Source organism: Macrosteles quadrilineatus, unplaced genomic scaffold (genome assembly GCF_028750875.1).
Source record: "Macrosteles quadrilineatus isolate MER2022 unplaced genomic scaffold, UCM_ALF_1.0 Scaffold_5__1_contigs__length_97177068, whole genome shotgun sequence".
NCBI classification, from domain to species: domain Eukaryota; kingdom Metazoa; phylum Arthropoda; class Insecta; order Hemiptera; family Cicadellidae; genus Macrosteles; species Macrosteles quadrilineatus.
In genome coordinates, this window is record NW_026542598.1 from 19,996,070 (window position 1) to 20,068,158 (window position 72,089).

Sequence of the window (72,089 nt, forward strand, 5' to 3'; positions counted from 1 at the left end):
GTTACCCGAGATTGATTGGTTAGTAAAATGCTTTTACACTGAGCAATTAATATACTAATTCCACTTGTTGGGTGCTGCTAGCTTAGTGGTTAGCGTCCCAGTAGACTTCGGAGCAGACGGGTACAATTCCAGGCACATCCACAAAACATTTATTCTCCCGTGACATCTCTTATGAAATGTCACTGGAGAATAAACACACGTACACTCAACACAACAATTCATCATTATCTTTACGCAGCTTGGCTTGCTTGTTCAATCCATCACAAGTTCATAAAAAAGAAACAGGTGAGTACCACGTCAGATTATCATATTTTCCTTCTAAAAGGCTATCACCCTTCACTGTTCTTCGCCGATTCAATAGCAGGGGTCCTTCGTGATATATGTTGCTTTGTTGCTTATAAAATAAATGTCAAGATCAAGTGAAATCAATTATCTATAATAATTATTGCCTCTTGCCTGCCTGCTCTCCACTCCCTACGCTCCCTACCGGCCTACCGCTTACCGCTTCACTTTGTTTCTTTTCTTCTTGTTTCTTGTTTCCATTCATCTCTCGTTTCGTCGTTTCGGCTCCTTCGTTTTTCGTTATGCCAGTTGCCATTGCCATTGCCAGTAATCAGTAACAAACCTTACTTTTCTTAAATAGGCCTACTAGTGCAAGAAGATCGAATTGGTGTTATGTTTACTTGAGGTGTTTTATAGTAGGCTCTGAATTCAATTTATAAATTAATCAGTCATGTCGTCCTTAGAAAACCTAACCGATGGCGAAATTCGCACTAAACTGGCACAGTTGGGATACCCTGTTGGTCCTATTACGGCCACTACACGGAAGGTATTACTCAAGAAACTTAAACATCTTATGGAAGAAGGTAAATCTCCTGGGAGTTTAAAGAAAGATCGTTCAAGTTTAACTAAGTATAGTTCAGATGAGAGTGAAGACGACAGCGTTTCGAACACTCGCAACCGGCGTTCTATGCCGCCGCCTCCTCCCAAGAATGCTCAGAAGCCTACTACAGTGAAACGTAGATCACTAAGCCGCAGATCACAAGATTTAGAAGATGATACCATAAATCTAGGGCTAGATGACGAAAGTGTCAATTCAGACTTTCCCACTCCCTCGGCTAGTAGCACATTTAATTCTTCAGAACTAATATCTGGTTCTAGGTCTTCAGCGAATAAATACTCTCCCAAAAATGTAATTGCGCCTATCAATCACAAAACATCTCCTGACAATCATAGGCGCAATAATAATTCTGCTTTTAGTTCTTTTTCAACAAATTTTCAATCTAGATTTAGTACTCAGAAACAAGATGCATTTGATACTGGATCTGACACGGATGGTATTGATGAAGTTGAAAGCACCCATCCGTCTCCCAGCAAAACTAAGAATTCTTACTCATCTTACATACCAAGCATTGGTGGTTCTACTGTTGCATCCAAAACGAGATCAAGGTTTCAACCGCAGTCTTTTACTTCTGGTAATGATTACCCAAGATTTTCACCCAAGAGCGTTGTCAACACTGATAATAATAGCCAAAGTTCACCATTCAGCTCAGATTTTGTACGACGTCTAGCTGCAGCTTCAGCCAACAAATCAGGTAAAGTCACCGTCAATAACTTAACAAGGCTACCTAGGCATAACTTACAAACAATTGGGTTAAGTTAACGTGTTATTTTATTTTGTAGATTGCCCATGCCGTAGGCCTATGCTATATATTTTTCATTTTGTATGTTCAAACGCCAAGTTATGGTAGCCTAGGCTATAAGTTAATGTAAGTTACTGGCCTACCCTAGGCCTATTAGGTAAGTAAGTTAGGCTAGCCTATCCTCCCTAGTTTAAACCTACCCTTGGTCCAATTAAATTACTATAATCATGGAGCAGACACGTCCGGTCCGGACGTGGATTAGGGGTCTGGCAGTGACGTCACCGGGTTGTGAGGGCCCGGAACTCCATTACCACAACGAAACGATGCACAGCCACCGGGGTTCGTGGAGTAGAGGATAGAGTGCTCGGCTGATATAAAAGAGGTCCCTGGTTCAAATATTGGTAACTTTAACTTTTTGTCAAAGATTTTGCTTTGAATGCCATTTCTTCTTAACTGTAGGCCTACATCTTTTGTTAGAATTTTTAGCATTTATAACTTTATTTTATGAACAAAATTTAACCTTCATTTGATTGTTTTATTATCAGCAATTTGGTTGGCTAGGTTAGGTTATGACAGTAGGCTAGGTTAGTTATGTAAGTTTACTGCCGGACGCCTAATCCATGTCAGGTTACCGGACGCGTAGGCCTATCCTCTGCGTATTTAATATCAAGCTTCAACAGTCTAATAAGTTACCCTCTTGAAAGCTGAATTAAATTATGTGCCTGAGTTCTCAAATCAAATCAGGCTAGGTAAGTTATTTAAACTTAGGTACCGGTAGGCCTATTTAATTTTTAAATTTTCCCCTAAGAGAGTAGGCCTACCGTAAACAATATCAAGTTAAGCCCTACTTTTTTCTTTTAACCCTCCAAGTGTCAATATTTTAGGCCTTAATGTCCACCTATTTTTGGCGCATTTGCAAGGTTTTATTAAAACGGATCTGAGAAGCTTAAAACAATGTTAATTCTAATGTTCTATATACCATTTTGTTTGGAAAATCATGGGCTTCAATATCATACATGAAACATAAGGAATATTTGTTTCAAAAATATTTTTAGGTAAAAAAAATTATTTTGGAAAAATTGAAAAAAAAAAATAAGTTCGCGCTCAATGAAATTGTATAAATTATAGGCCTATAAATATTTGAAAATAGCCACTTTGTTCTAAATTTTATGAGGATTACAAATATATAATCATATAGTGAGGTAAGTTATCAAATAAATAAGTTATGAGTGAAAAACAGATTTCAGTACATTGCGTTTAGCTAAGAATGCATAGCCTAACCATAGCTAGGAATCTGGCTGATAATTTACATCAATATCACTACCTACTTCTTCAGGATCATCAACCAGCCCTTCAAAATCACTTAAAATCTTCTTATAATGCACCACGTATATCACTACTTTTGATTTTTAACACTAAAACAATGATAAACGTAATAAAACACATCAGTCATCGGTCCGAGGATAACCAAGCTGCTTACAAATACGAACGTCAGCTGTCTGCTACAATTACGATCGGCTCGGAGAACATACAGCGCTGAGACAGACCTCTGGAGAAAGCTTAGAATATAACGGAAAGAACGATACCCAACTCGATCCAGTTCAATCCGAATCAGTCAGTCATAGAGCCTTCGCCGTAAACGATGTCTGCGTGTCGAAAAATCGACAAGTAACACTACACAAAGTGTGCTGCTTGTCGAATTTTCGTCAAGTAACACTGGGAGGGTTAATTGGATGTTATGTAAACTTAGGGGTACAGTTTTCTTACTGGTAAGGCATTGGGTTAAGTTAGGTTAGGTTCTTGATACAATTTGAGTTGACATTTAACCAAATCCCCAACGCATTGTTACATAAGGTTAACTAACTTAGTTTTTCCAATTAGCCTAACTTAGGCCTATCAGGCTTTTAGACCCACTGCACATTGGAGCGAGGCGAGGCACAGATGATTCTGTAATATACATGTTTAAATGGAGCACCGCACATTGATCGTCTGTCAGACCTCCGCGGCGATGTAAGTTAGGCGTTGTTTGCGCCTGCGTTGGTTTTCTAGTGTTTTGTGAGTGAAAGATATATAGTAATGGAGTATTTAATTCAGATGGCTAACTTATATGTTGTTGAGCATTGCATTCCTTTTCGTTACCTGATGCCACTTTTCAATAAAATGATGGATATCATCAAACTGTTGTTTGTTCACACGAAAATATTCTCTAATAGACTGGTCTGTCAGTTCAGTAGTTAAAACATACTCTCCATGGCCTAATATGTTTTTATGTAGGTAGGCCTAATCACTTTTTCCTAAAACATTTTTATTTTTTCGGATAGCGAATAGAGTAAAATTAAACTACTATTCAACTCACAATCAGAATCAGTTGAGGTCAAAAAAATCTTCCTCTACTAGCGAAAGTAGGGCCAAAGCTAGGAAACCTCTGTTCGCCTCGCTTAAATGTGCGGTGACACAAAAAAGTCCTTGCTCCCGCCTGCATCTAGCCTGAACCTCGTCTCGCTCCAATGTGCAGCGGGCCTTGCGAGGTTATTAGCTATTAGATCATTCATCCAATTGGCTTGAGCTTACCCTAATTTCGATTGAAATGATCGATTATAAAGTTGGGCTAATTGATATTTTTAACTAGGGTATTTAAGAAAATGGACTAAGACTTGCTGATGAGTAAATTGAATAAATAAAGGTTTACTAATGTATATATTTTCAATAGATAGGCCTATTCGGGTATATCCCAGTTAAGAAACTTTAACTTTACACCCAAACTTAGTTTTAGGCCTACTTGATTATTTTTATCTTAAACAAAGAAGGATCATTATTTTATCTTTTTAATCTTAGGCTTAATTTAAAAAAGGCTTTAAACACAGTGTCATTTGTTATTAGTGTTTTATTAGGCCTAAGCATAAGTTATGTCCCGATTCTATATTGTGTTTAAAAAAATGAAAACATCTGGAAATGTAGGCTGAGTTATACGGTAGGCCTAACTACAAAAATATGAGATTTAAAAAAACACCCAACCTACCAAACTCACATGTCTAAATAAAAACTGGAGCAGTTCATAATCAACGGTCAGTTGAATTTACAAATGCCTCTAAGTTACCTCTTTGTATAAACTTACTCTTTGTCATCTTTGGTTTCTTCTTCCCTAGACAATCCTTTTAATTTCAAACGTTCATGTTTGTGTTAGTCTAGTCACTAGTCAGTCAATTCACTTCACAGTAATGGCTACAGAGACCAGCCGACAAGAGGCATTACAGTTAACAACTTCAAAAAATCTTAGTAAATTCAGTTTTTGTGGCAGCAAAAAAATTTTTGCACCATTATTTTCAGTTAAAAATCTAGTTTCTAATGATATATAAATTACTATTGAACTCTTGGTCACCCTCATAGATATAATTTCCAAAACAAGAACAAAAACATTAATCCTAGGACTAGCAACATGACGATTTTTGTCATAACTTATGCCTGTGCTTCCAAAATACCTCATATGACAAAAATCGTCATATAGTGTCACTTTCTTTTAAACAGCTTATAACTCATTTAGAATGATTCTATAACCAAATAATTTTGATACCATTCGAACGATGAGATTCTAAACTTTCATTTTCATATTAGGCCTGTGAACGATTCTTAAGATCAATTTTATTGTCATTACAATTTGAATGAAAATTTATGCGCGAGACGATTGTGAGTTTGCCTTGTCATTCATTACTCATGTTCAATAAATCCTAGCACCGATATTGTAACAATAAAACAAAAAGATTTACCGTAGGATACTCGTAAATTATGGGTAGGCTAAATGATTATTATTTGTGGTAAAATGTGTGATTATGAAATGTCACTTGCTTTTCAGTGTTAACGAAACGCTTGAGACCAAGCGACTTGTCAATTGACCTTGACCGGCTACTTGCCGTCTTTTGTCTAAAATGCTTATGGAACCTTTAAGTACCAGGCCTATTTATTATTTCTATATACAAAGGCCTATATACAGTGTGTAAATTAAGTATGGAAACAAATCTGTATTTTTAAAACCGAAATAGATAGAAATATTCTATTTGTGGCAATAATAGTTAACAAAGATTCCGCAATTTTTCACATGAAAAATATTTTTTTACCCCCCTAACAGGGTAGGTGGTAGGGGGTGACTTATTTTTTTCAAATAGCAACCCCTATTGAGTGACCCCTCATTTTGAAGAGTTTGTCAAAAGAAACACAATGACGCAAATCCGAGGTGAATATCTCACTCCTAGCCCAAATGGCGGATATTCCAAAATTTGATTTATTGTACGTGAAAAGCACCAATTTCACAAATAATGGAAAGAAATCTGTATTTTTAAAACCGAAATAGATAGAAATATTCTGTTTGTGGAATTGATTGTTGACATAGGTTCCGCAATTTTTTTAATCAACAATATTTTTTCAACCCCTTTAACAGGGTAGGGGGTGGGAGTGACTTATTTTTTTCAACAACAACCCCTATTGAGTGACCCCTCATTTTGAAGGGTTTGTTAAAAGAAAAAGAATGACGCAAACCCGAGGTAGATATTTCACCCCTAGCCTAAATGGTGGGTAATGAAAAATTTAATTTTTGTAAAAAAAAGCCCATTTTGGAATATCCGCCATGTTAGCTAGGAGTGAGATATTCACCTCGGATTTGCGTCATTGTGTTTCTTTTGACAAACCCTTCAAAATGAGGGGTCACTCCATAGGGGTTGCTATTTGAAAAAAATAAGTCACCCCCTACCACCTACCCTGTTAGGGGGGTAAAAAAATATTTTTCATGTGAAAAATTGCGGAATCTTTGTTAACTATTATTGCCACAAATAGAATATTTCTATCTATTTCGGTTTTAAAAATACAGATTTGTTTCCATACTTAATTTACACACTGTATAGGCCTAGGCCTACTTGTTTAGAAATATGTATACTATGAATATTTGTAGGCTACCATTTATTGTTATATCATAAAGTAAAAAATAATACTTAAGCTACAGCTTTGAATAGGTAACTTATTTTCTTTTACGACAAAAATAATGTTTTCTTTATAAACTAATATTAATTAGGCCCTACTGTGCACTTAAGTGTATTCTTATAATAATATAAACAGGCTTAGCTTATTACAGTGATTTTTTCTGCCTTTCAAATAATTTGTGTTGGTACATATATATATCGATATTTCCAACTTGATATATTGACGAGTTTTCCATATAGGGAATAAGCTATTACCGTAAGTTACTCATGGTAAGACCTTGACCCGGCAACGATTTACTTTTTTGTTTTGAGGTCCCTAGAGGCCAAAACACCATCCGTTCAAATTCATATATATAGGCCATATACAGTGTGTAAATTAAGTCTTGAAACAAATCTGTATTTTTAAAACCGCAATAGATAAAACGTAGAATTGTATAATACACTAGTATTACTAGTCCATAGATTAGTCCATAGACTAGTAAATACTAGACTAGTATTTTTATGAAACGGTGGCCCCAGGTGTATATTTTGAGTTGCTAAGCCAAAATATGGCAACTTAGAAAAATTTGCATCTTTGTACATAAATACTCTGCATCATTTCAGGCTCAGGACTTCCCCCTCGCTTGCTGGACGTTAAGGAAAGTGATGACGAAGACTCAAGTTCAACACGCATATTTGCACATCAGAGCCAATGGTAGGAAATTGTTTTCTAGGCTACTTAAAATAGTGGATCAGTGGAAGTAGGCCTATACAGGCACGGTCTTTTTAACCGTTGGTTGTATCAGTCGGTATTATTAAATCTTACTAATATTATAAATTTGAAAGTTTGTGTGTTTGTTTATTTGTTTGTTTGTTTGTTTGTTTGAAGTTCAATCACGCATTAACTACTGGACAGATTGGGCTGAAATTTTTCATGATGATACCTCACATTCCCGATTAACATATAGGAATATTCTTATCTCAAAAATCCTTTTGGGCTCCACCCCAGTGGCTCTGTTGTTCCCCATATTAACCTTAAGAGTAATCACATTTAAAAGGAATTAAAGAATTTAGTCAGCTGTTTCAACTAAAACAGTTGGTTCTATGATACGAAAAAGCATTAAAAAGTTACGAGGTGTTAGCCCGTCCTACGTACGGGAATTCAGTAGTCAGTTAAAACAGTGTACAATTCAGATCAGCTAGTTTACACATACAAAGACAAAGTTTCTTGCAGTTTTCATGTGAAAAACCATCTTGTAAACAAATGTTGTGTAACCAAATATGTTTTTATTCCATCATAGGCCTATACGATATGCATTTTAAATACGATAATTTTACAATAAAACAGCAATTCTGCAATTTTTACGATGTTAAAAGCGTTGAAGTGAGATTTGCAGCCGATTCGCACAGACGCACACTGATTATAAGTAGCCTACAGTAGAGAGAGTAACAGTCAATTGAGGAGTGTATAGACTTAGTCAACGATACCACCTTCCATAGCATACCTGCCTCTTCCATAATTATTATCACCACAATACAACTACTATACACAATTTCCAGTAGGTCTGAATAGAAACGACCTAAAATAAAACGATAATATCCAATAAAATTCACAGTACACATAAATCGTCACACCTATCCTTTATATCAATTTCACTGCATTAATAGCTAAATAAATGAGTGTAAACAAAGAAAAGTAAAAACAATAACAGTTTGTTTTGAAACAGCTGTTTGGTTCAAATAACATTCATTTGAAAAAAAGAACTCACGATTACTAAAAGAACTGGTCACATGTAGCAGGAATATAAAAAGTAAACACGCTAGTAAAGCTAATGACGTAATTGTCAATGTTTTTATCCATACCACTATCAGTTCTATCCTTAATAATTACCCACCCTCATTGAATAAGTGTACATCGTAATTTCCCATATTAGTTAATTTAAACTACAATATATTCATAGTTGAAATAAAAGTGATATTTTCACGTTTGGGGGTGCCTATCAGCACCCCCAAACGTAACCACACTGAACACGATTTCATAAAAGGATGGTTTGTCTAATTGCAGTATCCTAGGTCAATGTTGACGTTATGTTCAATCTTTGTATAAAACTCGGCTGAGGTTGTGGTGGTAATTTAAAATCGTGATTCCTGAATATTCTTGATCTTCTTTTTATGACATCAATATTTCCGGGCCTAATCCAAACAAAGTTAAAGCAGACAAACATAAATTGTAAACAAAAAGCTACCATGAAGAATTAAAACATGTAAACATTGTTATTTTTCTATTCTTTCCTCGAAAAGTGGATTAGTAAAATAATTTGCATTTATCCTTTTTTATTAAGACTCGTGTACAGAGCCTCGATTTGTACTGTGGTTTAATTAATTTTGGTCTGAACTATTTTAAACTGTGGTCTAATAAACTCTACTAATCTTACTTATTTCCTATAATCAATGACAAAATAAGAGTAAATAAAATAACCTCATAGTTCCATAGTTTATATTTAACCAGCTGTTAGTTAAAACAAATTATATTGCTCTAAAACAAATTGAAGATTACAAAAAAAATAATTTGAACATCCTAGTATTTTACTATGTATAATTTAATTAATCTGTCATCCTCTTACAGAAGAATTGAACGTATCAATGATTTGCATTACACATAGTATAAATAAGTCAACCCTAAGTATGTCTTTACATTTTTATCCAAATGCTGAATTTGTGACACAAAAGCTGAATGTTTACAGCTGTTATGTTAAACAAATTATTTTATGCCAAAAGCTAGTTTAGAATCTTAGCGTCGGCTGCTAGACTTTTTAAAAATTGAAACTTAATTTCTAAAAAACTGGGACCCTAAACTAAATTTATGGCTTCGACATTCCCTAGTTCTCAAAATTATCTTTCTTTCAACACAAAAATCATGAAAATCCGTCGAGTGGTTGATTCAGAATCGTGAAATAAAAAAACACTGTTTCGTTTTAATTTATAGATAAGATTTACCACCAGGGTGAAGCACTATTTTTTTTTTTTTTTTTGCATTTATGAAAACAGCTACTTTGAACTAAGCAGCAACAAAAAGCTGTTACACGCAATGAGAACTGTCAAAGTAGGATTGTTTACATTTATGTTTTCCTTTTTAATTTCATGAGTTATTTGTGATATTTTGCGAATTAATTTTTTATCTCTATTGTTTAGGTGAAGTGGTAGAACATTATGGCTAAACTGTGGCCTCCCCCATTGCAAACGCAAAGCTCGAGTATAACTGCAATAAGCATTTTATACTTATACTAGCTGTAACCCGCGGGCTTTGCCCCGTTTAACTTTTTAATTTTCAAGATGATCTCGTTCGCATGGCTCAATCACGTCCTGGTTGAAGTTCGTTCGCTACGCTCACTCACCTTTGGGTTGGAGCTCGTTCGCTGCGCTCACTTGCCTTCAGGTTAGCTTGTTCGCTACGCTCACTTGCCTTCAGGTTAGCTCGTTCGCTACGCTAACTCGCCTCCAGGTTGAAGTTCGTTCGCTACGCTCACTCACCTTTTGGTTGCAAATTAGCTGTTGTCATAAATGTAAAAGAAATAATAGTGCTGCACCCTGTTGGTAATCCTTGTAACTTTAATGCTATTGAACATCATAGAACAGAACCAACTTGTTTAATTGAAACAGCTGTTAAGATTCATTAATTCCATTTCTCATAAGGTTAACATGGGAAACTCCAGAGCCACTGGGGCGGAGCCGATTGGACGGATCACGAAATTGATGGTGTTTAAACCTATTCCATGAAATTCTACACGTACGTACCAAGTTTCGTGGCAATCGGTTCAGCGGTGCCTGAGTTTATCACTGCCAAACGAATAGATATATATACAAACATCCTCTTTTATACTTATAGATGCCAACCCCGTACGAAGTGCGGGTACTCTGCTAGTAATCAAATTTATATGTCTTTGAAGACGATAATTTGAGTAATTTCAGTCCGATTTTGATTAAATTTGGCTTGAAGTTATAAGGCGGGGTAAATTTGAATGAGTTTGCGAACCAGCATGATCAGACCATTGGAATGGGTCTTTTAAAGGTAAAAATAGGGTTTAGACCCTGAAAACGTGAATTTTCCCAATTTCTCTTTTATAATTTTGAAGAGTTTTTTTAAACAAGTAATTAACAGCATAAGTGTTATTGTACGGTATTAATTACAGATATAATTCAGAAAATTTAAAATTCCCATGTTATTCTTAGGGAATATTAGTAAACTGCTGTAGTTTGCTTGTACATGGATATATTTTGATAAAACTAAGAAATTGTTTTGATTTTATACTAAGCTATTAATATTTTACCAAATAGCAGCAAACCTGAAGGTACTTCCAGGTACTCATGGAAATCCAATCTGGCAAATTTAAATTCGCTTAGTTTGCAGTTTAGCTGCGACAGGGGTATTTTATTCTTCTAACTTTGAGTAATTAATTTATAACTCAACCTACAATTTTAGTTGCAATTGTATTATTTTCTGTTTATTTTTTATGTATGCTTAGTTCTGGGACTTATAAGTTTAATATAAAATATAATCCAACATGAAAATATTGATAACTTAGACAGGGAGTCCGCAATATAATCATTTTATGTGTTAGTTGCGTTAACGAATTCTTGTATGGCAAGGAATACTTTGGTAAGATGGGGAAGAGGGTACCTGGAGATAGGCGAATGTTCTGTGTGTGAAGGCTAGTCAAAATATATTCCATGCCACCAACTGGCTTGTGCAGTACACTTAGCCCTCTGTTTTGTAGGCCTTTGCAAAACAGTGTAGGCCTATATTGGGGCCACATACAACACCAACTCCCTTATAGTGAAGATGGTTATGGAATAGTTTTTATCACTTAAAGTATTCACTGATGAATTTCACCTTTAAGACTAGAAAAGTTACAAGTTTAATTTTTTTTATTGAAAATAAGAGTAGGCTATGTTTTTGTGATCCTTCTAATAATTAAATTTTGTATTCACAAAATTGCATCATGTGAAATCAATTTGACAGAAATACTTGGAAAACAATCTTTTTACTTTTCAGGAATTCAAAAAAAGGAGCTACATCTTCGTTGGAGGGGAAGATCTGGCGGAATGCAACAACAGTGTCAATGGTGCTCTTATTCATTGTCGCTATTTTCTTCTGCGCTGTTGGCGTAATGTACCTTAATGTCCGCTTTAAGGAAACACCAATAACCACTACAGGTTGGTCTGTGTGGAAAAGATTTTACCTATCAGGTGTAACACTAAAATATAATTTTTTGAGGATATTGTGCTAATCTGAGTAGGAAAGTGTGCAATATGAGACCAGAAACACAAAACCTTACAGTATACTGCAGGGTTTCGTGTGTCAGATTGGACTCTTAACCCACAAAAAGTCATAAAACTTATGTCCTTATGCTTTAAAATTTGTTTTTAGTTGCATCCAAATCCATTAGTGGTTTTGTATATTTTTCATTACATGTAGGCTAAATGAGATTCTAACATTTTCATGGTTTTTCAGAAACAAATTTTCCGGTTTGTAAGCACGGAGAAAAACCTGGGGTAAGTAATAGTTATTTGTGCAACATAGTTATTTTGAGTTTAAAATCAGTACCTAAATTTTATTGAGTTTAAATACACAATATACAATATAAATTGAAAACAATTGCACATCTATCTATCTATCTATATATAAAGCCAAAAGTACCCATGAACTTTTGAGAAAACTTCATGTCACACCCCCCATAAACCATATTCTTAAAATTTTCTTCATGACGAGTGAGAAAAATCCTACTTTCCATGATAACTGTAGACAAAGGTTATTTATTTTTTAGTTATCAAAATTCTTGAACATTGAGATGTGAAATCCTTTCTATACCTCTTACCTAATAATAGTGTTCAACATGTTTTTCTCCTGTTCCATGATACGTGGCATGTTATGTGGCGTTCCAATAAATTAAAAATTCCAGCTCTTTAGTTAAAAGAATTCATCTCGTTTGACAGTTTTTAAAATTTACATGTAGAAAGAAACAATAACCATTGGTCACTTGGAAAAAAATGTTGTTTGAAATATTTTCCCAAATTGACGAGCTTGAAAATTTCTCTTGGTTAGCCTTTTTCTCATTTCATTTAGTGTTCTCATATTATTTCTTTTATATAATAAATTTATCAATGACATCATTAAGAATTCAAGTTTTATCATCATTAGAATGATGCTTTTCTCTTCTTACAGGCAACATGCATTTTAAACAATGAAATCCAGCAAACAATGAAGATGTTCAGAGAAGTTTATGAAGTGTTGAATGAGAAGGCTGTACAGTTTGCCTGTGGGAGTGATTTAATCTCTTCTGCATTATCTGAAGAGCAAATAACACAGCTCCTGGTGGTTAAACTACAAGAGGTATGTAAAAACTATCTCATTTAGCTACCGGTACCTAATATTACTGTGTATATTTGTTTATTTTATCATTCACAACTTCTCCCTCAAACTCCAAAGGTTACATACTAGCCTAAAAAACTGCACCTTTACTTAAAATTACTCAAATTTCATAATCAAATTTGGCACCCCAGGCCTCTTTTTATAAGCTGTAGGCCTAACGTAAAAGACGTCCTAGGAGAGTCTTTGAGATTTTGAGGATTTGTTTTATTGCAAGAAGTCCTATAAGTTTCAAGTAGGCAAAAAATACTTTAAGGAGAGGGTAAGGAGGGGTGTTAAATATTTTAACGAACAAAAGTAAAACCTGATTACAAATTATGGTCTAAGTAATAGAAAAGCAAGAGATTAGCACAATTTTGATCTCCTGCAAATTGATAATCATATGATTAAAACACAAGAGTTAGGGGAAGAACACAAATTTTGGGTTGTATCTGTTAACTCCTTCACTGACAGAAGGTAGAGCGAGAGTACACCCTCCTTCCCCCAGTCACCCCTGGGCTTCTACCTGTACAGCATTAGTGAAGTAATTTGTTAATGTTCTAAAGTGTATGGGATTATGATTGTATGATTGAGAAACATTTCAGCAACATTCGAGTGCTGATTGGAGCCAACCCTCAGTGGGGGGTGGAGGTGAAGGAGACAAACCTAGTGCGGAGTACAAACTCCCCTTCCCCAGTCTCCCTCTAGGCTGCTATCTGTACAGCATTAGTAATGTGATTTGTTGATGTTCTAGAGTGTATGGGATATTGAGAAACATTTCGGCAACATTCGAGTGCTGATTGGAGCCAACCCTCAGTGGGGGGTGGAGGTGAAGGAGACAAACCTAGTGCGAGAGTACAACCTCCCCTCCCCCAGTCTCCCTCTAGGCTGCTATCTGTACAGCATTAGTAATGTGATTTGTTGATGTTCTAGAGTGTATGGCATATTGAGAAACATTTCGGCAACATTCGAGTGCTGATTGGAGCCAACCCTCAGTGGGGGGTGGAGGTGAAGGAGACAAACCTAGTGCGAGAGTACAACCTCCCCTCCCCCAGTCTCCCTCTAGGCTGCTATCTGTACAGTGTGTTCTACGGAATTGTCGGGTCGGCATTACGCTTAGTTGTCGGTTAGTAATATATACTTTGTTTTATCCATTTTTAAATGTTGTAATATTGCACAGCATGTTTTTAATTTGCTTTAATCTGTTGCACTGTAGCTTTAATATCATTGTACTTTTACTTTTGGGAATAAAACAAAATTGTTGGTGTGCGTTAGTTGTTTATTTACACTGCCGTTTGTTTTGAAATTTGGATTTTTTGTGGTGTAAATAAGGGAACTACACAATATTGTTTTTAAATAAGGGAACTACACATCATTTTTGTACACTGGTGGGTGTTTAGTTTGTGTGGTTTGGTGATTTCCGTTGTTCGTTTTTTCTATAAATATAGCAGTTGACCTAATGTCAATTTGCTAACCTATGTGTTTTACTTAAATTATTGAATCTTAAATTACCTGTTTTATTGTTAACAAACTAATAAAATAGGCTTTCTAAAACATTTACAGTATGATTCATTCATCTGATAAATAATATTCTCCTACATATATTATTATCTCGCTAATGAGGTAGGTACTTAAAAATAAATACATATTTTTACATTTAAAGATTTCTTCTTTGATTACAATATATTAGACACTGACACACCAGGGAGTGAATTCCATTGCTAAGATAAATGAAGAATGAATGTTGATGGAATATAATAAAAACCTTGATGCATACTTAAGATCAGCTGGGTCTCCAATGGGATACAATAGTGGTAACTATATGTACAACCCACGAGCTTGTTTGATGGGTCATGAGAAGCGATCGAAGATTAAAGGTTTTTTTTTTATCCGGACTCGTAATTTTCCACTACCCAAACGGGTGGGTAAGCACCCGAATAATAGTGAGTATTAAGGGAATAAGTACGTAAACATATTTTTTAACGATACTACTCAGTTTTTATTAACTGTATATGCATGGATAAAGTTTATTTAATCACTTTGATTCTTTAAACTTGAGAATTTGTGGTATCATTTATAGGTAGGCATAGTTAAATTGTAAAAAAATAACTTCCTGAAACACTTATGGCAGTTTATGAGTTATAGTTTATTTTTATGTTCACAAATAAAGTGTTGGCTAGTATGAAGCTTCTCCATCTCTCGCTATCCTTAGTAAATGCTAGATATTGAATATCTATTGAATTTTGAGCTTGACTCGAAGTAGGGATATTTACAATAGTAGGTCAAAAAACTGCCACAAACTCCTACTTTGCTGAAATTGAAAGAGTATTCATATAGGCTAAAAAACAAATTAACAAGCACATATCACGACATGTTATCTTTCTACTTCAAACTGCAATGAGTATAAAACATTATCTGGATGATAGCTACACATTAAAGGTGCATGGAGAGTTCAAAATGTGAAAAAATTGTTTCAATTCAGTAAGCTAGTTTTGTAAAAATCAAATAGTGTCAAGGACAACGAATTTGATTGAGAGTGCATCCTCAACTCGGTGTATTTGATAAATAAATGCTTACATTAATAGACTACATGTGGAAAATATCAAGCGCCTACATTAGATGTCAATATTCAATCCAGATATAGTCCAATAATAAATTTCAGTCCTCAAAAAGTTTATTAAATAATATTGTTTTGGACTAAATGTTGTGTCTTCAATTACGCTACATCATCTTGACAACTTTCAGTTAGTCAGGGTGTCTACCAACCGGGAAAACCGGGAATTGTACTTAAATTTTTACTGGCCATGAAATGTACGGGAATTGTCCTTAAATGCCAGACAATGTCCTTAAATTTTTAATGGGCCATAATTTTATTGATCGCTAGTTGGTTAGGAGCACATAAAAGGTTTATCAGATGTTTGTTTACATTTTCATAATTTATTACTAGAGTAATTATGCAATAAAAATCCCATTAACAATCTCAAACCCATTAATATTTTATCACGACAATCAAGTGTCAAGTCAAGTACTTCCAAGAACTGTTGACTCAGCAGCTAGCTCATAAAAGTTATATCACTTTTATTCCTTTACAACTTATTTTTTTATTACTAGGGTAATTATTATTAGATCCCAAACCTATTTTATCGTGAAAATAATAGCTTTATAATGGCTGTTAAATTTCACTTCTTACTTGTACTTTCGGCTTGAAGATTCAATTTGCCACGGCCAGTGCCTAGTGCCATAAAACTGTTTATGGTTTCATATTAAACATGTAAATAATCTACAGTCTTATTTTGTAAGTTAACCCCTTTTTTATGGACATTTTATCTTTCAATTGACAAAACCACAAGCATTGTTGTTTGCATTAATGTTTTATCACTATGTAGGCCTGCTTGGTTTCAAATTATGTCATTGCATTTTCTGTATCTTTGTCTTATATTGTTGGCTATTCAGGTTTCAATGTTTTTTGTTTCCCATATATTTATTTATTGAGTTGTATGCAATCAAAATCTTATGAACTAGAATGATGATAGTAACTTTGCTGCTATTATAACCTCATTGTTTGTTACTCAGTTTATATGGGCCCTCCTAAATAATTAGGCTTAGGCCTGGGTATTTTGATTCTTGAAAGAGCTGTAAAATATATTAAGAAAATGTAATTGAGCCTAAGATGAACAACTAATGTTTGCTATGTGTCGATATTAACTTTACAAATGAAAATACAATAATCTTACTCTGTGCTTATTGCTTATTAATAGCCGCTTACCATACCTTGATTTTGTACTAAGAATTGAGTAACAATATGCATTAAAGATTTTTTTTTCAAAAGTAGTCGAGAACCTAACGTTGTGCCAGGGCGAATCATGCCAAATTAATCCGCCTGGATCGGATAAGCTATGTTATGAAGTTTACGTGACGGATGGAGATATTTGTCGATATCGCAGGAGACAATGATTGCGTTTCTCTGTTACACTATAAAAGCTTTAGGCCTACCTAAAGTATAGGTAGGCCTATGTTTGTTTACTTTCAATAAATTTCTATTTTGTAATTTTTAACTCTTATCTATTATTATTTACTTTTCTCTCTGGTACAACTACAGTTAATAACAAGATTAATACAGTTTGACAAATCAGGAAAATTATTCGGTAGGCCTAATGACACCGACAAAGGTTATGGCAAAGTGTCCTTAAATGTACGGGAATTGTCCATGAATTTTTATCCAGAATGTAGTAGACACCCTGGTTAGTTGTCTGTAATTTGTAGACCTTTCACATACTTAGACTTACAATAATAATGAAATTATGGTAATTAATAATTAGTGTTATGCAATGTGTGGATTATGAAATAAAATCAAAGATGTAGGGCGGGTCAGTTTGGGAACTGCTGTACCTGTTGCACAAACTGAGTATCTAATTACTATTTTTAAATCCATAAAATCTTCCTGAGAAATTACAATTTCCTCATTTAGAGGTTTTTCAACATGCTAATCTAGATATCAGTTATCATAGTAAAAAAATTAAACATACATCAGAAAGTTATCATTGATTATGTTATGTTCTTCACTGGCTGAATTAAAAATTAAAGTAGGTATTTGAATAATACATTGCTATTGAAACATTGCATAAGCCATTCATTTGTCTCACATAATGTTTAAATCCAACATCATTATAAGCCTTGTCTCATCGCTGGGATTTATAGTTATTGTGTCCACAACACAAACAAAATTTATTTTCCTGTTCCCAACTAAGGAAATAAGTGGCAAGTCAGAACAACAAGATAAATTGGTTAGTGAAAAATTCAGATACTTTTATAACTATTTCAGAAATATTTGAAAAGAAGGTGGTCACTCCTATCAACACAGTCGTTTAATTCTTGCAACATACCTAGTTTAGATTTCAAACACAAATATGTTGGTGGCACATATATTGCTTTGCCAAATTCAAAAAATCATTATAACAAATATTTGTTATACACCTTTGTACTCCTTTTACCTCAAATATATGTAAACAAAATAATCAGAAGGCCTAACTGTATAAACCAAAATAATTTGTTTTCTATTATATTTTATGGCTGTGACTTATTTATACTGATAATAAAGGTTAGATGTTTAGTGTTTACACTAATCTGCATATTTTATAAAGCCAATTAATAACATTAATAAAATCAATGTATTATTAAATTCAGAGAGTGACAGGGACGTGATTGAGCCATGCGAACGAGATCATCTTGAAAATTAAGAAGTTAAACGGGGCAAAGCCCGCAGGATTATAAATAGTCAAAGGCAAGACAACGTCTGCCGGGTTCAGCTAGTATTTTTATAAATTTGAAAGCAACATTAACCTCAAAGCCTCAAATGATTGATTCTTTCTGAAAAATGTTAAGTGAGATTAAAACACACAATCTAGGAGGTTAAAACCAGAACTAATCAAATAACACCTGTGCCAGTGCAATGGTTTTAGATTATTTGGCCATCTTCAACTACTGTCCCAGTAGAAATCCTGAACATAAAAAATGAATAAATAGAACTAGTAGACATACTGCCAAACATTTTGAAAAAGAATACTGTAATCATTGGACCAGTCTAATGTTTGGCCACACATATCATTGTATCTAACTACAAATCAACTAATACACCAGTAGGCCTAATTCTTATTACATTTATCTTTACTTGCTTTGAATCACTTCTCAATTTGGGTGAAATCTCCCTGTTGCTTATATTTATTTTACACCATACTATGATGTTTTTAGCCGTTTTACAAACATTAATTCAATTGCAAAATATTATTTTTGCTGATTCCTTTAAATATTTCTTCACACAAGTTGTAGTTGTGTTGACTGTTAGTGTGCATTTATTGTATATATATTCTAATTTTGTACAGTGTGGTGAAAAATTGCATTCATACCTCAGGCCAAAAGGGTTTTGCAGCTCCCTATTGTTTTAAGTTCTCGACTTTGTCTCGAACTTAATAAATTATCCCAGGCCGGCAAAACCTCATTTTAGACCCTAGGTACGAAATATACTATTACCTTCCCATTTGGGTTAAATGTATGCTAGTCACTATTAAAACAATTCCTTGAATCGTATTAATTGGCTAACTATAGAAATATTAAAAATCCAGAGACAACGCATTGGTGTAGAAGTGTAATGCTCAGTTGTAGTAATACTTTTAATACTTTATCTTTGAAATGGCGACCATATAAAGGTAGGTATTTTAAGCCAAGTATGAATGGATATGAGTGTAGGATGAGTGGCGCGATCTTGTAGTCTTGTTAGTGACTAAGGCCGACATATTCCTTAGACACAGCTGTTAATTAATAGCCCATACTGCTAATGGCAACTAAGGGACCTACAGTTTATAGTGGAATCCGAACCACATTTTTGCCTTGGTACTGTATTAACAAATTGGTCTAATTATCAGGATAGCACTGCGGATAGTCGTAGTACTCACTAGTGTGGACGTTAATCCACACCAGGGAGTATCGCATCCACAGTGCATGCCTATAAATATCCACAATTCGTGACCTCCTAGTAGCTGGATTACAGGACGACGCCACCGTACGATTTTTAATCTGAGCCTGTAGTTAAATTGAGATAATTAAATTCTCAAATACACAACATAGACAACCCCTTCGATCCAGGCTGACACAAAGCGAGAAGAGCAGGAGTGTATAAGCAAATCGGTGGGAAATGGCAACTCATAACTGTGAAATCACAAGTGTGATATTCCAGTCACCGAAAGCTGTAAATGTTAGCTTATGTGGGTTTTTCTACAGATGAGAACAACATCATTTCTATGTGACAGTGATGATACATAGTCTGGTTCCAAAACTTATAAGACCACTTTGTTCTTGATTAGCCACCTGGTTCCTGTTCGTTTGGATGTTTCTTCTAATTTATACCATCTCGGTAGCTATATAAAAAAGATGAATAAACTGGTCGGAAGAAAAGAAAGGTGCAAACAATAAACGTTATTTTACAAATTTTTTTTAAAATCTGTCACTAACTCCTTGGATGCCTTGGTCACTTATTAGCAATCATTAATAAAGAAATGGGGTTCACACCTAAATATAAACAAATTATTGCTGAGAAGATGATGGAGTAATAGGGGTTAAATTTTGTGTTAAGTAAAAGAATGGTCATTTTGTCTCGTTGAAGAACTATCGGAAGCTCATCAGATTCCATTACATTGAATTTTAGTTGTTGGAGTTTGCTTTATGGAAAACACTTTTTCCACCTGAATTTTCCAAGATGGAATAAAGCTGCAATAGTTATTTGTGTAACTAGTGTGCTAAGTAGCACTTTGCACTCACGTTACAGTACACATTCAATTTGATTTTTCCTACAGTATAAAGCATATTCAGTCTTTCAAGGACTATATAACAACACGTTTTTAGGTTAAGTTAAATCAAAGCGTTGAACTAAATGGGAAACATTGCACTAGCTGATCGTAGTCGTAATATCTAAATCTTGCCAACTTATTTAACTGTTGCCAACTTATTTTCAAGGGTACACGTATTACGTGCCTAATAAAAGCACACTGTTCTTTGGCTGTAATACTGGAGTGCGGAAAAAAATGTGTGCGGCAAAAGTAAGGAAATGGATCAATTAGCTATTTTGTGTGCTATAAACAGTGCAAGGAAGCCCATTTTGTCTGGTAACTGTAAGAAAAATGATACATTATTTAATTTAAGCACCAAAAAGTGACATCAGTTGAATATGTAAATTGATAAAACTTTATACCATAATTGGAAAAAATTACAATGAAATAAACAAGACATTAAAAAACTCAGCTGGGTAAAAAATGACCTGACAACTTGATTTTGTGTTATCTTTAGGTACAGAAAGGCTCAGCGTCAGGATGGGTCTCTGATATAGTTGTGAGAAATGACAATCATTACAGTATACCCAAATCTGTATTAACCTGAGTAAATGCTACATAATTAGCCAAGTCATAATACTTGGATAAGTATAGTCCAAACATAGTCCAATTAACGAAAACCTCAGAAAATCTGATCTAAACATAATTTGATAGACACCTAAAAGTTCAAGGTTTCTACACTTCAAGAACTGGGTGTTGACTTGATTTCAAATGTGAGAAAAAAGTCCATTTGCTCATGTCATCCAAATTATATTTTACAAATTGTTCTGGAACCTTTATACACTGGAAAATACTATTATTTACAGTATCAATCATAAGCATTTTAAAATTGTTATGTTCATCAATCAAGTATTTTTATCTGTGTTATAGTTGTGTTGACAATTTTTACTGGCAACTTAGAATGGTTTTAGTAAGTAACCGGACTACAAGTCAAATTACTTTCTGCATGTTGCAGTGTTGGGTGTTCTATTGGGTATGGTCAAGGCAGGCTACTGGTGGATGGATCGGCAAGAGCGCAATCGCCAACAGGTGTTCAAGATGGTGGAGAACATAATTGAGATACTCAGCACACATCAACAGAGCAGTGCAGGAGACAACTACCTTGCCATCAGCCATGTCAGGGACCAGTTGATCGCTCCACATCAGCGAGACAGTGAGTTTTATAGCTTAGACTAGCTGTGTGCCCGTTCTACGCACGGGGATAGTGTAGTCAGTTGAAGTCACTGGTTAAAATACTACCTCAACCTCACCAATGAACACTTTCTTCTGGTTCACATTTTCATTAACAAAGGTGCTCTTGTCTTTTTCGTGAAACACTGAGAAATAAAGACATTAATGTGTCACCAACAGACATACACACTAAAATACAGAATTTAATTAAGTAAGGAATTTTCTACGGTTTAACCATAGCAAAGTACATATCAAATTAGTAAGCGCCTTCAATGAGTGGAAACCTAATTTTTGTGAGCTTGGCGACAATGATTTAAAAAATGTAAGTTTCCCAGCCCTAAACAACACTGATCAAGGTCCCTTTCCCGGTTATCAAAACTCAAGAACAATTTGATACACAAAGAATCTCCGGTTCCTGGCCTGTTTGATGCCTAGTTATTTAATTTCATTTACGGTTACACATTATTGCACTTGAGATTAATTAAATCCGTAATTCAAGGAAAGACTTTTTTAATCTCACTTGGTTTGGATTATCTTTCAAAACGTGATCGGAAAAATAACCTTGATCCAAACTAACAGCTGTTCGTTATTTCATAGTTGACGTATGTGATAAACATTAGGAAACACTTGGGAAACTGGAGAAAAAACTTACAAAATTGGGGTTTTGAACAACACAATAAAACACTAAAACAATAAGACTATTAATATAAATATTTAGGAGTCGATTTGCTGCACACAAAAATCCAACAAAGTCTTTTAATAATATAGATAGCTGTAAGCTGTAAGTTGATTGTAGCAAATCATACATAAACTCTTTCATTTGTTAACTTCAAGAACCAGAAACTTTATCATTTAACCTATTGTAAAAAAAGAGTGGTTTGATATACTTCATGATTGGTGTGCTTTGGAGTAGTTGATGTTGACCATTTAATTTCTTTTCCTATTTTGTGTTAAATTTGACAGTGTGCTCCTTATTCTTTTGTTATAATACTGTTAGACGAACAATGGTCTATAAACAGTTTTACCTGTTAGGTTAAAACAGTTTTAAAGTTTGTGTGCCAATATACTAAATTTTCTTCTTGTTTGACCGTTGTTTGTCTGCACAGAGATGGCCGCTGTGTGGGACGCTGCTGTCTCTTATCTGGAGGAGAATGACTCCCGAGTACGGACGGAGGTACAGCAGGTGGCGGGAGAAGAGTTTCGTGTGTGGCGGTGGCTCCCTGGCCCCAAACCCAACGGGTATGGAATCATCTTATACTTGGGTTAACTCCAACATTTGGCTAGTTTGACTATTCATCAAGTTCAAGTTCAAATATCTCTTATACCTTAATTCATGTTAAAACTATTCATGCCTCCATCTATTCCCTAGTAGTAAAAAATTAAGAGCTCAACCTTTTTGAAGAATCTTGACTTTTTTACCAGGGAAAAGACACTGTCATAATTATTTTGGTTAAATTTATTCAAAATAACTAGAGTTAGTTACTAATAGCATTGACTATACACGTCAATGCTAATAGTGCCAATCTAATCAGACCAAAAGAGGATGTCACTCTCTAACATGTAAAAAAAAAATAGTTGAGTTACAACTTGCTTTTGACTAGGAAATATTGTTGTAGTTGGTTTTATTTTTCCCAACTGATTACCACTGTTAAATTCAGTAAAATTTTGTTTTTAGGATGTTGGATCATTTGGATTAACCCAAATAAGAAGAAAAAAGTCCCTGGAAGAGATTATTTGGTGTCAGAGAAAGAACAAATATTTATTTTTATTTCATTTATGTTAATTTTTGTTGTATTTCATTGATTTGTAATGACTAAAAATAATATTAATTACAAAATCATATCGGTTTACTTATTTAGTAAATATAAGAAATATATAGTAGAACTCCTCATATCCGAACAACAGGACCAAGCCATGGTCGAATATTGGGAGGAGCATAACTTGCAATCTCCTTGAAATAGGTAATTGTCTCCCGCGAGCGGGGCAACATACTTGAGCATGTCCTGCAGTCTTGGTGACACTGGTAATTGTCTCCCCCAACCGCAGGAACAACCGTAAGCACATGTTACGGTCTCTGTGACAGTGGTGATCGGCATATCATTGACAAAGTCTAAATACTGTCTTAGTACAATTGAGACAAAGTAAAGAAAAATCTAAATACTTAAAAAAATCCCAAATCTTACTTATTTACTGTAGAACTTCTGTAACAAAACTCGCTGGGATTATTGAACAAGACTTGCTATCAAGTTTGAATTCTTATCGATATTGAGATTTGCAATCAAATTTGGGTTTGGGCCCAAATAAATTCAATGGAATTTGAAAAAATCACTCATCAGGGGTTGACTTGTTATTGTTGCTCTTTTTATCGAGGTTCCACGGTATTATCCACTTTAATATACAACTGCACTTCCAGCAGAGATATGATTTCCATTCCATCGCAACCTTATAACCTTATTTTATTTATTTATCGCAACCTTCTTTTTTTTTTGAAGCCTCAAAGTAATGCACAATAAGATACGGTTCACATACTTGGACTCAACTTAGAGGCCCATCAATTGATCTATCCTCAAAGTATAATGATTTCAAGTTTTTTTTTATGAAAACAATTATTGCCATTGACTTTGTATGCTGAAACCTAATAATAGTCAAAGCTAATATACCTACTTTTAATTTCAACAGTTTAATATTTCTGGAAGCATTTTTGTCTTTAGTCGGAATGAAAAACAGATTTAATTCAATTGTGTAGTATCTTTCTCTTCCTGATGACTGTTGAATTTTCAGTAAACGCAAGGTCTGGCAAGGACAAGCGTTTGAGACAATGGAAGGAAGTGTAAACTCTCTACCTATCAGCCCGACTCCGTGTCTCAAGATCCGTCATATGTTTGACACTGATGTGTGAGTAATATTATAAATAGTACTTTTATGTGTTGATGGTTTTGTGAATGTTCAGATTTTTGTCCTTCTATCTGAAAGCTAAAACCACTCGGACCAAATCACCTGAAATTTTGCTCAAGATAATCTACGTATCCAGGAATACTATAGACATATTCTTGATTCAATACCGACATAGGGATATACCCCCTTTACTTATAAAAAAATTATTATGATAGGTTTATCGGAAATATTTTTTGCTCTCTATGATCACAATAAATTTCAATGTTCACATTTCTCAAATGTACATAATATGTAGATTTAGCTGACCCTAACAAAGGACTGCAATAATCCTTAACATGGTTTTGGTTAATGTAGATACCATTTCATTGCATGAAACCTGATCCTTTATAACTTATTTATCAAAAACTGCCAGATTTCTTAAAATCTGTGTTTTAAATTTACAGTTTAGCTTGCCATAATAAAAATAGCCTCTCCAGGTTGTACTATAAAATATTAAATGCGACATCATCTTTGTTGTATAGCTAATAAATAATGTTTTACAGAGAGGTAGGAGAAGACTGGATGACCCGTGTACAAGACGCCATATTAGAGAAGTGTGAGGGAGTGAATGTGCTGCACATCGCTGTAGACAAGAATTCCAACGAAGGATGTGTGTATGTCAAGTGTGCCTCTCCTCAGGAGGCTGGCCGCGCCTACAGAGCCCTCCACGGATCCTGGTTTGATAGTGAGTAGGCCTATAGCTAGAGATAAAGATAGCACGTCATAAAATGCAGAACAATTTTATAGAGATGGACGGGTCCCGAAATTTCGGGAATTTTTCGGGAAAAAAATATTCCCGATTATCGGGACGGGATTACATTTGACTCGGGAATTTTTCGGGACGGGATTTGGTCCGATCGTCGGCGATTTTTCCGCTTCGCGAGTGCCGATAACGCCGTTATTGCGAGCGATAGGTCCGCGAACGCAGGAGACGAAGTCATACCGACGATCGCGCCGTGACCGCGGAGTCCTACCGACGATCGCGCCGTGACCGCGAGTCATACTGACGATCGCGCCTTGACCGCGAGTCATGACGACGATCGCGCCGTGACCACGGAGTCATGCTGACGATCGAGCCGTGATCGCGAGTCATACCGACGATCGCGCCGTGACCGCAAGTCATACCGACGATCATGCCGTGACCGCGAGTCATGACGACGATCGCGCCGTGACCGCGGAGTCATGCTGACGATCGAGCCGTGATCGCGAGTCATACCGACGATCGCGCCGTGACCGCGAGTCATACCGACGATAACCCCGTGACCGCGAGTCATACTGACGATCGCGCCTTGACCGCGAGTCATGACGACGATCGCGCCGTGACCACGGAGTCATGCTGACGATCGAGCCGTGATCGCGAGTCATACCGACGATCGCGCCGTGACCGCAAGTCATACCGACGATCATGCCGTGACCGCGAGTCATGACGACGATCGCGCCGTGACCGCGGAGTCATGCTGACGATCGAGCCGTGATCGCGAGTCATACCGACGATCGCGCCGTGACCGCGAGTCATACCGACGATAACCCCGTGACCGCGGAGTCATACCGACGATCGCGCCGTGACCGCGAGTCAAACCGACGATCGCGCCGTGACCACGGAGTCCTACCGATGTTCGCGCCGTGGCCGCGAGTCATGACGACGATCGTGTCGTGACCGCGAGTCATACCGACGATCGCGCCGTGATCGCGAATCATGACGACGATCTCGCCGTAACCGTGAGTCATACATACGATCACCCCGTGACCCGCGAGTCACAAGTTACTATAGGTCTCGCCACCCTAAGTTGAGGCAGCCCAGACGGACGGGCAGGGTCATTATCGGCCGGTCCCACCCGACCCTTAATAATCCGATTAGTGACACTTCCGTGAACGCTCTAGTTCCATAATTGTCATTAACAAAGTTAAAAACCGATGTATAAATTTAGTCTTTTACATTAATAACGTCGATTACCAAACATTTCCGTTTTTGTCCCATCAAAATCGGACAATGTTTACGGTTTGTGAGCTATAAACAAAAAACAAAGTAGTGTAGATCCCAAAATCCAAAAACCGTAAACATTGTCCAATTTTGATGGGACAAAAACGGAAATGTTTGTTAAATCGACGTTATAAATGTAAAAGACTAAATTTATACATCGGTTTTTAACTTTGTTAATGAAAACTATGGAACTAGAGCGTTCACGGAAGTGTCACTAATCGGATTATAATGGGTCGGGCGGGACCGGCCGATAATGACCCTGCCCGTCCGTCTGGGCTGCCTCAACTTAGGGTGGCGAGACCTATATAGGTACCTGTAAATTGTTACCCATTTTTTGGTTTTTATAGATCAGTGCCACAAATGGTAAAAATTGATTTTGTATGTCTTTTTTTGGTAACTGCAATACAGTACTTTCTTTTTATGCACAGAAAAAAATCCCGTCCCGTCCCGTCCCGAAAATCGGGAAGGAAATAAAAATCCCGTCCCGTCCCGTCCCGAACTAAAAATTCAATCCCGTCCATCCCTACAATTTTATCAACCAACTGGTCTAAAGATTCTACTGAATCCGAGGCTTAGCTCTTAACATTTAGGATTGTTGTCTTAACTTATTGAACAAACCTAACTAACATCTGGTTCAATCCTCGTAATAGTCTGCTTTTTGATAGTTTGAAACTGCACCTAGCATTCTTGATCATAAGGCTTTTTCATGGAGACCATAGGTCCCGGTAAAAAAAAACATACGGTCTTATTCATACAAAGTAAACACAATAAATCTCCCTTCATTCTACACTCATCCTTCATGTTTACTCAGGTACTCGTGTTAGGCATTTTATCTTTCACAGAGCGGTTTAAGAATCTGCATCTCAACAAACTTCTTGGATGTGTCAAACAAACTAAAAGTAAACTAATCAAATTTGGACCAAAACTGATGGTATCCATGTTCTGTACTCAGACATTGAGTTCCTCCTGGGGAAACTTAATTCATAGCATATCAGAATTTCAAGTTAGGCAATGATTTCATCTTCATGCTGTGTTGTTTATTGTGGATCACATTGGCAAATATTGTAAAAATGTTAAAATGCATGTTACTACCAAGTAATTATTCTGCTCATATATTGGACTACGTGTTTCGATGTATAAACATCCATCATCAGGTCACAACTTGAAGAAATTTATACCATTGTTGAGTTGATCGTGTCAACGTTTACAATAAGCATGTATAACATTTCTTCAAGCTGTGACCTGATGATGATGTATATACATTGAAACGCGTAGTCCAATTTAGGAGCAGAAGAATTTTAACCTTTTCATAATACTTGTTTTACTTGAATTCCTAATCATTGACAGTTTGAAATTGTACGTTTCATTGTGTAAGTTGACAACATTTTAAATTTGTTGACTGTTTCACTTTTTTCACTGACATTTTTGTAATGCAATCTTTTTTGTCTATAACAAAAAATTAATGATTATTGTTTGTTAGCTTAGCTGGTAATGTAACTGGTCAACCATCTGAGTTTGTTTCTGTATTTTAGTTAAGTGTAAACAATTGAAAATATGTCAGTAAAAACTATATGAGGAATGGTTTTTTTTTCAGGCAAGTTAGTGACAGTGAAATACCTTAGACTGGAAAGATACCACGAGAGATTCCCTGAAGCTACTCGAGCTTCTAGACCTTTGCGACCCTCTAACGACCGAAAACTCTCACTTCAGTAAGTTAATGCTAAGCTTTGGTAATTAAATAAGCGTCTTAACCCGTAATTTCTCCTAAATGTTCCTACCGATGTCTGGGAGAAACTCCTTTCATCGTTCTAATGTTAAATGAAGATGGGAGACCTAAACCTAGATTGTACTAGGCCTATTCACTCTTCTGCTGTACCACTCCTTGCTTTGATGCATATGCTCCACGCACAGTGCTGACACACTTGTTGACAGGCAAATTCAAGATTAAAAGAGGCCGCCAACCTCTAATAGTTGAATAGTTCTCCTAAAACTCTTTTTGTTCTTTCAATTTGGTAGATTCTTAAAATTGCATAGATTATTGCCTGTCTTATTAATTATAAAGGAATTGATATACAAACAGGAATGGTTTGTTATTTTATAAAAAACTTCTCCGTCTTAATAACTTCAGTAGATCTCCACCTAAACATCAGAACGTTTGTTTTATGTGGATCATCTGCATTACAATCGTCCAGATCATCTCAAGGTTTTTAAAATATTAATAGAATTGGCCAAAAATTAGGTCATTGAAGTTTTTTTCATGTCTCAAAAATTAATAAGCCCCAATCGTGTAATGAGTCATATCAATCTGCAGGCGTTGAGTTATCTGCCTAGTGGCTATGTCTTCTGCCATCTAAAATCTATTTTTCTAGAAAAATCCAACTATCTAGATTTGTTTTTTTCTGAATGGGGTCCAGTCCTAATTGATCCAGATAATTGGAATTCTACTGTAGTACCCTCAGCCCATGTTTTCAACATGGTACGATCTTAAAGTTATAAAAATAAATTGTTAGACCTACAACAGGGGTACAGGGAGGGGTGTTGGGTGTATTTCCCATAATTATTATAGAAATTTGCTTAGTTTCTATAATCAATAGCATCATTGTAGTATTAAGCATTTACATTAATTAGAGCTCGCATAAGAGTACAGCTCGCATTCCTCCTGTGCGTTAACCACAAATCCACTTGCAAGCTAGTAGTGGAATGCGAGCACGAATGACATTTTGTCGTTCGAGTTACTTTCGAACATGTCAGGAAATGATCGCACGCTCGTGTAACCGTAGGTCCCCCAAGTAGGGTATCATAGACATACGATTTCTTTGTGAAGCCCAGTTTGTGAAAACGTAGGGATGTTTGTTTATAGATTTTGTGTTTACTGTTCAGTGATGGCTAAGTTTAGTGATTATGTATGTAAAATTTATTTTTTTTAACGGTATCGTGAATCGATAAATTTTGGTATTGACACATCACCAATTTATCAAATATTTTTAAAACTTCTGCTACATTATATATTATTTTAATTTGAATGTGTTTTGAATAGGCTCACTCATTATACATACTTTTTTTTGTCCTAGGACGCTAGGCACGAGTCCGGAATTGTTTTTCACATTACTTCAGGCTAGACCTAGGGGTTACGGCATTATCACTTAGATAAAATCCATTGGTGATTTGGCGGGATTTGAACACGGGACCATAGGAACCGGAGTCCCACGCTCTAACCACTAGACCAGCTCGCTCCACCATTATACATACTAAACATAAACATATTAATACAAAGTGATCACATAAGACCAATGTAATCGCTGATTATGAATACTTAACTTTCACCTTACAACTACATGACTCGTGACTGCTATTATTATTCCAGTAACAAAAAAAAAATGTAAACGCTGCTGGAATTTGATCCGTCATTCGATACTGGAATAGTAACTCTCTCGCTATTGGTTAAACGCGCCTTTACCACACAGGTTTACAAAAAGTTCTATTTGTATTTATTTACCCATGTGAGAATTGAATTATTTTACACATATATATTCATATTAATTTATGTAGATTAATTCTAAAATTGTGTTCTGTCTGTAATTATTTACTTATTTTCAGGTGATGTAGGATGTTCGGTGGCTTACAAGACAAGTGCACTTACGCTACCCGTCGTTATCGTTACAATCAAAGTCTGACGGATGGGAGGAGAGATATTGTAACTAATGTTCTTTAATTTTAACCACAAACTTAACTAAATGTACATTTGTTATGAACAATGAATGACTTAAGCTTCATATTTTATTGGGTAACATAAATTTTAGGATAGACATAATGTTATTTTAATATATTGAATTTGAAATTGTAGTAGTGAAATGTTTTTAATGAGACAATACTGTTAGTAGAACGTTTAACTTGCTTTGTTCTTCCAATGTTAAACCATAAAGTGTTTCTTATTGTAACTTCTTGTAAATATTGTTGGAGTTGTTTCTAATTTATTCCACATCTTTTTAGTTGTAATTCTAAAAATTGATGTTATTTTTGTAATGAGTTTTTTTTTGTAAAAGTTGTAGTTCTTACTAATGTGTTTGTTACTTTTCTAATAAGACTAGACTGTAGTTGTTGAACCGTCATTTATTTTTGTGAACTTTTAAATTATTAAAACATTTTGAATTCAAATGAGTACTGATTAATTTAAACGTTTTAACGAATTTCTCATATTGGGAACACGCTAATAACAGGCTTATGGTATGACCTAGACCCGAGAACTATTTTGTCCCCAGCAGGGGGGTTTGATGTCGCAAGTTGCGGCATCAGATTTTTTGGGGGGATTCAAGTGGCAAGGGGTTGGTGAGAAGCACATACAAGATTTATCAGATAATTTTTATGACTGCCTTAATTTATTACTGGGGTAATTAGCCCAATGGTCGGTGGCTCAGTCAGTAGCGTCGCAGACTTTGGGCCCAAGGCAGCGATGTCGTGGGTTCGGATCCTGGTCACTGCCACTAAAATTTATCAGTACAGTTCACCTTTGTACTGTACCGGCTCACTCCTTGCTTTGCTGTAAACGCTCCACGCACGGGCACTTAGTCTATGTGGACGGGCAAATGCAAGGTTAAAAGAGGCCGCCAACCTCTTAAAAAAAAAAATTATGCAATCGAAATCCCATTTGACATTTTATCTTAATAAATAAATCATTTTATAATGGCTATAAAATATACACTGTAATCCAGCTACTTGGAGGTCACGGATTGTGGATATTTATAGGCAAGCACTGTGGATGGGATACTCCCTGGTGTGGATTAACGTCCGCACTAGTGAGTACTACTACTATCCGCAGTACTATCCTGATAATTAGACCAATTCGTATATACCAAGGAAAAAATGTGGTTCGGATTCCACTATAAACTGTAGGTCCCTTAGTTGCCATTAGCTGTTTGGGCTATTAATTAACAGCTGTGTCTAAGGGATGTCGGCCTAAGTCACTAACAAGACTACAAGATCGCGCCACTCATCCTACACTCATCTCCATTCATACTTGGCTTAAAATACCTACATAGTATGGTCGCCATTTCATAAGAAAGTATAAAGAAAGTACAGCTAATAGTTTATTTATTTGTATTTACACTTTCTGACTCCTATCATGTTTGACAATGAGAACAACTCCCTGCCAACTCCTGTCAAAGGATTATGGTTTGTTTATTAAATTTTATCTGCAGTTTGAGTTTGTTTTTACCGTTCATTATAAAATCATTCTAAAATAATCTCATTGACTTATACTGTAGGTTGTTTAGGTTTGTTGATTATGATATACAGGGTGGTAAAAAAGTCCCAGGACAGTTAAACATTTTAAAAGATAATGTAGATAGAGCTACAATACTTGGTACAAAGTTACAGGGCATAAAACTCTATTTAACACATATTCAGTGATCCAATAACTCTTCAGGGGGACGGCCCATAAGGAGTCGGAAGAAAATCTTAAACAGAAGCATAGATCAATATGCACATAAAATTAAAGGTCTTTTTAAGTAGAATACAATGCCGCAAATTGCACTTCAAAAGGTTGATCCTGCGCAAAATGGTAGATGTTCAAAGATTTCTTGAATCCGCCATTTTGAATCTTTGAACGACTGCCATTTTTTACTCAGGCATTCTTTTGAGCTTGAATTTACGGCATCGTAATCTACTAGTGAAGACCTTTAATTTGATGTGCATATCGACCTATGCTTACGTTAAAAATTTTCTTCCGATTCCTAGGGCTGTGCCCCCTGAGGAGTAAGCGTATAATAGCAATGCAAATTAAATGAATCTTTGAACAACTGTCATTTTGCGCAGGATCAACCTTTTGAAGCGCGGTTTGCGGCATTGTATTCTACTAAAAAAGACCTTTAATTCGATGTGCATATTGACCTATGCTTCTGTTTAAGATTTTCTTCCGACTCCTTGTGGGCCGTCCCCCTAAAGAGTTATTGGATCACTGAATATGTGTTAAATAGAGTTTTATGCCCTGTAACTTTGTACCAAGTATTGTAGCTCTATCTACATTATCTTTTAAAATATTTAACTGTCCTGGGACTTTTTTACCACCCTGTATACTTGATTCATAGAAACCGGTATTATGATAATCATTTTTGCGAGTATATGGGCTCTCCTAAATAATTATGCCTAGGTCATTTGGTTCTTTGGAACAAATTGTCATACTGTGACAATTTAATTAAGCTGTTTAGTGTTTAATAGGCTATGTGTTGTGTTAGTTTTGAGAATGAAAAAATCCATTCTGGGTTAATAAAATTGTATTTGCCTTATTGTATTTTCTTAATTTCAGAAAGAGCTTCAAACAAATGTTATTAATCTTTAAAAAACTCAAGTGTATTAAGGGGCAATTTAGGTAAATATCTCAAACTTTACGTACTCCAAATTGTAAATTTTGACGTAAATTATACTTTCCCCACAAATTATATGGTGAAAGAATTTTTTATGTAAACATTTTCCAGTTTGAGTTTTGGGTGGATATATCCGTTTTGATCCCCCTGATCCCAAAAAAAGTGTTTTCGAAGTGATGTCTGTTTGCATGTGGGGATGTGCACACTGCACACAGCTACAGACCACATCTGTGATCTGATTTTGATGAAATTTGGTGTTTAGGTTGGGTACTAAACTAATCCATAGTCTCTACTGGTGTTTTTTTCATTTGGATTTTTAATTGTGATTTTCTATAAGAATATATAATATAATATATAATAAGGCCTGAACAATTTTGATTAAAATGTTATATGTTATACTCCTTTTGACTCTGAACACGGTGGTATAACCGTTATTGCTGTAAAAAGTACAGTTCAAAAGTTATTGCAACTTTTGAGATTTTCTCGTTTAAAAACCTATATTAACCCATTGCAGACTTGGTTTTGAGTTCATAGCCTTTAGAATCCATTAAAAAATGGCTAATTTGCAGTGTTTAAGTAAAAAATTGGCTTTTAACTTAAATAGATAAAAGTTGTATGTAAATTAATCCAAATTAAATTTCCTATTGTAATAAACATGTTTCAAGTAAAAATAATAATAATAAATTTTAAAAATCTTTGAAAAAGAAAAAAATAAATATATTTTACTAAAACAACAGTTTATTCTTAAATGATATTTTTTTATTTAAACTATAACTCTTTAAAAACATTTCAATATCCTACATAAAACTTAGTAACTAAGCAACAATTAATTATTTTAAAAATCAATAATAATTATATATGTCATCATTGCTTGAACACATTATCTTGGCACAGGTTGTCAATGGTCGAGTTTGATCAAGTTGTTTCAAAATGGCGGCCGTTAATAGCTAAAATAATAAAAATGTTTCAGTGTTTTTTGTTCTCAATTCCCTCCAGAGATCAGCGGTAACCTATTCTTTTTCCTTGCAATCACAAGTTTTGATGCCGTCCCTTCATTTAATAGAAAATACCCCCATCACAGCAAACCTGCAGATTAAGTGAGTTTCCATTTCCCTGATTTGATTTTCAATTAAATCAATTATAATAACATTAGGTTTCATGAGTACCTAGGTTTGCTGCTACAGGGAGAGTAATAAAAGCGAGTATTTATTAATATATTAAAAGCTTAGTTTCAAATAAGTAATTTGCCAAGTTTCATTAAAATAATATCATAAACAAGCAAACTACAACAGTTTATGTACTCTACGTAATAATAACATGGAAATTTAAAATTTACAATGTTTGGAATTTTCTTTGTAGCCAATTGCACTAAATTATTTGTTTGATTAAGCTCTTCAAAATAGTTTATAGATAAATTAGGGAATTTCACGTTCTGAGGGTCAAACATTTTTACCCCTTAAATCACTCCAAAAACCCTGTTCCCATGGTTCGACCACGCTGGTTTGCCAACTTGTTTGAAGAAACGTAGGTTTACATGTTTTCACCAAATTTCATTAAAATCTGATAATTTTTGCTAACGGACACACATATACAGTGTTCAAAAAAGGTAGGGACACTATTTACGAAATGATTCATTGGATCAAAATAAAAATAAAATAAGGAACACATTTTTTTACAAAATCGCTTTGTTACCAGATCCACCATTTTGTATGTTTTTCATTAACATTTTATCCTTTGATAATTTTGACTGAACTTTTATGAAACTTGGCATTTATGTAAAGGTAGAAGATACCAATTAATTTTTTTATGCAAACCAGCATGACCGGATTATGGGAACTTATGGGAATTTATGGGGGGTTTTATAGGGTGAAAATTGGTTTTTCCCATTTTAGACCCAAAAAACATAAGATTTAGCAATTTCTTTCCAATCCATAAGGTGGAGCTTAAAAAAAACAAACAATTTAGTATATTGAAGTTTCATTATATGGCTAATGGTTATGGAGAAAATTCCAAAAAATTGTAAATTAATTTTTGCTAACGGACACACATATACAGTGTTCAAAAAAGGTAGGGACACTATTTACGAAATGATTCATTGGATCAAAATAAAAATAAAATAAGGAACACATTTTTTTACAAAATCGCTTTGTTACCAGATCCACCATTTTGTATGTTTTTCATTAACATTTTATCCTTTGATAATTTTGACTGAACTTTTATGAAACTTGGCATTTATGTAAAGGTAGAAGATACCAATTAATTTTTTTATGCAAACCAGCATGACCGGATTATGGGAACTTATGGGAATTTATGGGGGGTTTTATAGGGTGAAAATTGGTTTTTCCCATTTTAGACCCAAAAAACATAAGATTTAGCAATTTCTTTCCAATCCATAAGGTGGAGCTTAAAAAAAACAAACAATTTAGTATATTGAAGTTTCATTATATGGCTAATGGTTATGGAGAAAATTCCAAAAAATTGTAAATTAAAAATTCCCATGTTATTCTTATGGAGAATATGTATACAGTACTGTTATTTTGCTTGTTTATGAACATATTTTAATCAAATTTGGAAAATGTTTAATTAAACTAATTAATTTCATACTAAACTATTACATTTCACAAAAACACGTTTTTACCCTCTCTGTTGCAGCAAACCTAAGTACTCGTTAAACCAATGATATTTAAATGGGAAATAAACATGATATTTTTAAGGAGATATTTTAGAGTAAATCCACTCAGGCAAATGGAAATTCACTTAGTCTGCAGGTTTGCTGGCGGGGGGGGGGGGGGGTTTATAAGGTAATTGGTTACGGAGAAAATTCCAAACATTGTACATAAATTTAAAATTCCCATGTTATATCACGGAGAATACTTTATATATTATATATATATAATAGAGAATATTATATATATTGATATAAACTCACTTTATTACCCTCCCTGTAGCAGCAAACCTAGGAATGTACTCATGAAACTTAATGTTATTGAAATTGATTTAATTGAAAATGAAATCAGGGTAATGGAAACTCACTTAGTCTGCAGGTTTGCTGTGGTGGGGATATTTTGCCTATTCTATGCACTAAGAGATTCTATGACATGCAGAGACGGCATCACAACCTGTGATTGCAAGGAAATTGAATAGGTTGTTGCAGATCTCTGGAGGGAGTTGAGAACACAAAACACTGAAACATTTTTATTATTTGAGTTATTAACGGCCGCCATTTTGAAACGACTTGATCAAACTCGACCATTGACAACCTGTGCCAAGATAATGGGTTCAAGCACTTGTGTGCCGAATTTAATAAAAATCGGTTCAGGCATTCGATCATTATAGCCAATTCATGGCGACCCAGCATCCATTTTGATGACGTCACTACGGACGACCGAGGTCCTTAAAAATTTGGGGTCGGTCAAAAACTTGAATACTATAACCACCTAAAATTGCATCCTCCCCGCCAGAACTGAAATATTTTCCTGCTACCCAAACCGACTATTAGGAAAGTCTGCTTGATAGACCCCAAGCAGTGAAGACACCCAACCCAACCCTGACCTTCCTCAAAATCCCATCTTTATTCCATTAGAAATTTCCCAATCTTTTTGAAAAACAAATTACAAAATAATAATAACCATGTGAAAGTAACTATGTTAACAAAATAATTGACAATTAACCAAGTAACTAACAAACTGTTTCAAAAACATTACTAACCTGAAGGAAGCAACAAAAATTAAAAAGTTATATTTAAAATATTGAACCACGTGGCTGCATAGTTTTAACCGAGAAAAGCCGGCCATTGTTGGCAAAATAGAAAAAAAATTGTGAGTTGAGCCGAGCCCCGAGCCTTGATTTTTGAGGGTTGAGGTTATGTTTACTTTTTGTTGGAAGTGGAGGAACAGGAGGTTAAAAAACTAGGCAACTACGTTTAGATATCATCTATGTTCTGTGTAGGTACACTTTTTGTAACTTGTTAGACCAATAAAATACGATATCTTACGAAAAAGTGATTCGTGAACGCTTAATTGCTCCGAGAATGGATGTTGATTTATTGAGGCCCGGTACAGTACCTATTTCAAAAGATACGACTTTGTGGTTTGAATTTTTGTTAGACCCTAATGTTTTAGACGCACATCTAAACAAACAAAAACCAGGTAAGTCAAGTTTACTCTTCAGATTTTTCAGTAAGTTAGGAACGTAATTAAAATTAACATGTAGTGTCCTAGAAATTAAGTTTAGCCATAAAGAAGGAATAGGCTTTGTAGGCTTCTTTTTTTTGGAGTGGGAATTTTTCTGAGGATTTTTTTTTAACACATTTGATAAATAAAGCCGCGTTTACAGCGGAGTTTGAAACATGAGCTGCAAATAGAAATTGCAAACATTAATTTCTAAAAACGCGCATTTTTTTACAAAACATTTCGCTGCAGTTTTTCAGTGTTTGCAACAGAAATTGTTGTTTCCACTTGAAGTTCGGTAAAGATCAAAGGGAGTTGCAAACTCTTTGTTTGCAATACTAGGCTAGGCTACAGTAGTTTCGGTCACTATGAGCCGTTGAAACACGAAACAGAAACATTTCTCCGCCATACCCTACGCTGCCACCTCTACTCTCACTTGATCACTCGCACCACCATGTGTCTTGACTCAGTGATATTAACCCTGTTTGTACTGCTACTAGCATAGATAAAAGGAGTAGACACTACTCCATTTATGTTCACTTCTTTTATCTATGCTACTAGCTACCTCGTGTTTGTTGTGACTTATCTCGTGTCGTGCGTGTTGTGAGTGATGGAAAATCTACTGAGTGAGATGGAGTGGGGAGATGACAATAATTTTCATAGCTTGTACAGAGAACAGCAAGTGCTGTGAAATCAAACAATTAATTTCTAACTATTAAAACAAAAACAAAAAAACTATGCGTGGAATGACATTTCACGGGAAATGAACTTAAGCAAGGCAGAGGTCCAAAATAAGATGAGGAACCTCATAATTAAATTTAACAGAGAATCTGTTAACACGCCGCCACGGCTAAAATGACATCCTCGACACTTGACATCCTTGGAAGGACTGATCCGAGGAACCAGAATGAGGCGAGTCATAATCAAGGTCGAAAGTATTTCAAACATTTTCATGAAACATGGAAACAAGACCATGAAATAAATACCCCCGCCGCAGCAAACTTGCCGACTAAGCGAATTTCCATTGTCTTAATTGATTTTCAATTAAATATATTTTAATAACATTAGGTTTAAGGAGTACCTAGGTTTGCTGCTACAAGGAAACTAATGAAGTGTGTTTTTTGTAAAATATTGATAGCTTAGTACAAAATAAATAAATTTGATCAAAATACAAAAATATATCCATAAACAAGCAAACTACAACATTTGACAATATTCTCCATAAGAATAACATGGGAATTTTAAATTTACAATTTTTTAAATTTTCTCCGTTACTATTAACCGAACAAAAATACTTTTATACTAAATTAATTGTTTTTTAAAGCTCTTTAAAAAAGTCTATAAAGAGAAATTGGGAAATTTTGTGTTTTGAGGGTCAAAAGTGAGAAAAACCAATTTTTACCCCATAAAACCCCCCGTAAAGCCCGTTCCCATGGTCCGATCATGCTGGTTTGCGGACTCATTCAAGTTTATCCCGCTTTACTAAACCAAATTTCATCAAAATCGGACAAAAATTACTCAAGTTATCGCGTTCACGGACGTGTATATATATATAAGTCTATATATATATATATATATATATACATATATAAAAATTTGAACGAATGGTATTTTTGGCCTCTGGGGACATCAAAATGAAAAAGTAAACCGGTCCCGCGTCTAGGCCTTACCGTGCCACCTACGGTAATAGCTACTTCCCTATTAGTCCAGTGAATAGAGGTATGTTGACTTACAAACGGTCCGGTAAGTCTAAATTTTTTATATGTTGTCTAGGATGGTAAGTAGGTGTTAAAACCGCAAAATGTACAATTCTACCCCCTCCGCGCCCGCCGCCATATTGAAAAATCTAAAAAATCGGTACTTTCTAGAGATTTTCGCCTATATCTCCGTTTTGGTGCGTTTTAGCGAAAAATATGTAATTGCAATGTTGTAGACAATTAAATTTCCTATAATATAACCTATAACAATTTGGTTCTAAGACTTATGGATACGAAAATATTCAAATTATTTTACAATAAAACGTAATTTTTTTTGTTATTTTGCCAAATCTCGTTCTTTAGATCGCTGTAATTCAGTTATGAAATATTCTAGGATAACAAGTATCCCAATCACATGTATAGAGCATTTAATTACCTACAAAATGCTTCTATTCTTTAGGTCAACCGTTTGATGTGGGGCTGAAAAACAAACAAAACAAATTAAAAGAATGGGTCTTTTTTTTCGCTTTTGTGACCTAAAAATTAACAAATTAACTTTCAGTTTTCGGTTTAATTTTCAGTTAATGAAACCATACTTACTGTACTTACTACATGTAACAGTGCAATGCTCATGATGCAGGTACTATATTCCTCCCTTACAAATACACTGGTGAGAGGTGTTAAATTTAAAACAACCCACCAACACAGCAAGTACATTTTTAAAGATTCATTTATTTAAACAAAATAATATCAAATACTGTAATAATAAACGTTTAATAAATAAGTAGGCCTAAACTAATGGCTAATAGAATTAGGGTGACCCGGGGCAATTCTGGCACGGGGCAATTATAGCAATGGCCTATATTTTTTTTAAATTTCAGCTTTACAGATCAGTGAAGCAATATTTGTTATTTCAGCATATACCTCCTATATATAGGAAAGCATTTTTGTAAAAATAAAATGTTTGTAGTAATTTTTATTAGCGATTAAAAAAGTACTTTCTTCCACAGCCCGAGGATATCGAAACATCGCACACGGCTAATTTTTTTTCCCCTATGAATTTTATATTTTATTTTTTTTTATACTCAAAGATAATTGTTCAGACTTAAAACTTCATGAACAAAAATAGTAATAGCAGTTATCCCTTTAAGATATTTAAATTTAAATGGGTGCTATAATTGCCCCATTTTCATATGCTATGGGGCAATTGTGGCAAAGAACCCGGGGCAATTATGGCAGCTATATATCTTTATACAAATAATGTATAAATTAAAGAATAAATTGTATAACAACGTGTGTTATGTGTAATATGTTTCATTTCAGTTCATTTGGATGGCTTTGTAAACACCTTTTGCTTAGATTACTCTATGGCAGCCTGATTATTTTTATTGTTTATTGTTGCTAGAAGTTTTGAGGTTAAGGCCCTTGTACGCTTGTACTGTCTTACCGGTTTATTCACAACTTCCTTATAAATAGAGATAGAACAAAAATTAAAACACCATCTTAAACAGCTAAATTAGGCCTATGCCATGATTGCCCCAATGTCAGAGCAATTTAAACAATAAGGAAAATATAAGGTATTGCTATAATTGCCCCAAGGTTGGGGCAATTCTGGCATCTGACACTCCAAAAAAAAAACCTCAAACCCCCTTAAGGGGAGTTTGAGATTGTTGTCTAAATATATGAAAACACTAGAGGAATAACATAGAATTACTATGGTAATTGTCAAAATAAAATGAAAAATATGTTCACCGCGGTACAAGCAGTTAAAGTTAAGGTTCACGTCTGGCTGCCAGAATTGCCCCGGGTCACCCTAAAATAAACTAAATAACTAACATATTAGAAAATTTATTACTGGAGCTTTGCTCGTTTAGTAGGCATCTTGTAGTGCAGCTGTTTCTGTTCGTGTTAGTGCAGCTGTTTCTTTTATCGAATCAGTCATTGATTCAGTAGACAAAGGACATTATACAATTGGCATATTTATGGACCTTTCTAAAGCATTTGATAGTGTAAAACATAGTAAATTACTAGAAAAACTTAAAATAATTGGAATATCTAAAAGAGCTCTTAACTGGTTTTCTTCCTATTTGACAAATAGATCTCAATTTGTGGAAATTACCCATTTGACAAATCATAATAGAATTATCAAATCATCATCAACTTATCAACCAATTAAATTTGGGGTCCCACAAGGTTCAATTTTGGGGCCTTTGCTTTTTTTCTGTTACCTTAAGGGCATGGAAGATAATTTAACCTACAAGCAAAATTCTATATTATGTCTTTACGCTGATGATTCTAATTTGATTGTATCATCTAAATCTCCAGAAGAAACTGAAATTTTTACATATGTAGAATTAGAGAATATTGGAAACTATTTCTACAATCATAACTTATTATTAAATTCACAAAAAACTAAATTTATAAATTTCAGAACAGCTCAGAACAAAATTACAAAAGAGCCAACAATAATTTACAACTCAAATAACATTCAAAAGGAAAATCTGATCAACTTTCTGGGTTTAACAATAGATGAAAATTTGAATTGGGATAAACACACACAGAAAGTTTTGACCAAAACTAACTCCGGAATTTATGCATTGTCAAATATGTCCTTTTATTGTAATTTGAAAACCCTAAAAAGTATATATTTTGCTCACATCCACTCTCATCTTTCATTCGGATTAGCATTATATGGGTCAACAAAAAAATTTAATATGGATAGCATTCTGAAGCGGCAAAAAGAGGCTATCAGAATTATGCTTAAGCTTAAAAGAGATGATTCGGCAAAAGAACATTTTAAGAAATTACAAATTTTTACAGTTTATGGGCAATATATTTATGAAACAATTCTTATTGCAAAAAAAAAAATGAATCTGAGCAAGTAATAAATTCAGTACATTCTTATAATTTCAGGAGGAGAAGAGAGTTTGTCCAGCCTCACAAATTACAATTTTTTGAAGAAAAAAAACCCTCATACGCTGGTAACGAGTTTCTAAAATTTGTCCCTGAATTGATAAAAAAAGAAACAAACCTATCTAAATTCAAGAAAATTCTAAAAGATGATTTAATAAATTTAGCATTATATTCTTTTGAGGAGTATTCCACCTCCCATACATAGATATAGTATTTTTATTTTAAGTATTCTGACACTATTCACTGTACCACCAATGTACATGACTTATGATGAATAAAGATGTTTGAATATGAATATCTTATGGGGTTATGCATATTATTCCACCCATGGCACGAAAAGTCCCTCGACCACCTAGAGTATTGACGTTGAAGTCGGCGTTATCAAAAACCAGTTGGCAGAAAGCATCGCCACGGTTGGGTTTCACCAGAGGTAGTTGTTGTTGCATGATGGTAGACACTTCAAGTAATTGTGCTTCGTGATAAGAGGAAGAAATCCAAAAGATGACATTAAATCTACCAGAAGCTTTGAACCAAACTTTTTGTACATGAATACATTTAATCCAGTCAGAAGGGGTGACACAAAGGACCTTGGTCTTGCAGCAGCTATGACAGCGTGCGATAAGGCCACACATTTCTTTTTTCAATTTCTCCACAGATCTTTTCTTGTTCTTTGTTATAACGGATGTCAGGAGAGTGGCAAAGATTGTGGAATAACTGTTGCAACATCATTAAAACTGGTCAGTGTGTGGGTATTCTGTGGTATTGTACACCTGACATCTAATATCTTCCAAAACTATGTCTGCTGCTGCTTTCACTACTCTTAGTCTCTCTCCTTCTCGATCTGTGGATTTCATTGTACTGAACCAGTTGTCGGTGAGTATTTTATATCCTGTATTTTTGAAACAGATTGTCGTTTTTTTGTGAGTATCAACAATTAGGATATCTTCACCGTACTTCTCCAGTAGGTGGGATTTATTGTTCTTGAATAGATTTGATGTTCACCCTTGATGCAAGAAATTTTGCAAAATAACAGAAAGTTTGATTTGTTACAGTTAAAAAAATTGAATATTTTCGTATCCATACAAGTCCACACAAATTACTATACATAATATATTTAACCGTCTACAACATTGACATTACGTATTTATCTTATTTTGATCTTATTTTGTTTAAATAAATGAATCTTTAAAAATTTACTTGCTGTGTTGGTGGGTTGTTTTAAATTTAACACCTCCTCTCACCAGTGTATATTTGTAAGGGAGGAATATAGTACCTGCATCATGAGCATTGCACTGTTACATGTAATAAGTACAGTAAGTATGGTTTCATTAACTGAAAATTAAACCGAAAACTGAAAGTTAATTTGTTAATTTTTAGGTCACAAAAGCGAAAAAATAGACCCATTCTTTTAATTTGTTTTGTTTGTTTTTCAGCCCCACATCAAACGGTTGGCCTAAAGAATAGAAGCATTTTGTAGGTAATTAAATGCTCTATACATGTGATTGGGATACTTGTTATCCTAGAATATTTCATAACTGAATTACAGCGATCTAAAGAACGAGATTTGGCAAAATAACAAAAAAAATTACGTTTTATTGTAAAATAATTTGAATATTTTCGTATCCATAAGTCTTAGAACCAAATTGTTATACTTATATTATAGGAAATTTAATTGTCTACAACATTGCAATTACATATTTTTTGCTAAAACGCACCAAAACGGAGATATAGGCGAAAATCTCTAGTAAGTACCGATTTTTTAGATTTTTCAATATGGCGGCGGGCGCGGAGGGGGTAGAATTGTGCATTTTGCGGTTTTAACACCTACTTACCATCCTAGACAACATATAAAAAATTTAGACTTACCGGACCGTTTGTAAGTTAACCCCCCTATTTCTGTCTCTATTTACTGGACTATATAGGGAAATTCGCTAAAATTGCAAACTTTTATTTGAAAATACTGTTTGCTCCTGCTGTTTGCAATAAAAGTTTGCAACTTTTTGTTTGAAACTCCGGTGTAAACGCGGCTTAAATTTTTGCGCTGGTTGGACGTCATCCCAGCTGAGTCTACATAAATGTTTAAATAAATTCTGTTAAAAATATGAGCATCAGTAAAACATGTAACTTACCTACTGCTTTTCAGTGTTTGTGAACACAGCTCTACAAGAAACTAACAGATAAGTAGTCCTAGCAGCACTGAAATATTATTGTTAACATTCCCTCAGTAACTTAGGCATACCCTACTGCCAAAAGCAGGAAAAAAGCTAGGCGTTCAGTTCTAGTTGGGGAAAGTTCTGGATACATCAACCATAAACAACTTAACTTACTGCAAAACCATTAGGCCTAAACAAAGTTTGTTTCATACGTACTTAGTCCAGTTTTTAACCTCAAAATGCAAGAAAACCCCATCCCTTCTAAAATGAGTGGCTTGATAAAACTAACCGCTGGAAGTTAGCATTGCTCTGCCCGTCTCTGGTGAAGGTAGGGATCCCAGACGTCCTCATTTCCCAGGACACGTCCTCCTTTTGGGTACATAAAAACGTCCGAGGAGATTTTCGGCAAGTACCTTAAAGTGTCCGGGCTTTAGACCATGGGTCCCTCTAACCCTTTTTTACTCAGTTACGGCTCAGTGTAGGGTTCTTGGACACTCCACAGCCCCAACCAGTGACGATGTTGGGGCAATGTATTAAAAGGTAGGCCTATCGCTTATTTTTTTAGTGTAACGTCGATAGCCTACTGTAAGTAATACCTATTTAGTAAAACCAAGTCTCCCTAATTAAAATTTAGTCGGAAGCCTAAATATTAACTTTTATTATAACCAGAAGTTAAATTTAGGCCTAGTTGTTTCTTAATTTTTGGTACACTGGTAAATTAAAACGAATCCAAACTGCATGTTTTTAAGTACTTATCGGAAAATAAATATAAAGATTGTTAAGGTAGCAAGAAGTAAATTGATTAAGCTGGTGAATTTGAGTCTAGAACTGGAGAATCATTTGTAGCCTAGGCCTATTTCACTCATTTCAAAGTAGGCTAGAGTCAAGTCCTAAAACTTAAGCCTGATTTAATTTTATAGCCTACTGGTGTGCCATCTGGATTGTTGATCATAGATTACTGTACAAAGTTAATAACTTATATTTTTATCTGAATTTTAGATCCCTCTCCCACTGAGCTGATTTCCAAGTTCCTAGCAATCTCTGCTGATGTTAGTTCATCCAAAGACATTATCTTGCTGGACCAGGATCATGAAAGAGATGATAAACAACCCAATCCTTGCAGACGAAGTCGAGGTCTCAAGATACTAGCACTCAAAGTTGCTGCATTCCTCAATTGGGACTTGGATATTTTGGAGCAAAAGTAAGCTGATTTTTAAATTCAAGATAAGGTTTTTATATTCATAATCCCCATTTAAATTTTGAATTTAGCCATAGGCCTACATCATCGTGTTTAAATTTAAATTTTTTTATCATGACACCTCTGCCTTGAGGTATATAAGATTAAAGTTAATAAAATCAAATTTTGGGTTAGTCTGATGATGAAAAATAATAACTTAACACGTTGACTGCTGTGGCGCGCGCCGACAAAAGTCGGCACCAGACCAACAGAAATATATTGAGTCAGTGTGAGCTTAGCCTCAGACAGAGACGTTAAAATCGTTGCCAGCCTGCCAGCTTAGAATGCGAGCTTTACTTTGGTGTAGGTTGGTACTAAAATTTCCCGTAAAATCCTGTCTGGCAATGCTTTTGTCCCGGTTTCGGGGATTTTTTCTCTTCAACCCACATTAAAAAGACACTGGATACGGATCCGTGCAGTGCTGCTACCTTTGGGTGTTTCAGTGAACTACATCCACTCTCGGGGTAACGCAGCACAGTCACCACTGCTCTTTTGTGATTCGTCAGACTGAAATATTTGAATGCCAATTGTGTTCGCTGATTCGGTTGCGTGCCGGGGCTTCGCCCGCCACTGGGGAGCGCCTGTACGTTGTTTTCAGCAGTCATCGTGTTAAGGGTAAACCTAGATATGTAGTACCAAACATATTTGCAGTAATCGTGCCTACTCCCCCACACAACAAAATTTAAATAAATAAAAAAAATATTTAAATACAATTTTCTACTTGTAAGTTGCGCTGGTCTAAATGTTAGTGTGCAAGATTTCTATCCTGAAAAACCAAGTTCAAATTCTGTCATTCACTAATGGCTTTTACCCACATGATGATTCACTGGTAGATGACAGATGATTCAATTTTACATTAAAAGCTGCAAGTCTACCCATCTAGAGAACAATAAAGTATGTATCTCAGGCAATAACCTTTGGAGAATCCAATAGACTACTAGGGTAGGCCTCATTGTACAGCTTGTGTCTGTGTAGGCTTCCGTTCTCCACCCAGTGGGCTTTGCTACAAGACTTGCTACATCTGGTACACGAGGAGATGGTGTCAACAGACCTCAGCCAGGAGCCTGATCACGTATTGTTCGCCGTGTCACTGTACCACCGTTGGGCGCTACGAGCTACCTATAACCACGCGCTGCAGTCTAAACTAAGGTAGATATATGCATACAGTACTTGATGCTACTTGTATTTTGGAATATATATAACCCAACAATAATTTTTATAGTGTAATCTAAACTATCTGTTATTAACATGCAGGAACCACTGTAGCTACACTCTTCTCTACAATAAAAATGGACAATCGTATAGTTTGGGATGTAACAAAGCAAAACAGTTCATCTCACTCGTCTCTAAACTCAACCTTCATCATATTTGGGTCAAAACACGCCCAGTAGTGTTCCTATATAAATTTGATGATAATTGGTAATATGGCTTGAATAGCTTTCTTCTTAAAATTTACATAATTTAAATCACTAAGTAAAATTTACACACAAGGAGTCGTAGGATTGTGAGTCATGTATTAGAATTACATCAGGAGTGTGTTTTAAGTCACAGAATTAGCATTGATAAAACTGGAGAAAGTAATAACTCTATTTAATATTTACAGGAATGGCTCTACCTTGGAAATGCAGGACGAGAGATTCACACGTCTTGAGCATGAAGCAGAGCAAAGTTTACAGATCCTACTAAATATTGTAAAACTCCCGCTGACATCTGAAATTGTTATCCCATCTTCTACAACATTTATTCCATTGGTTGAAAATACAATGAACGGGAAAACACCAAACTGGAATTTAGGTGTTAGAATTTCTTCATCACAGTTTTTCACTCTGGTAAATCCAACTTTATATTTTTCCAATAGCCTATTTTGTTCATTCTACTTCCCCCCCCCCCCCCACACTAAATATGAAAGAATATATATTTAGAAATATGTCATATGAAAGAACATTATATATTGGTAAGCAATTTTCTCAAATTTCAATGAATTTGAATTTTTTTCATCCACAGTTACATAGTCCACAGCTCAAAAGTCAAAACATCAGGTAGTTATACTGGATAGCAATGTTCTGCAATAAAACTGGTTTTGGACATAGTACTAAGCGATTCTGATAGATAGCAGCACTACCCAGGTTGCAGTCCGTAAAGTAGTGTCGCTATCTAGCAGGAAAGAGGTGGACAAAGCCCTGTTCAAAAAAACCCTGAGGGTGATTTTGGGAAACTATAATTTTTATTTGTCAGAAAAGTACGTCCCCACGAGCTGCAAAGACATATAGGACCCCCGTGGCGAGCTGGCTGATCCATAGAAACATTAAACAACCAATGAACGGTTACGCTCCGGAACGTTCCTAGCTCCTGGCCGTGGCCCCGCTGCCGTTCCGGAACGTCCATAGCAGCGAACGTGTTAAATTATCCGATTAAGTTAAGGGCTGGGACCGATTGTAATCGATTGTATGTCAACAAATAAAAAAACTATGATCAGCAGTCTGTGACTTGTTTGATTTTATGTTATAAACTAAGCAACACAGTGAACGCAAGTTTAATTCACATGCTTTTAGGATTCATCAGTCTGAATCAACAAAAGTGAACAATAGGTTCACTACAGAAAAAAAACCTTTTTGTAATTTGTTTAATATGACAAAACAGTGTATTTTCAGATGCAGTAGGCCTACTAGAATTACAAAGTAATGTAAACAAACAATTATCATTAAACTTCAATGCCGAAGTTCAACCATGAACCTTTTGAAGAAGTCTTGAATTTGTAAATAGAATCAATGAATACAAACCCTTTAAGAAGCGCAATGCCTTTGTAAAAAATTCAGTCTGGAAATATTTTAATTTTTGATAGTTCCCGCAGCGACCGTTAGGTAGGCTATCGCGAGCGTGCGGCCAAGTCAGCTGACTGAGTGAGACAAAGAATCTGCTTAGAAAGAGAGATAGATAAAGTAGCCCGGCTGCTGCGCAAGCCATCTTAGCGGCGGCCCCACAAAGCTCATTTAGGCAGCAAAATTCCAGTCTGACTATTCTCCATAAGCATTTCGCTTCTTAGGGTTTGTATTCATTTATAGAATCAGAATGTTATAATTTATGTGAGACTGTGATCATGACATTAAATTATTTGTTAGAATCCACATTTTTCTACACACTTTTAATCAAATCTTTAACATTATCAGATATTAATGGATTTAGCAACATACTTATTCTACCGAGAAGACCACACAGCTGCACTTCATAACTTTGAAAAATGCAAAGAAGAGTTCCTAAAGTGGAGTAGTTCCAGTAGAGATTTAGAAAACCGATATTTCAAAACTGACATAGACACAATAGACGGCTACATCACGGCCTGTCAAGCTCCTGTACTATCCAGCAGGCTGTCTCTCACAGATAGATTCTTGATCTCCTTGAACCATCATTATGAAGTGAGTAGTACGATTAATCTTTATATAGTAGGTAGAAACTTGTTTCTCAATTACAAGTGTACATTAAATATCCCCTTGAAAACGTCATAAAAAATTATATTAAATTAACCTCTATAAGTATTTATTTCTATCCAAACAACACCAATAACTTTTTTTACAACAAAGTAGACCTAAATCTGTCATTGAGACCATTGATTATAGATTATAGAAACTAAAGTTTGCCCTAAAAATAAAATCAATGGTGTTACTGTATTATATTTGATTTTATATTAGGCCTTTCAGTCAATAATAATGAGTTCAATATTTATTTGAATTCTATCTCCAATTAACAAATTAATGATTTTAAGGAGCTTTTAATGCACTACAATTTTGCAATAACTCAACACGGTATTGGAAAGCAGCAGTTAGCACAAGCACACAATGATTTCAGCATGTGTGGGATCAGTAGGCCTATGCATATATTCAACAATTCATTTTACGCCATACTACACTGTTTTAACGAACTTCCCACGCAAGTATTTAGTCCAGAAAACAGCTGTTTGCCGCCAGCTTAATCAAATGGGGTTTCATTGCGTACTACTGTTATGCAATGAGTTTTACCGGACACCAATCAGCTGATTATACAGTAGAACTCCAATTATCCGAACTCCAATTAACCGAATCTCCAATTATCCGAATCGCTTATTTCAACAATTTTAAAAACGTAAAGCTACAGTAATAAGTTTTGCAAAATATCAAAGAATTGTTATTAAACACATTTAGCCAATTTTGGACTTTGATGGAACACTATTGACTTAATAACATGTATAGAACACTTGTACTATGAGCATTATAAACTGTAATAATGTTCTGATTTAAATTATTATTAATTAAAAGTTCACTTAGTACCGAAAATGAGGATTTTTCCTTAAAATTCCCGGAATTCAGGTAAAACTCCGATTATCCGAATTTTTGATTATCCGAATGGGGTCTGGTCCCTATTGATTCGGATAATCGGAGTTCTACTGTACTGTATTTGGGTGGCAATGAGTGGTTGTATACAAAAACATAACCTCGCTTAGAGGTTATGACTAGTGATTTTTAGTCCTTTAGTTGGTGGTTGGTAATATATAAGGATTTGTAGAGATTTAGTTGTATGGCGTAAACTATCGTACGCAACTCGTCCAAAATGTATTTACCGGACTCGTATGGTAATCCTGTACTCGACTTCGTCTCGCACGGGAACGACCACACTCGTCCGGTAAACACTTATTTTCAGGACTAGTAACGTAATATACTATTTCCTACCACTGCATGGAAACGATCTCATTCCGTCACCTTTAAACAGTGTGTAAAATAATGTTTAGTTGGTCTAGAGACTCATTCCCACTCGCTAAATCAGCTGATTTCACAGTTGACTAAATGGGTTTTTTTTTAACCTGTCATGGAGTTCCAAAACTAACAATAGTGTTACATGTGTCGGGAAGATGCTCTTAATACGTAAATCTATATCACTTGGATCATATGTTAATAGCATTTGCCTTGTTCAAGGGAATTCTCGCAATCTTGTCTGAAGACAATTTGAAGAGAGAAATCCCACCGACGTTACGGGAGAGCCTAGAGCTGGATATCGCAGCAGCTGTAAGCTCTGGAGGGTTCACTGCCACTCGTGATCTAATCTTCCAGATACAGAGCATCAACACGGTGTACAAGCGAGCTGCAGACCTGCCTTGCGTGTACGACTATGCAGAGAAGTTACAGGCAGCACGCAGAGGTGTTGACATATTTACATGGGTGAGAGTTTATATTGTAATTATTGCTAACCAATCTGTAAGGTTATGTGAAAACTGGTTATTGATTTTGTTGAACTCTTCTATAGAATGTTGGACAAACAAGACTATGTTGCTACCCTGAAATAAAAATTACTATTTTTATATGTTAATATAGAGCTTCCCAACTATGCTATACATACAATAAATACAATTTGTAAAAAAAATTGTTATAGGCACTATCTATAATTTGTAAAAAAATTAAGTAAATTACAGAAACTAATCTCAGATTGTATTTCAGGCGTTAAAATCAACTGTCACAGATTCTCAGCAGTTGGAGAAAGAGCGGTTGGCACTTTTTGTCTTGGAAATTCTCGAAAGTGTTGAACCGCCCACTGAGGCAGAACTGAGGAACCACGACTACATCAAACAGCTGATCAAAAACTTGCCTCCATCCCCAGGAAGTACCAAGCCTCCGGAAGTTCAACACTTTGTGTCTCCAGATTTCAGTTAGTTTTTTTTTATATTTGCATTCCTATTTTATGGTTGTATGGCTACAAAATAGTTAGCCTTACTATGAAACGTATTAGCTGTGCCAGCAGTTAACTTGTGATGAATGGCAGCAGTCCAGAGTTAAGAATACAAATCAAATCAAATTATGCTTTATCAATTTTTATACATTTGAAATATGTTTGAATAGGTTTTAGAAGATTAGAAGATTGTAACTCACATCAAGTTTTGGTTCTGCTTAAAAAACATTTAAAAAGTTAAAATCTTTTTGAAACTAACTTACTGTTAGCTCGGTGTGGTTTATAGAATTGATCCTCTATATAGACCCAGGTCAAATGAGTAAATCATCATAACACTTGGTTTTTGTACTTAACAATGAACTAACAACTTAAAAAAAGGCATAAACATTGAACCCAAGTAGTTTCTATGTTGCGTATGTACAATGTACAAGTGTCTGTATACAGTTTCAATGCAACACCATAGATGCCGAGATTCGGTAAAAGTTATTAGTTTACCTACTTAGTAAACACAAATTATAGGTTCCTCAAGCTAGGGGAATGTTCTATATATATTGAGAAACTCCCTCTAGAAAAAACTATCTGACAACTATATCATAGTATTTTATCTTTAAAATGTTTTAACTTACGTAATCCAATAGCGTATTTTTGATAATTAATTGTAAGCTAGAGTTCTAAGAATATTCTGAGCAATTGTTAAACAAACAATTTATATTATCTATTTTTATTAGCTAATAATTTAAGTAAACTAAGGTTTTTTTCAGATAACATAAAATTGAAAAACGGTGAACTTGAAAATCAGCTGATGACCAGTTATGAACCTATTCACATCAAGGAAGTTATCATTAAGCTAGTAGAGGCCAACGCCTTGAGACCTGTGTGGCAGATTGAAAACAAGGTATGTTACCCTTTCTATAGAATATGTATCTAAATTCTTAACATGTTTAAAAGCAGACTACCAAATAATAAAAACAATTTTATGGACTTAACTTTCTTGTTTATTTACAAGCCCCTTATTATGATCCACTCAAGTGAGCTAGCTCAAGGCCCCACTAGAAAAATGGTTTTCCTAGCCTTGGCTAGCTACCTAAAACTGTTAAAAAAGGTGCAAATTAATAAAATTCAAACTTATAAATAAAAGTAGAAAGCCTACTCTATCAAAAAAAATTATTGAGTGGGTTTAAAAAAGGTTAAAATGTTCTTGACATGAGTATGATATAATTTTGACGCTAAGTGGTACAAAAACCCTCATGACTCTGTTTCTAAATTTAAATATTTCTTTAAGTTCAGTATAAAATTCTTTTACAATTTTTTATCTAAATAGGCCTAGGCCCTAAAAAAATAATAAAATGCTGTACCAGCCCATTTGATCGAAAGAGTGTTTAAATAGCATTAAACTAGTCTGATTTTTATTGTTAGGCACCTTCAGTAGTCATTCAGTTACTTTTATTACCTACAAATCCCATTTGCAATGATCAGGTTATAATAATATGATAAACTCAAAAAAACTTTAACTTTAGCGTTGAAGTGAAAGGTAAAACTCACACCACAGTTAAACATAGATACTTTATTAGCCAAGATCCCAAAAGTAAGTCTTCAAGCTCAAAACAACAATACAATAAAAACAAACATCAAATATGCAACATATGATAGCAATTATAAAAATACCAAACAGCACATCTTCTCTTTTCTCTTTTTTTTTAGTTTATTTGTAAAAATCTGAATCACTGTATCTAAGAGGTGGTTTTACACTTCTTTTAGGTCTGTCATTTTCATTGCTATTGTAATTATGTCCAGCATCAGTTTCAGTTCCTTGGTCTTCTTGGTATTGGTGTTCAAATCTATTTCCACCATTTTCAATAGGCCTATGCACAGCTATTATATGTCTCCTGTTCCTTCTGATCTTCCCTGCCTGTGTATTTATCAGGTAGGACCGAGGATGATTTGATTTATTCTCAACATGTCCATAACGTTTTAAATCTGGAATCCAAACTTTGTCATTTTGATCAAGCTGTGAGAGATCTCTTACACCTTTCCTTACATCGTAGTTTCTCTTATTTCTTTCCTTGATTGAAAAATCCTTCTCTTTAAACTTTTGCAATCTTTCCGAGGATGATTTGATTTATTCTCAACATGTCCATAACGTTTTAAATCTGGAATCCAAACTTTGTCATTTTGATCAAGCTGTGAGAGATCTCTTACACCTTTCCTTACATCGTAGTTTCTCTTATTTCTTTCCTTGATTGAAAAATCCTTCTCTTTAAACTTTTGCAATCTTTCCCTTGTTACCTGTCTGAAGTTATTTATTGACGGTAATGTTGATCGGAGCTTCCGTGAATAAAGTAACTCTGCAGGTGAAAGACCAGACTCTAAGGGTGTATTTCTATATTCTAACAATCCAAGATTTGGATCACTACATTTCGTTAGAATCCGCTTCGCTATGTCAACTGCTTTTTCTGCTTCTCCGTTTGATTGTGGATACCTTGGGCTTGATGTCACTATACGGAAACCATATTCTTCAGCAAAATTTTTAAAATCCTGAGAAGTAAATTGCGGACCTCCATCAGCTCTTACCACATATGGTACTCCATGTCGAGCAAATATATTTTTCAATCTAGCAACCACAGCTCCAGTAGTCAATGCATCCACATAAACCAGTTCAAGAAATCTAGAATAGTAATCTTGCACAACTAAATACCATTTTGCATTACATTTCAAAAGATCAATACCTAAAGACTCCCAGGGATTTTTTGGTAGTTCAGTCAACAGTAATGGTTCTGATTTGTTACTTCTTTGCTCCAAGCAAACTGGACAATTTGTTACAAGTGTAGCAATATCTGTTGAGCAGCCAGGCCACCACACCGATTCATACACTCGCCTTCGACATTTGACAATTCCCATGTGACCTTCATGTATTTTACTCAGTATTTCCTTTCTCAACGATTTTGGAATAAACAGTCTTGTGCCTAAAAGGAGGAATCCTTTACTGATGTTTAGATCAGTCCTGTACTTCCAATACACCGAATTTTTATTCCAATTGTTATTCACAATCCAGGATTTAATTCTTCCGCATTCCTCATCAGTATCCTGAGCTTCTTTGATTTCCTTGAGCCTTTTGTCAGAACAAGGAATAGCATCTAAAATACTCTGAACAAACAAATCTTGTTCCAATATGTCTTCATGTTCTTCATTTGACTTAATGGGGTTCCTAGACAAAACATCTGGTACATAAAATTCCTTTCCTTTCACATATGTTACTTTATATCTAAAACAAGCCATTCTCATTCTTAACCGCTGAAGTCTTGCCGATAAACTAGCGATTTGTTTACTTCCAAGCACCTGAACTAAAGGTTTATGGTCAGTCATAAGTTCAAACTCGGTTCCTAAAACATACTGTGAAAATCTCTCACATGCCCAAGTCAGTGCCAGTGCCTCCTTTTCTATCTGAGCATAACGCATCTCTGTCGGTGATAAAGATCTCGATGCATAGGTGATTGGTTTCCACTTTCCATCCACAAATTGTTCAATCACCCCTCCTAGGCCAAATGACGAGGCATCAGCTGCAACTCTGGTTTTACGATTTTTGTTGTAAGACACCAGAACTGGATTTGAAGAAATTAGGGATTTAATTTTATCCCAAGCACTCTTTTGAACGTCAGACCAAACCCACTGATAACCTTTCTTAAGTAAAATTCGCAATGGAGCTGTAACTTCAGCCAAGTTAGGAATAAACTTCATCAAATAATTAACCATGCCAAGAAATTGCCGAAGCTCGTTAACATTATTTGGGGTTTGCATTTTCATAATGGCCTCCACTTTCTCAGGATCAGGCTTTATCAATCCATTTTCAATCAAATGTCCTAGAAATTTAACTCTGTTCACATTAATGCTACATTTATCTTTATTAAGCGTAACATTGTGTTCTCTCAATCTTTGTAATACATTTGCTAGTCGATGGTCATGTTCTTCCTGTGTTCTACCGACCACAAGTATATCATCTGCTTGGTTTACTACCCCATCCAGTCCATCCAAAACTTGGTATATCCTCTTCTGGTAAACCTCTGGGCCAGAATTAATACCGAATGGTAACCTCTTGAAAAAGAATCGCCCAGAAGGAGTTATAAAAGTCGTAAGCTTGTAACTTTCATGATGTAAGGGAACTTGAAGAAATCCATTTGTAGCGTCTAGTAATGAAAATATTTGTCCGCCTTCTAATTTACTTAGACTTTCTTCTACAGTTGGTAGTTGCCACCTTTCTCTCTGAATGCTTTTGTTGAGTTCGGTATAATCAACACATAGCCTCACTCTATCACCTGTCTTACGCGGTACAACAACAATTGGTGCACACCAGTCTGTTGGTTCTACCACTGGTTCAATTATTCCCTCAGAATGCAGTCGATCCAATTCTTCTTTGACTTTGCTCAATAATGGAGCGGACACTCTACGAGGGGCTGCCACAGCAAAGGGACGAGCATTTTGTGTTAGTGCAATTCTGTAGTTTTCCCCTTTCATTTCACCAATAGAACCAAAAACATCAGAAAACTGAGAAAATATTTGGTTAGAGAAAATCGAATCAATGTTGAACTGAATTAGGTTTAATTTCAACATTGCATTTCTACTTAAAAGTGGAGTAGGTTGTTGCTCAATGACGTAAATATCTTCTACAATAGATTTATTTCTAAAAACCAAAGTAGCAACGATCTTACCAACCACTTTCAACCTAGTTTTCCCCGGACCAAATAATATTTTACTTGTTTCACTCGTTTCCAGTTTTAATTCCTTGCAAAGATCATATCCAATTATAGAAACATCTGCTCCAGTGTCTAACTTAAAATAAATATCATGCCCCTTGACATTAAGTTTTACTTTACAAGGATTTTGTCCTCCAACCTCTTCTATGGTCAATTCCCCTAAATAGGTTTTAGGTTTTTCTAATGGTTCATTACTTTTATTAATTTCTCTCACTTCAAATCCTTTGGTACAACATCTCACATAGTGTCCCTTTATTCCACATCTGAAACATGTAGACTGATTGGCAGGACAATCATTGCTATTGTGATGACCAACAAATCCACATTTGTTACATTTACCTTTCTTTGAAAAGCTTTGATCTTGACTTTTATTGCAAGAACTGTCCCTAAACCGATGTTTAGTGGATTGATTAATCCCCTTATTGACAAACTCAATTTCTGGTGATTCCCTCACTACTTTTTGTTGTTGTTTTAAACTCTCTGCTTGTCTTGCTTTCAAAATTGCTGTACTTAAAGTTAATTTTTCATCCAACTGTAAATTTTGAGAAAGTTTATCATCATTTACCCCAATTACTATCAAATCTCTAATTAGTTCATCTTTTAATTCCCCAAGTTTACATCGCTCTGCCAGTTTGTGTAAACTATTTATAAAAGAATCAACAGGTTCCCCCTCAGACTGACGTCTTTTTAGAAATTTAGCTCTCTCATATACAATATTGATTTTGAAACCTAAGTAAGACTCAAATCTACCCTTGACAGTGTCATAACTCTGTAATTCTTCATCTTTTAATCCGAAAGATGTTAGAAGGTCTTCTCCTTCATCTCCTAGACAGTATAAAAGCATATTAACCTGATTTTCCCCACTCTTACTGTCTAATCCTGAAGCTAATCTAAACCTTTCAAATTTTCTTATCCATCTAGGCCATTCAGAAGGTTCCCTGAAATTGAAAGGTTCAGGTGTGACGAGTTGGTATTGAACTGTACTAATTGTACTACTCACTGCTTCAGCCATGCTTAGTTCTTTCTTCTCCACAAAAGTTTATTTAACCTGACACCATGAAGTGAAAGGTAAAACTCACACCACAGTTAAACATAGATACTTTATTAGCCAAGATCCCAAAAGTAAGTCTTCAAGCTCAAAACAACAATACAATAAAAACAAACATCAAATATTCAACATATGATAGCAATTATAAAAATACCAAACAGCACAAGCGTCTGCTATAATTTGTATGAATGGAAAATAATTGGCTTTGTTTTTGTCATGCTGATTTCTCATGTACTTTTTCCAGTGGGAACTTGGCATCCCCCTCCATGGCATAGTGTTGAGCATGCCCCAAGGAATTCTGCAGCATTATCTTTATGTGTTGCTGGGCAAAGCCAAGTATCTGGATAGTCTTGGGGTGAGTTTTTTCCATTAGCAAAATTAAATTGAGCATGGTCAACTATATCTGTGTCAAGTCAAGACTAATTTTATCACATTTTGTTACAAAAATTATGGTGTAAAAATGGCTTAAAAACACAAGTTCTATAAACAGATGATTCTGTTATCTATCTACACATAATTCCGTAAATTACAACAGAGGTGAGTGGCAGAAATTGCTGCAATGGGCCCCTAGTATACTTTTATCACAGATTACGGAATAAATCGGTATATGAACTAGGAAATTATTCAATTTTCAAATTAGCTCAGAATTATTAAAAACTGTAGCCAACAAAATTATAAACCAGAATTAGATTCCTTTTTTATACATTTTTTGAAAAAACATTTTTTTTTGTTTTTAAATGTCATGAACGACATGGTCGGTGATGTTGCAGAGGTATGATGTTGCCAAGCGCTTACTCTCAGCTGCTGAAGCTGAAGTCAACCACCACGGAGGAATGTTGAAATTGAACCAGCTGATAGTGTGGGAAATTCTTCTGGTGGAATCTCACAGTCTGTTGGCTGAATGGCCGAGCAAAAACGGTATGTGGTAAAGTTAAAAACTCAGTACAGTACATAAAATGCAAAACTCATAATGTTTATTTCAAGAAATGATGTATACAATAATGTTCTTTCTTTATAAAAATTAGTGATTTCCTTCTTAAATATTTAAAATACAGTATACGCTTGCTAATATGGCATGTTCAGGATTTAGAGGCGGATTATTGAAAATACCGGATTACTGGACGTCTTTAAAAAATTCTATTACTGAGACTAGCAATGAAAATACTGTTAATTTAATTTTAGAGGGTCAAAAAGAAATCATTGGTTAGTAGGTCTTTATTCCCATGTCTTACTGTACTTTATTTTATTTTAGTAGTGATATAAAATGGTAAAAATTTAAACCAAATGCCTCTGAATTCAATTGAGTGCAAATAACGTCCATAATTTTCTCCTGACGTCTGCTGATCATTCCCGACTGCCAAACGCGCTTAAATGACTTATATCAGCATAAATACTTTTTTTTTAGATCTTAAGACTGGATTATTGAAAGTGCCAGACATCGTATTTCACATTAGTGGGCTGTAACTGTAATTTCAATTCCTTCATTACTTTTTAATCAGAAAGTCGTGTTGCAATTCTTTACCAAACAGTTCTTTACCAAACAGTAATATAATAAGATTTAACATAAGGCTATGTATTTAGTAATTAAATTATGTAATAATGTGATAAGTTTCAGTTATAAATTTCCTCCTACCTAAGTTCTACCTTTTGATAACAGCAAGTTAGGCTATGGATACACTACTATGAGTAATGAGAAAGATGGGCGACCATTAGAAACAATGACCTGGTAGAACAAGGGTGAGTGTCGCCTCTAATGCAGTGGTCGTGAGGGCCCTCAAACTCAACTCGAGTGGGCCAGACCGAGTAGTCACTTTTTGTTACACCCAACCCTCGGATTTGGGCTTCAAGACTGCAAGACTGTCGATACATCAGCTGACATGATGACGTGATCGCGGAAATATTACAGCGGAAACGTCTACAGGCTTCACATATGGAGTGATGGAGTGACCTCTTATACGCGGAGTCAATGAAACTATACATATGTTTAGTTTGGACAGATCTTATTACTTAGAACCAGGGTTGAAACTGGCACAACATGAAATGGATAAATAATTAAAGAAAGATAAGTTTAATGGTATCTGGTTAGGGGATTTATAATGTAAATGGCCATGTGTATTGCTGTTGAAGTTTTAGAAAAGAAAACATACAGTAGTGTGCTGCCATATAATAAAAATGCCTTTCTTACACGTTAACTTTTTAACCATGCCAAATGAATCAACAACTTACTCTAGGTTGTAAACTCACCTTACAAAATACAATATTCATTTAGGCTAGGCCTATTCTATAAATGTTTAAAGTTAATAAATTAACAAAGATAAGGATTACAAAAGGTGTTTTATTTAAACAAATGAACAATTAACATGCAATGAGAAAAGGCTTGACGTTACAATGAAAGGATTGACAATGGTGTATGGGGTTAAAATTAAATTGAAATAAAAGATAAATTTGAATAATAACTTGAAGGTTCAAATAATTTAGATGTGATCTATCTCAGGGTAGGGTGTCGTGCTGGCTTGAATGCTAATCTTATCTTACTAATATTATAAATCTGAAAGTTTGTGAGTTTGTGTGTATGTTTGTGTGTGTGTTTGTGTGTGTGTTTGTGTGTGTGTTGCTCAATCACGCATAAACTACTGGACGGATTGGGCTGAAATTTGGCATGATGATAGCTCACATTCCCGATTAACATTAAAGCATATTCTTATCTCAAAAACCCTTTCGGGCTCCGCCCCAGTGGCTCTGTAGTTCCCCATGTTAATCTAATGATTTTTCAAATTTAAAAGGAATTCATGAATCTTAACAGCTGTTTCAATTAAACAAGTTGGTTCTGTTCTATGATGTTTAATAGCATAAAAGTTACAAGGATTACCAACAGGGTGCAGCACTATTAATTTTTTTTTTATTTATGACAACAGCTAATTTCCAACCAAAAGGTAAGTGAGCGTAGCGAACGAACTTCATCCTGGAGTCGAGTTAGCGTAGCGAACGAGCTAACCTGAATGCAAGTGAGCGCAGCGAACGAGCTCCAACCTAAAGGTGAGTGAGCGTAGCGAACGAACTTCAACCAGGACGTGAATGAGCCATGCGAATACTTATGAATCTAAACGGGGCGAAGCCCGCGGGTACAGCTAGTAATTAATAAATGTAATAGTGTCCAAATAGGCCTAATTAAGGTGTTGAACTTATAAATCCCAACAATGAAAAATCTAATTTTGGTGTTGTCCAAAAGGTAAGTCCAATTAGCACAAAATTTAAAAGAGTTTAAAGAAAAGGTTATACTTAATTTTGAAGATAATGATTGAGTTGAGTCCTCTTGAGGTTTAGGCTACTATATGATATAACTTGAAACTTGAAATTAACTTGATTCTTGATAAATGAATTTGATTTAACTTAGGTAAAATTTTGACTCCTTCTTCTAACAATTTCAACTTCTCAATGGCTTCCTTCTCTCTCAATTTCAATGTTCACATCACTGATTGTTGAACACATGGGATCACTTTCACTGCTTCTTAAATTTTGATTCCTTAAGGACTAATTTTGAAATGATATTATAAGAAATTTTGATGTATTGCAATTCTCTTACATATTTAATAAATAATTAGGTTGTGGGCGTTGTAAAAAAAAAAAAAATATATATATATATATAGGCTATGAAATGAATATTATTAATGATTAATTGAACATATTAATGAAATTATATAAATTAGGAAAATGAATATTAGGACAGTCTTTCTGAGGAGTGATTATTAGGTGTATGAATAAAAGTTAACATAAAAAAAAATCAATACTAAATAATGAATGAAATGAAATGAAATATTACAAGGTTAACATCTTTTATAGTTAAACCGAAATATAAAATATACATTTTATTACACAGTTTAGAGGCTTATTTAACCAAGTTCTCTTTGAGTGAAACTGGCTACAGCTGGTCCTTGTAAATGGGGAATCTTTGTATACAAATTCAATGGCATTAGTGGGTTTTCATATTTCTTTATGGAAGAGTGATTAAAATTTAACAAAATAAGCGTTATTATCTAACGTTATTCTTATAAGCGAAAATGCAATGTTTCTGAAAAATAGTAATCCCATTTCTAATATTGATCTATACATCCTATTGGTCAATCTTCGATGCTCACCACATACCACTCTTGTTCCAGGAAGCAATGCTATGGTTAGCCACGGCTGCCTCAACGTACTCAAGTTGACAGATGCCATGGTGTTGCCAAGAGTTGAGGTAAGATTGAATATCACATTAATTGTTGCATTGTATTTGAGTTTTTGACCCAATTGCCTATACATCGAAGCACTGGTACATAGCCCTAGTTCCAAAAATGTCTGCTTTTGATCAGAGCTACAACAACTGAGGAGTGATCTCTTTCAATTCCCTTCTTTTTTTAACTACAGCCTTCTTTATCTTGTATTGTGCCTTGTATTTTCTAAATTTTCAAAAATAAATTAAGTTTCTTACAATTTTTTGTTAATGTTCAAATTTCTGATCCATACTTCTGGGAGAGCCATTTAGTGGTATAATTTGATTTGAGTATTTTTACAGTAATTTTACGCGCAAATTCCATATATCATGTGTGTTGACTCTGTTTCAAGGTGGTGGAGCAGGCGGCCATTACTCTGTTAAACCTGGGGGAGTGGGAGCCCCTCATCTCCCTCGGCCCTGGCAAACGTCTCATCATGTGTGACTTGGCAGCTAAGCTGGCACAGGCTTGTCATGACATTGTCAGGTTCAGCGGCAGCAAGAAGATCTCACGGGAAGCCTGGGACCTCAGTAAGTTCTCAGTTTCAACCAAATTGTGTTTATCTGTTGGTTAGGTGAATCCATTTTGTGATAACTTACCAAATGAAGACTTTACACATTCAAAATTTAGTTTATTCCCTCAATCAAAATTATATAGTAAAGAAAAGCCTTGTGTCTTGTTAAAGTAATCTGTTTTCCTTTATATTCTGGACTGAGTGATGGTCAAATGATAAAACATATAAATAAAAGTCATGTTTGACGATCTTAAAACAGAAATAGAGCAGAGACTTGAGTATTTGGAAAGGATCTGAAACCTATAGAGTTTTAATGATGGTTTAAAAAAATAAAAATATAAAAATTTCTTTAACAATTGTTTGTACAACTGTTGTTGTAATTAACTGTTTACTGTAGAATATAAAAAAAAACATTTTAAATAGGTCTATTAGCCTAGGTTAGCGTCTCAGGTTACGGTATAAGAGTTAGATCTGCAGTGCATTTTTTCCATAACATTTTGAGTTTGTATTGCTTTTCCTTAAAATCATAATGTTTCCTCTCTCTAACAATGTGTCTCTTGCGTGAATTAATGTGAGTGCAATTGCCATTTTCATATTTTTTTAACTCTGTACGTAATATGTTTTTCACAATAGCTCTAATTTTCTTGCTTTTTGTAGCTCTCTACTCTACCCTATGAATGCTATTGTTAATACGCATCATGTTTCTGCAGTTGTGCCAGTGCTAGGCCCGTCCGCAGCAATGAGCCGGCGAGGTCTGGGCCATGATGCCCCGCTGATGCAGGCAGTAATGCGGTTCTTCAGTCTGCTGCGGGATTGGACCGTGCTCAGTGCTGCCATCTCTCTGTTGGCGCGGTTACACAATGTGTTGCGTGATGAGACCAGCCTAGAGCTTGTATTTGACCATACGGCGCTCTGGCCTGGAGTAGTCAGCAAGTATGTTGTCTGTACTTAGCAATTTTATTAGTATACTTTCGCTATTCAACTAAATTGTTATACGAAGTTATGTCATGTAGTTTAAGATGCTAATTTGTCTTGATTGTTCTAAACTCGACCCAGTTATCTTATCTCTGTTCATTGGGCTTTTTGATAAATGTTCATAGCTAGCTAAATACCGTAAACATTTGTTCTTAGTAAGTAGCTACAATAATAAAAATACACAAGGCATCTCACTCCATTCGCCACTCATCTTTCACACACCAGTTGTGTCCCCTTCTCTATTGCTAATATGAATAACCTAAATGAAAGATGTAAGCCAGTTCATTTTCTGAACTTTCCTGGATCATATTCAAGGAATATATTAAACTATTGTCGGGACCATGTAAGTTTGCAGTTGGTGGCAGCCAATCACAAGACAACGCTAGTGCGACGTTGCCACATCGCCCATTGCCAAACTAATTAAAATATATAAGCAATATTTTCAAATCAGCTGGTATTATTAGATTTGGCAACACCGCACAGTTCTCATTGGTTCATTCAAACCCATATGGTAAATAGGCTCCTCCCTCAACTGCAAACTTACGTGGTCCCGACTATAATAAAACATTCAATAACATTAATTTACTATCAAGTGGCTGAACTTTTGTTGCTTTAAGGTTTCAAGTGTCCCAAAATCATCTTTATTATAAATCATATGACGGCTTACTCTGGTTTTAAAATTGTCAATTGATGAGATAAGATAACTCTAGCATTCTAGTAGAATAGGTTAGAAAGGAAAGAATAATGAACTGAAACTATGCATCTGTGTGTTCAATCACTAAATGTACATTGTTTGGAAGCAAAGAATGTCCTAGTTTACCTAACACTGTACGTGTATTGGTTTTTCTCAGCACAAGCTCATATAACGTACAGCTGGTGAGTGAAACATTGCTCCAGTTGGTCAACACAGCTCTGGAGTACTATCCGAAAAACATCAGCTTGCACAAACTGCTGGGCGATTACTACTACAGTAAGTAACATGCTTCTATTGTCTGACAATGTTGTACCATAGATTTAACATACCCCATAGATTTGTCTTCCTTATAGATGAGCTCCCTACTTATATCCTGTTGGCTACCGGAAGCACCGGCCAATAAATTTGTATAAGTACAACTGGAGTTGAAATTTACTTGTTCATTAATCAGCTTATTTCTATTTTTACATTTTTCCTTATAAATATACAACTCCCAAAGCATTCATTACATATCCTTTTTTACTATTCTTTTAAATACATAGACTATCCTCCATTTTTCCTATTACGTGGCCATTTTGTAACAGGTGTTGTGTGACATTTGATCTTTCCGGTTTGTTGTTCCTCCATGCAGATATGTGGTTTTTGAAGCGGTTAACGAAGTTCACAGTCTGTCCAATGTAGAAGCTATCACAATCGTTACAATTGATTCTATAGATGCCCGTTATTATTTATGGAACTAAATAATATCGTAGTGTGTTGTAATTATTGATTTATGTAAATTTATAGCGGGATGAACAATATATTGATTTGATTTAATTTAATTTTTGATCAGTCAACGGACAGCACAGTGCTGCCATGAAGCACTACCTCTTGGCCGCAGTTATCGCTACAGACAGCTTTAGCCGACCCCTGACCAAGGCCACCATTGAAGATCATGTGTACAAACGCATGATCAAGTGTCTCAGTCAGATGAACTGCCACACTCAGGTATGTTCCTATTAAACACTTGAGGCTTCTTTTGAAGGTATAGAAGGATTTTATAACGTTTTACAGGCTCTTGTGTAAATACCAGATACGTTATGATATTGTTAATAGCTCAGATAGATCCTCACAAAAATATTTCAAATTTAATATTGAAAAAAATGTTTTTCATATGGAAATAGAACTATTTTTTAGCAAATCCCAAGTTATACAAATATTTTTTTTATCGTAAACTATTTATATTTCTTTTATGCTACTGCATTTTTTAGTTATTTTATTTCAATTTTTAAATTGTTATCGAGTTATTATAACCTTATCCTATACCATAAAACTGACCCACAGGCAGGGGTATTGTGCCAGTTTTTGGAAGAAGTGGATTACAACACAGCGTTTAAAAGTCTGACGGAATGTGTGTGCCACGACTGCATGGACACTTACTACGACTGTATATGGGATGTCAACATACTGGAGTACCTCATCTACCTGCAGAACAAACGAGGCAACAAGGACAGAGCGAAGAAGGCTGTGGACATCATTGGCCTTCTGGAACTCAACTCTAACAACAACGAGGAGATCAAACGTGAAGCAGCGAACAAACGGAAAGTTAGGTTCATGCAAGCACTGGTCCGACAGTATGTTTTATGATAAAGGCCTGTTAACTCTGCGTAGTTGACCTAATTGATCTCTGTGTAAATATTGTAAATAGTTGTATTTTTAGTAGCTTGTTTTTTGTGTAAATTAGCTGTAATGAAATAAACATTGTACATTGAAACAGGTTTGATTTAATTCCTTTAAAGTTTTAAAAGAATGATACTTAGGTAAGGTGATTGCATAGTTCCTCCTATTTGATGTTTTTTGTGTTGTTCATTAATGACTAGCTGCTGCACCCGTGCTTTGCAACCGGAAAAAAATAAGTTTCATAATCATTCACAAAGATTTAGATTTATACCTACTATTTAATTTCTTTGGATTAGCTGTCTGAATTGTGAAATGAGCATTTGGCAAGTTATTCTTGTTTACATTGATATGTCAAAGCAAAGATAAACATACAGTAACTACAGTTTTCTCATTCTGCCATGGAGACCAATCAATATTTAACGGAAAATGACATTGTGGGTACTCAAATTAACCGGTAATTGAGCTAAACTAGAATATGCTAGAACTTTCAAGATCCGATTAATATTAACGAAGATACGGCTGAAAAAGTGTCGGAAAATCAAAATGACAAAAAATAGGATAGGACGGGTTAGGTTAGGATGGGTTACTAACAATACCCATGTTATTGATAACCTAACCTAACGTATAACTCGACCATTTTGAAACAAAAATTTTAATTTTGGGTGAGGTCCGGGGGTCAATATAATTACTGGTTTTGTTCTTTACCTTTATTTAACTGTTTAACATTGAATCAAACTTTTAAAGTCAGTTTAGTTTCATATCAATCAATCAATCAATCAATTATTGAGATGGGGACGCCACCTAGGTGGGTATTTTAACCCAAATATGAGTGAAGGATGAGTGTAGAATGGTGTGTGATGACCTGTGTAGCTTTGTTACTGACTAAGATCAGCGGTTTCATTAGTCAGGATCATTTATTTAAAGCCCAATGATCAGGAACAGCTGGGTCCAGTTTCGATTAAAAAAAGCTCGAAAGTACTTTGGCCAGTACTTCTGTTATATCAATATCCCCTGTGCAAGATCATGATTCCACAGTCTACTTTGTTAATGAAAGTATCAAAACAAAGAAAGATACAACCATACTAACGCGATCCGTTTTGGGGGTTACGTTTATACAAAACTCAAATAGTAAATACATGTACTCAATGCGTTTCATTGAATTGAAAAATAAATAACAGCAATTAAATTATACAGCTGATCAAAATGTAAACAATTATGTTCTTCATAAGGATAACATGGGAACTTTCAAAGCCACTGGGGCAGAGCCCAAGGGACTTTTTCAAAAATGTAAGGCCAGTTTGCAAATCTACGCGACACGCTCTTTCCAATGAGATGTCAATGGATAAAATCAGTTAAGAAATGGCAGAGGAGTTCAACCGACAAAGTTTCATGTAGCGTATTAATTATATAGATTGAGTTTATTGCAGTATAGTTTTAATTATGTATACTTTTTATCAAGTTTATTTCACTTGTTATATTAAGAGTTGTGAATTATTTCCATACTACTGGAATACACTAAAAATTAATGTTTAGAATATGTACACTCGTTGCATACGTCTAACTCTAAAGTAGTTATTTTTCTCCCTGGGCCAAAACAGAATGAGCTAGAGTTAAGGACACCAATTTGCTTGTGTTTATCACCAGCCAAACAGAGTAACTTCAAATTCTTGTTCATCAAACAGAAACCAAAACAGCTTTTTGAGTTTGACCACAGCTTATCTGAGGTTCTTGTAATGAAAGATCAAGCTGACTTAACTTGTATATAAAACAGATTAGCTGTATTGAAAGTATAAAAGGTGTGTTGCTACAGTTAGCTTAGTGGTTAGAGTCGGTTTAGAGTCTGGTTTGATTCCAGGCACACCCACAAAACAATGGATTTGGACCGCTTTCACTAAAAACATTTAATTACTTCCAACAGCAATTTTACAACTAAGAATGCCACCGACTTGCACATCTAGGACACATCATAGATAGCAAAATGAGCTCTAAGGTAGTAAACATACTCAAAATGCATACAATTTAGTTCCATTTGAGATTGTAGGAGATGAAAGGCCTAAAGATTTCACAATTTAATCAACTAACAACTGGTACTAACCTTAATACTAAATAAAATAATTATGTAAAATGCTTTATACAAACAAACACTAAATAATCTATAAACTAGTGATGAGTCAAAAGCTGAATCTTAAATCTACCAAATCTAAAGAAAAAAAATTAATGTCACATCAGTACTGTAAGCATAACATGGCCAGAACAACAATTTAATTTACTTTATTTATATTTCTCCTTTGTTTTGAGCATGTTAACTAATATGATTAGGCTAAAGTCAATCGATTAGACTAGACTTAAATAACAAAATGTGGAATTGTTACATGCTTATCACAATGCTGATTAATTTTATTATTTTATTCATGTTGCATCTTAGGTTGAATTTTGAAATGTGAATTAAATAGGTTTATTTTTTAAAAATTTTAAACACTTTTGAAAACCAATTGTAAGTTTCAGATCTATTTCAGAATAAAAAAAATAGCAGTGTGGGTCAATATTTGCATAACTGAATTTTCAATATTGCTCAAAATAAAAGTTGTACTTGGATTCAAGATACAATGATTGGTAAAAAAAGGTCGAAATAAAGTCGAGATTTAAAATTCTTGGATTTAACCATCACTAAATTAATATCGTCTAAACTGTTTCTTAAACTTCTCGTAGTGATAGTCATCAGTAGCCTTTTCACCGTTCTCTCTTCCCCTCTTCTCTACAACTACAGGTTTCTTCTTGTCTGGCTCAGGTTTATCTCTTCTCTTTGGAGGCCCTGCTTCTTCAATATTAACTAAGGGAAATAAGCCCATTAGTACTTGAAACAGTGCTAAAATACTACTAATGCTGATACAAACTAAAACAAACAGACTCGAATCGTGCTTTAGTTTATATGCTCTCAAAAATCATAAACCTTGCATCATAGTGCAAAAATAAATTCATAGTTGAAATAATGTAAATTAAGTTAATATATGCTACATAAAGCCTGTTAAACGTACAATAATTTAACTTTACCATTAATATTGTTTGAAAATGCAAATAGTTTTTTTAAATTCTATGCTTATTTTTCAATAGATGTTAAAAGTTAAACGCAGTATGATGTTATACTTTGTTCACAATATTTGGACGATAAGAGGGGATGACCCCCACCACTAGATTTTGTATTTTGATGTATGTTGCTTGATCAGGTGTTGAGCTATTATTTTAAAGGTAACGGTTAAGTGGAGGGGATAGATTTCTTCCTCTTCAACCGCCTAAATATTGTTTACCACGTTTTCCTTATGGAGAATCGATTAGTCACTAAAGGTAGCTATCTGCTTGCTTAACAACATAAGTACCGGGGGACCGAGCCATGGCTCGGTATAATTTTTATTTCGATTGTAAATGCAATACAGTAGAGCCTCTTTAATCCGAAACCCTGTAATCCGAATGTCCACTAATCCGAACGCCTCATTTCTGTACTCTATACACAGTACAGTAGTTCTTTATTGTATAGTGTATTTATTGATATCCGCACCATAATTATTTCAATTGTAATATACAGTACTGTTTATTCCCTATGTTTACCACTGTATTTAATAAACGCTGAATTTGACTTTTTAAGGTATTTTTCACTTTTCTCTAACTATTGTTATGTAAAAACAACAATATGTTCTGTAATCCGAACTATTCAATAGTCCGAACTACCCCCGGTCCCAATTAGTTCGGATTAAAGAGGTTCTACTGTATAAAGAAAACTTATGTTTTTTACAACTCATTTTGGCTTTTATTATTTAAATTCCATTGGAATTTAAATTAATTTACTATTAGTACAGCTGTCCAAATTATGTAAACTATAAAAAGAAGTGCATAAAAATTGTAAAATCCCTTAAATAAGAGTGACATTGGTTGACACCAGTGCACTCAAACGGCACAATCTAGAAACACTCGTCACGCATCAAAACTGACTTGCTGTATTGCTTGTGTAGCGAAATACAAATTTTCCTGAGGTGGTGGCTGTCACCAATCACGTTTTTAGAGCTATAAGTCCCTAATTCGTAAATTTAGTAAAAATCCTTCCGCTGGATTTTGAGATATATGTTACAGATAGACAGACAGACTTAGCTTGTATTATAGTATAGGATATATTGATGAGATGTGGGTAGTTTATTTATTTTACCAAAGGGCTTTGACATTTAATCAAAACAAAATTTGGTGCACCTCAGAATAGTTGACTTAGATTCTCATATAGCCAACGTTATTTAAATTAAGTTTTGCTGGGCAAAATCTACGTGTAATTGTTGTTACTACTGTACAAGCTTGTTGAAACAATAACATAACAGATGGATTCGCTTCAGGTTTGGTCCAATTCAGGTACTTAAATACTCACATCTATTGTGTTGAACAAAGTTGACAGCCATGTTGGTAGGAACAAACTGTGAAGGTCCGTCTTTTTTGCTTTGTTTTTCCCATATTAACCTTAACTTGGCTTCTTCTGTTGCCTCAATGTTGCGTATTTTAGCTCTGGAAATTCCAAGTTCTTCGTTACAAAACATTACAGTATTAAGTATTAGAAAATGAAACATGTGAATTTACAAAAAAACTATTCAGTAAACTTCAACTTATAAATCTGGTCTAGTTGGGGTTCCAAAATAACAAGATAAAATTAAATAACCTAAATATGAAAGATTTTGCAATACGCTTTTCCTGGTCCTTTCTTTATTTTTAAGGTGCATTTGCCCCTTTACATAATTAATGGATTAGAACCAGTTTTATTGGTCTTGATCATTGTTACTTAGCATGACTAAACAGACGCAATAGAATAGAACCTAAAACAGCTAGCGGTCGTTGGAAGTGGAGCTGGTACTACTTTATCAGCCTAACAGTCTAATACTCGACACACCAAATGTCAGAGATATACAATACAACTAAACGATTATGCAACCAAAAACTTCAAGGACGAGGTATTTGGTCTATGACAATGACACAACTAAACTGAATTATTTTACACTTTTTCAATTTTTAGCTTTTTATAAACCGCTGGCAAATGACAGTCCAAATTAAGCAAAATTCAAAAATAATGTAGTCCAAATCTATAAAGGTTTACTGTGGTAAAATAAATTCAATTTAAAAATCTTCTTTACTGATGTGAACTTAGGATTTCATGGTCATTCATTACAGTTCACCTCTAAATAATAAAAAATACAACTCTTATTATTAATTCAAATATCCCTTGATTTGTTTTAACTGTCAAAATACTCACTCTATCCCAAGGTCCACCTCTGGTATCCCACTGAGCATCTGGTTGGACAACATCTCCTCAGAGCGCTGGGTGGACGAGGCCCTGAGATGTGTGGGGACGGCCTGCAGTGCGGCTTCCTCTGGCGAGCAATACTTGCCTTCGTCTAAGGGTTTTTCCGACCCTTCTTCCAGCTTCCCTTTCCTCTTTGACAGTTCCTCCTCTATGTATTTCATCCTAGAAGTTGTGCAAAGTAAGAAACAGTTTTTCTCAAAAATGTGTTAAGAGATTTTAAAGGCATAAAATAGCTTCCTCCTTAAGACGGGAGCCAAAATAATAGGAATAAAATTTAGAATGTGTCTTTTATACTAGAAACAAACTTTTGAAACGTATGTTTACTGGTGACGTATCACAATTATGTAAATTTTGTGTTACGAATAAAACATATAATTCTTTTCACAGTGATAACATTTTGGAAATTTGACTTTTTATCTATATCAGTAGGCCTACTAGAGGCGTTAAGATTACAATATAGGTTTGATGAACTTACATTTCTTCATCTTCGTCACGCTTGTTAGTTTCTGCAGAAAACTGAGTTCCTATCCCTGTATCGTAGGCGTCATCAACTTGCTTCACTTTGCCACTTTTTAGAGCTGTCATGTTTACTAGGCCCCCTGTTTTGACCTTAAAAGGATCACTCTGAAAAAAAAAATAACTGTCATAAGTAGGTAAAGAGTCCAATATGTTTTTTTTTTAGAATAGGTGTGATTAAGTTGATGATTAACTTGAGCTGTAAACTTCTGCTCAGAACTAAGGATTAGTTAATTTTTTTACTCTACTTCGGAAATGTTGTTTGAACTAAAAAAACTCGAAATGAATTAAATATTTTTCAAAAATAATAAGAGTTAAACAAGATTTTTGTTTGTTATCATTTAAATGTTCACTGTTAGTCTGTATCACAAGGGAAAATAATCTCTTTTATCTTTTGAAGATTTTAAAATCTTGTAAATCACGTCTCAGAAGAGTTAAATACCTTCACTGCTGTATCTATTGTCACTCCACAATACAGTATGACATTATCTCCTAGATTCGGAATTAAATGGTTTTGTGTAGTATCAAATATGAAAAAAAAAACTAAATAATTGTATATATAAGTTACAAAAGGTTTTAGTATTGCTTGATAATTTTAGGGTAACCATAAATTTAACAAGTTCCAAAAATGTTATGCTTAACCCTCCGAGTGTTATGTGTCGTAAAATCGACACATAACACACTTTGTGTAGTGTTTTGTGTTGATTTTTCGACTCACAAACACTGTTTACAGCGAAGGCTCTATGACTGACAAAATCAGATTGAACTGGATCGAGTTAGGTATCGTTTTAATTGGCAGATTCTAAGCTTTCTCCCGAGGTCTGTCTCTAAGTGCTTTTTTTTCTCGAGCCGATCATAATTGTAGCAGACAGCTGACGTGCGTATTTGTAAACAGTTTGGTTAACCTCGCACCGATGACTGATGTGCTTTATTACGTTTATCATTGTTTTAATGTTAAAAATCAAAAGTAGTGATATATGTGGTGCATTATAAGAAGATTTAAGTGATTTGAAGGGCTGGTTGATGATCCTGAAGAAGTAGGTAGTGATATTGATGTAAATTATCAGCCAGATTCCTAGCTATGGTCAGGCTATGCATTCTTAGCTAAACGCTATGTACCTAAATCTGTTTTTTGCCCATAACTTATTTATTTGCTAATCTACTTCCTTATATTATTATATTTTTGGAATCCTCATAAAATTCTGAACAAAGTGACTATTTTAAAATATTTGTAGACCTATAAATTATAACAATTTATTGAGCGCAAACATAAATTTTTTTCATTTATTTTATAATTTTTGAGAAATGTTAACCCCACAAAAATTGTTGAACATTTTTTTTGTAATGTTTTATATGTTACATTGAAGCCCATAATTTTCCAAACAAAATCATGTATAAAACAGTATACTTTACATTGTTATTAAGTTTCTAAGATACATTTTAATAAAACCCTACGATTGCGCAATAAATGGGCGAACATTAAGACCAAAACTAGACACTTGGAGGGTTAAACAATGAAATAATAAAATATGTACTTGTATAAAACTAGAGACATAGGCTAATATGGATATGAAACTCCTCATTACAATTAGTTAGTATCTTTGTGTGGAACCTAAGCTTAATTGGTGTGTGGTGTGAAAACAGACAGGCAAGCAATCTGTGTAGCAATGTCTTTGCA

The 72,089-nt window shown here is 34.8% G+C and overlaps 3 protein-coding genes across 4 annotated transcripts in view; 2 read left to right on the forward strand and 1 right to left on the reverse strand.

The window, feature by feature from the left end:
• Positions 1 to 609: 609 nt before the first annotated feature.
• Positions 610 to 30,597, forward strand: LOC128994991 (inner nuclear membrane protein Man1). 2 transcript variants are annotated; one of them, XM_054419854.1, is made up of 12 exons: positions 615 to 1,595; positions 7,214 to 7,304; positions 11,643 to 11,803; positions 12,102 to 12,142; positions 12,813 to 12,980; positions 13,929 to 14,121; positions 21,330 to 21,527; positions 22,651 to 22,783; positions 24,326 to 24,439; positions 24,982 to 25,163; positions 28,054 to 28,168; positions 30,057 to 30,597. In XM_054419854.1, the coding sequence occupies exons 1-12, from the start codon at positions 734 to 736 to the stop codon at positions 30,058 to 30,060; spliced, it is 2,262 nt and encodes a 753-aa protein (XP_054275829.1). In that variant the 5' UTR covers positions 615 to 733; the 3' UTR covers positions 30,061 to 30,597. The 2 variants fall into 2 exon arrangements, with proteins under 2 accessions (XP_054275830.1, XP_054275829.1); XM_054419855.1 differs by lacking the exons at positions 24,326 to 24,439; positions 24,982 to 25,163; positions 28,054 to 28,168; positions 30,057 to 30,597 and adding an exon at positions 23,220 to 23,350 and having other exon boundaries at positions 610 to 1,595.
• A 6,088-nt stretch (positions 30,598 to 36,685) lies between these two features.
• On the forward strand, positions 36,686 to 64,649 carry LOC128994136 (integrator complex subunit 8). Its single transcript, XM_054418435.1, has 16 exons — positions 36,686 to 36,966; positions 44,750 to 44,951; positions 45,963 to 46,136; positions 46,591 to 46,816; positions 48,155 to 48,400; positions 49,931 to 50,173; positions 50,450 to 50,657; positions 51,440 to 51,573; positions 56,719 to 56,829; positions 57,245 to 57,392; positions 60,632 to 60,708; positions 61,077 to 61,254; positions 61,949 to 62,171; positions 63,065 to 63,183; positions 63,740 to 63,894; positions 64,231 to 64,649. Exons 1-16 carry the CDS (start codon positions 36,849 to 36,851, stop codon positions 64,531 to 64,533), a joined length of 2,865 nt encoding a protein of 954 aa, XP_054274410.1. The 5' UTR covers positions 36,686 to 36,848; the 3' UTR covers positions 64,534 to 64,649.
• A 1,509-nt stretch (positions 64,650 to 66,158) lies between these two features.
• LOC128995143 (splicing factor C9orf78 homolog) overlaps positions 66,159 to 72,089 on the reverse strand; it is an 8,507-nt gene continuing 2,576 nt past the window's right edge. The window contains exons 3-6 of the mRNA XM_054420055.1: positions 70,371 to 70,519; positions 69,845 to 70,057; positions 68,972 to 69,105; positions 66,159 to 67,396 (exon numbers count right to left, since the gene is read on the reverse strand). Of these exons, the coding sequence (XP_054276030.1) occupies positions 67,239 to 67,396; positions 68,972 to 69,105; positions 69,845 to 70,057; positions 70,371 to 70,519 (654 nt within the window). The 3' untranslated portion in view covers positions 66,159 to 67,238. The remainder of the gene's footprint in view (positions 67,397 to 68,971; positions 69,106 to 69,844; positions 70,058 to 70,370; positions 70,520 to 72,089) is intronic.

Excerpts from the sequence above, each read along its gene's own strand:
- LOC128994136 (XM_054418435.1), top strand. The coding sequence starts at position 36,849 with ATGGATGTTGATTTATTGAGGCCCGGTACAGTACCTATTTCAAAAGAT. Across the intron at positions 44,952-45,962 it reads TTGGATATTTTGGAGCAAAA|GCTTCCGTTCTCCACCCAGT; the intron begins GTAAGCTGATTT and ends GTGTCTGTGTAG. Across the intron at positions 50,174-50,449 it reads GTGTTGACATATTTACATGG|GCGTTAAAATCAACTGTCAC; the intron begins GTGAGAGTTTAT and ends ATTGTATTTCAG.
- LOC128994991 (XM_054419854.1), top strand. The coding sequence starts at position 734 with ATGTCGTCCTTAGAAAACCTAACCGATGGCGAAATTCGCACTAAACTG. Across the intron at positions 14,122-21,329 it reads GGCATTACGCTTAGTTGTCG|TGTTGGGTGTTCTATTGGGT; the intron begins GTTAGTAATATA and ends TGCATGTTGCAG. Across the intron at positions 21,528-22,650 it reads CGCTCCACATCAGCGAGACA|AGATGGCCGCTGTGTGGGAC; the intron begins GTGAGTTTTATA and ends TTGTCTGCACAG.